The following is a 72,089-nucleotide window of genomic DNA, read 5'->3' as shown; positions in this document are numbered from 1 at the left end:
GGTTTGCAAGAACAACGTAATACGGTCAATGAACCGTCAATGCAAAACAAAAGAAAGAAGAAGAGAGAAGTTTTTATTGGGATACGACAACAAATAATATTTTGATAAAGTATGATGGATAAAAAAAAAGTTGTAACAAAATTAAACATTTTGTTGCCAGTAAGGTACTCAATGAATATGAAATGAATCCCCGGGGAATGAAAAGGGGAGTTACGGTATGTGATCAAAGGATTTCAGTACGGTGCCTATAAATTCTGATACAAAAAAGTAATGGACGTGTAAATTTTCCGTCACTCTGATTTTTAATTCTACGAACTGCAACTGTTTGATAGTTTGCAGATATATCATCTGTCATGAACGAGCTAAGCAAACATCAGCCTCAAAAAATAGCATTTTAACTAGAAATCACACAGCCTTAAAGGACAGAGGTGTAATTACTACCAATTTTGAAATTGCTATGGGCTGCTATTGATAATTTCTCGGCAGAAAAACGTAATAACTTTTGACCAATCAGATTCAGATTCATTTTATAAGCAAAGTATATCAAAGAGAAGTATTCTAAAGGAAAACAGCAAATCATAATCGAAAGTCTGTGGTAATGGTCTGTGGTCAGTTTGTCGATAATATTAATAGCTTAGATCATGTTAAGCAAGACCAGTCTTGTCATTAGAATATGGTATACGTGTTTCAGTGTGTGTCTGTACAATGTTGAGAGTACGAAATACGATAATGGAGTGATGTCAGTCGAACTAAACCGGACGATCAATTCAGATGACCCATGTGTCCTTGAGGTCCGTACACATCAGATATACAGTCCTGAACAAAGTATAGTAATATAATACAAAGGGATTGATGGATTGGAGACGGAATCGTGTTCACTATTTACACCTCGAAAGTCATGCAAAAATTATCACTTAAAATAGTTTTGACTAGAATGGATACTAATAAAATTACCCATGTGCTACAAAACATCTAATGGATGACTACTATTCTTAATATTTGTAACAGTTTCATCAACTTTTTGTTTTAATTAGTTATAAAAATGGTTATTACTGATCTAATGAGTCAGTGAAAACATAAAGTAAAGTTGCAGCCTGTAAATTTCCCACGGCTGGGCTAATGGCCTCCGCTCCCATTAAGGATAAAATTTGGATAAGGTTAAAATGATAAATTTTGTCTAGAGATACCCAAAATTTAAAAAAAACCACGATATTGGCGATGTCCTTATAACGAACGTCGACCTAATAAACCTAATCTACCCTGTATTTCACATGAACTTCAATAGAAGAATGCGATTCAACCCCGGCAGAAATAAAACTGAGGCAATACGACCTAAGAAAGGTGCGGAAAACGGCGGCGACATTCAATAAATGGACGCTTCAGATATTTTATGTGTACGATATTCAGCAAATGGTACGGGACCTTCGCTTTTATTTGGTTTTAAATATTAAATCTATTTACAGCAAGGGCTTTGTATAACCCTTCTAGTGGAGTAGTACACGCTACAGAATTATTATAACATAATATGAAGAGGTAAGGTTATGTCTATTTGTTTTTTATTTCGGGTAGGTTTGATACAAAAACTTTTTGATTGGTTGTAATTTCAGGACAGATTTGGACTGTATTGTATGTTAATGTGTTTTCTTTTAAATATTTTGTTTAATAAGAAACGATTGTCCATCGAGCATGTATGGAAAAGTTAACGAGGGACACTTGAATAGGTGACGTCTTAATAATTAATTTACGTTTAAAAAAAGGTAAATATAAACGGTAATAGTATTTTCCATGCAAAAAGTTTTAGTTTTTATAAAAAGAAATAGTATACAAAAAGTTGACCGCGTACTTTTAGAAACGAGATACAAAACGTTGTCGCCCAGTTCCAGTAAGAGAATCTTTTCAGACATTTTGTTCCTAAAAAGGATGAACTCGATATGATAAGTCCTTTTTAAAGGTATCAATCAAAAGCTGATTTTTGACGCATTAAGGAAAAAATATTAGCGTGATGTTTGTTTATTTTATTACATTTAACATCATATTAATTATTATTTTATTGTAATTAATTATTGAAAGCAATTAATAACTAATTTTAATTTCTCACACATATATATGTCTATGAAATAGTTGCTTAAACTAAACAATATTATCAAACATATTCAACCATTGTGTCACCCAAGTAATTATTTTAATTATCATAAAAAAAACACTACCAAGTAGAAGGCATATTTATTCACATAGAACCCAAAAAATGAGGCAACGTAAAAAACTTTCCTCCATATTAACAATTAAGATTACTGAACAATGAAAGCTAAACAAAGGTGTACAAGCGGCGCGCTCTGAATGAATGGCCGTTTCAGATTTTAACCGGAGCATTATATTCAGTGGACGATATAAAATACTTTATAACTGAGGGGGTTTTATTATTTTCTGCTTTGGTACCTGCATGGAATAGCCAGGCAGCCAGGGAGGCTGAACGACAGTTTGATAGAGTGTGCCGGTTTGTCCCAGCGCGTTCCCTGGTGGTTAACTAGCGGGTATGATAAATGCCATGCTCGGAGGTGTAAGTGTCTCCGCTGAATAAGATCGAGAAGGCATTGGCGTTATGCGCATCTTCTCTCCTCTGGATCGAAGGTCGCTGGAGATAGGGATTGCTCTGTCGTTGTTGTCGTGGGTATTCCCGCCTTCGGTGCTCGGTCGAAACAATTTACGGAACCAAAACGCAGTTTCGACGAATACCAAGAATGGTTTTAATTTTTATGTGTTTCACACCAATACCAACATTTACTTTATTACGACATTTTCTCATAAGTAATTTTAAGGTTTTGACTCTTTGGCCCATTAGTAGAGTACAAGGTACTGTCATAAACTACTTTTAACAGTGACAAAAAATATTTTTATCACATTCTACGTTTAGAGGTGATTTAGGTCACATAATTTAATAAATAATCATTAAAAAAGTCTAAGATTTAAGAATCGTTAGGTTAGTTTCAAATTTGACACTATCATGATTTTATTATGCACAACTGCTAAACCGATTTAAAGTTATTGTTATCTCTTTCGTTTGTTCGGAATTAAGAAGGACAGCAAGTCTATCAGACCTGGCAAAGTTTGGTCCGACATCTGAGTAACTTGAAATTACTTCAGTTTTTTAAAAACAAAACTACAATCCGTAATGGTTATTTTAAAATTCTAACAAGACTTAAACAAACTTTTATCTTCCATTTACATTATACAGTCTGTAAGAAAAACTGCTGGAAAACTTAATCGTGCTAATATTATTAAGATTTAAGTTTTCTGTTTGTTTTTTATAATATATTGATAACGACGAAACATATCTTCTGTTATATGTTGTGACTGTGTGACTGTGACTGAAATTAAATAAAAATAACATACCTAATCTGAATAAATATACTATTTTTTTTTATCAAAAACAAGTCTTGTATTTTCCATATTGTATTTTTAATCCTTTTTGGATTAAAAAAAAAAAAACATTAATAGTGAAGTGAATAATGTTATTCATTAAGTCATAAGGGACCTTTTCACTATCACAATAATTATTGTTTCTCTTAGTATCAATTTATTCGCTGGATCAATTTATTTTATATTCGAGACACTTTTTCAATCTGGGATATTATAATAAAAAAAATTGGGCTTAAAAACAAAATACATGTGTGATAACAATAACCTGAGTGAAAAAGACATTAAAAAATATTAAAATTATAAAAGAGAACTAAGGTCTTTTGCATCAGAATGAAATATATGACTTTGTACTTTAAAAATTTGTATAAAATATATTTATTAATATTTCCGTATTGGTACAGATTTTACGTAAAAACACTTCTCACTTTTTAATTACCGGCCCAACGTTTATATAATCGCTCAACAGATTAACAAGATGTTGAATTAAATTACATTAATTAATTTAAAAAAAAATACACGTCAACGTAAATTTTTGCGGGAGGTAAATTTCATAACATTATAGAAAAGGAAAATTGTATTGGACTTTATATACGGATTTATGAAAATAATTTCGAGTTGATCGACGATATGAAAAATAGTTAACGGACGTGTTACAAACATACATTAGGTAAATGTTATCACGGTTTTTTTACGCACAACCGCTAAACCAAATTTAAAATTATTGCTGTCCCTTTCTTTTGTTTGGAATTAAAAGGAACAGCAAGTCTATCAGACCAGCAGCGGCAGTAAACAGACTTGAAAATTAAATATTATAGAGCATAACATGAGTGCAATCTATTCCCTCACTCTATTAATCTGAGACGACAATCCTATAAAGAGGGAGATCGGATGCATAAACAATGGCAACACTGCAACTAATAACTTCTCTTAAGGATAACTCAATAACTTTTAATTGCCCCGACTGACTGACTGGAGACTAGATAATTTCTAGTTAGAATAATTGAGAAATAGGAAATGTTTAGATGTTATTTTTAACTGAATTATACGAAAACGAGACGGATTCTTATTTAATTGGTTGTAGAAGTAAAACATTTAGTGATAGGACTTTGTGCGAGAGTCTGGGTAGGTACCACCCACTCATGAGTTATTCTACCGCCAAATAACAGTACTCAGTATTGTTGTGTTCCGGTTTGAAGGGTGAGTGAGCCAGTGTAACTACAGGCACAAGGGACATAACATCTTAGTTCCCAAGGTTGGTGGCACATTGACGATGTAAGGAATAGTTAATATTTCTTACAGCGTCATTGTCTATGGGTGATGGTGATCACTTACTATTAGTTGGCACATATGCTCGTGCACCAACCTATAACATAAATAAATAAAAAATAACATCGTGCTACAAATATCAACTACGGAACGTACAGCGTTAGCATTTATTCGTATAATATGTCGAACCCATGGGAATTAATGTTAAAAATGAGAGTGTTTTTACATTTGGGACCTTTCCAGAAGCTAATTCGCGTGAAATGTTTTCTATGATCGCTAATTTTAAGCTCTGTGAAACGGGCGGGTTTTAGTTAATTAAATACGATTGTACCCACGTGGGCAGTTATTGTATATCTATTCAGCTAGCTCTGACTCCTTATGGGAAACAATATTTACTTCGGCTTCCTTTTGAAATACAAGTAAATAATAAAATAATAATTTTAAATATACTTGACTAGAAAATTGTCTACCTGATGGTCAGATAAAAAAATTGAGCATTCCATAAATGCTAAATATTCAACGAGCCTTCTCACGATAAGATGCTACGTCTCTTTTACCTGTAGTTACACTGGTTCACTAACCTTTCATACCTAAATACAGCAATACTAAGTATAACTATCTGGGTGATATGATTAATAGGTGGTATCTATCCAAAAAGGCTTATCCAATGTCAAGTAAAGTTCTGATAGCCAATAATACACTTTTTTAGCTGTACTTAAAGTAAGTGAGGATGAAAGCAGGTTACTATTTTACTTTTATTCTAATTACTTTCATTATAACTAATTAAAACACTGACAGGGGTAAATTAATTCGCAACGATTTGTAAGTAACAAACGCGTTTTACACCAAGGAGTATCGTTGTAACATTCCAAACAGGCGCTCTTTCGCGATATCTCTTTAGAAACAAGGTCAGCTGTGAACTTTGCAACTACAAATAATAAATACTTATTTACCACTTAGTGTTGTGTTAGTGAAAAGTTGTGTAACAAGTTAACAGTTGAAACAAAACATAAACTAGGTGAAGTATACTTTGTGAAGAATGTGGCGTCTTTAACTGGTCTTGCCACATGAAACTGTGTTACATATTTTCTAGCGAATGGACGGTTCCGAGAAGTGTTGCGATGATATAATTTCCTATTAGATATTGAGTATTTTTAATTCTAGTTGACCTGCGTTTGGTATCTTATGTATGAAATTCTGCTTCTACGATTTTTATAGTGGTCACTAGTAAGCTCATCACTTTTCCTACGATTTTATTATGTATATGACGGGCAAAACGGGCAAGGCTATGGTAAGTCACCACGATCGCCCATAGATATATTCCTTTATACAGTAAGAATGTGTACAGTATTGGGAATTAAGGTTCCCAATTTTCGGCAGAACATCTGCATGCCCCCTAATTGTGTAGATACACAGACAGTCTACGGTAGGTTGTAGTAATTTTCCATCAATTCCCTGTGTTTGAAGTAACACTTTTCTTATACTGAGTGTTGCTTTTTGGGGATAACGTGTCTGATGAGTGGGTGTTTCCAACCTTAACACAGATAAACAAGTAAAACAACATAAGCAGTATCACCTTTATTTACTTAAGCAATATACATACGTGCAAGCTGGGTTTAGGTAGCTATCCGAATTACGATAGTATTAACATATGTGCGTTTTCTCTACAACAGAAATATTACAGATATTTCTGTTGTAGAGTTTGAGGCAAATTAAATAATATTTATTTCGATAGTATTTCGTTTAGGTTACGATACAGTTTTATAATGTAATTGAAATATACTGCGATAGATTATAAGCCACGAATTAAAAATGCGCTTCATTATATGCAGTATGTTACGGTTCACAATCTTCTTACAGTTCACAATCTCAAGAGATAGATTATAATCTAAAGTTATTTACAATTTTACGATGACATATACATTGATATTTTATTCAGACAGCCAATTCTTCTAACAGTTTACAATCTCAAGAGATAGATTATAATCTAAAGTTATTTACAATTTTACGATGACATATACATTGATATTTTATTCAGACAGCCAATTCTTCTAACAGTTTACAATCTCAAGAGATAGATTATAATCTAATGGTATTTACAATTTTACGATAACATATACATTGATATTTTATTTAGACAGCCAATTCTTATAACAGTTCACAATCTCAAGAGATAAATTATAATCTAATGGTATTTACAATTTTACGATAACATATACATTGATATTTTATTCAGACAGCCAATTCTTCTAACAGTTCACAATCTCAAGAGATAGATTATAATCTAATGGTATTTACAATTTTACTAAGACATACTATGGATACGTTATCAAGAGAAGGCAATTATTGGAGTATATATCTCGTTTTTGTTTAATATCGAATGATCTCACCGATATGACGTCAACAGCATTAGACCTGATCCCCTCCGGACAGACTCCATTAAGCAAGTGTCGCTTTATATCCAATACCATTAATACCAAAATACTCACGAAATGGCAACGAGTAAATATTACACTTTTAAAAACTCATATCATATTTTAATGCAAACTGATATTTTGGAATAATGCTTTTGATATTGGAGTAATGATTCTTCGAAAACGAGCAGATGATATTTGTAAACTTAGAGCTTGACATACTGACCGGAGTCTCTTCGGAATGTTTTTGTAAAGTATATTTACGTACACATTACGTACATAACCATACATATTTTACAAAAAATATATTTTTAAAGGAACACCGATAAAAAATATTTAGATAATAAATTTAAATTTGGAATATATATTGATTTTAGAACTGTCTGTGTTACTCGGTAGCGTCTAAATTCAGAATCAGGTCGATAAAATTTATCTTGTAAAAAGGCTATACAAAAAAATAGCAAGAGCCTATTTCAATAAAGTACACCTTAATTTCATATTTTATTAATAATTAATAATATTAAATGCTTAAATATATACAAATATGAACTAAAACTATATATATAAACTTGACCACGTGGAATGGTGGCAAGAATGCTAGCAGTATTTCCCCTTTGAATCGCAATACCGATCATCTGGGCAGAAAACGAACCAGCCCTCCTGTCACCATTGGAGGCAATGAGGCGAGATGTTATACTTTTGATGAAGCTTTTTGCACCACTACTCCAAGGGCCAAGCGTTTCGACAGCAAATGGAACAAAAGAGTAATTTGATATAATACACGAATATTTCGTTCTTTTTTTTTTGCTTCAGCAATGTTTTGATACTATGATACAAACAGACTATGCACATATTATCTTGCTATTTATCTTATTTAGATATTGCTCAAATGAGCCACTGATTGCACTAAGTGAATACTTACTAACAAACACTACGTTGTACACATATGTAAATATATTAATAAATCGCACTGTCATTGCTGTAACTAAGTAAGTCATGATATAATACATCCCTTGTGCCTGTAATTACACTGGCTCACTTGCTATTCAACTGCTAGAGGAACCGGTGAGTACCCTACAACGCCCTAACCACTCACAACGCCCTACTTTATCCTTACCCGTGCGAAGGTAAAATTTACATTACATCACTATAGGATTTTAGACTTTGTATTTATCTAATATGATTTTAAACTATCTACTGTTTTCCCCTTATTTGCTGGGCTCTAAAAAATTATTTACTAAAACTATTATATTAATTAAAATAATTGTATTTAACTAACATGACTTTGTATTTTTTAAATGTTGAAAAAAGAGTAACTACTGAGTTTCTTGCCGGTTCTTCTCGGGAGAATCTACTTTTCTACTTAGCTTGACTTAATTGTAAAATGAAGATTCAAAAGTTGCTTGTAAAAGTCTACTTGAATAAAGTTTATTTTGATATTGATTTTTTTTTTCATTAAAAAAATTACATGTATAAGAGGTACATTTATAATATAAATTTTAAGTAGAGACAATATTTTTTGCTTATTATTTTGCTTGTCTAAACATTACCTCAAACAATTTAAATCTATTCGTTTATAGAGGTCATTGCCCTCCTTGTATAACAGCATACATTTAGTTATTCTTCCATTAATTAATGGTTGAGTATGCCGTTTCTCAGTTCCATGCAGCTCATTCAGAGGGCAGTTACGTTGAGCCGCGAGCGTCGTCCTACTTCCAACCCCTCTCTGGTTCATAAGGTGATGAGGTGAGTTTTTATTTCTCCTCACGCTAAAGCTCTGAATTATTTTTACTAAGCGCATCTTTCATCGCATCTAATGTTTAAAGGGAATAAATAATGAAAACACAGCCTTCGTTAACAGAAAATGTTGTACTTATAAACGTGGCTCTTTTGTAAGTTATAACATTGTACGTATATAAAAACCTCGTTTTTATTATCAAAAAATTGAAATTGTTAAAGATAATTTTGTCGAGAAATTCTGTGCTTAATCAACAGTCTGTAAATTTGCCACTGCTGGGCTAATTTCCTCTCCCCTTGAGGAGAAGGTTTGGAACATATTCCACACTGTTCCATTATGGGTTGGTGGAATACACATGTGGCAGAATTCCTACGATATTAGACACATGCAGGTTTTCTCACGATGTTTGACCGCCGAACACGAGTTCAATTATATACACAAATTGAGCATATGAATATACAGCGATGCTTGCCTGGGTTTGAACCCGCAATCATCGGTTAATGCATGCGTTCTAACCGCTGGGCTCTTCCAGTGATTAATCTTTTTAGTTAAATAAATACATATTTAGAACAAAACTTATACGAGCAGCGACTAGATAAATCAATGTCATCGGGATAATTAATTATGACACTGCTTACGTCATCGGTTAAATGCTAGAATTATTTCGGTCGAAATTTGTCGTTCCAAACTTAAATGATTACAAATTCTGTTTGCAGTTTTAAATTTTGAAAAAAAAATACAATTTAATCAAAAATGTCATGAGTAGCTTAGCATTAGTCCTTACCACGGAATAGATTATATTTAAGTTAGGATGTTTTTTAGTGAAAAAAAGAACATAGAAAGACAGAGACATAAATATAGTCTGGACTAGTCTAATATATGCACCCCTATCTCTCCCTTCTTTGGGACAAAGTCGTGAGCTAAAACTAGTTCATATTCATAAAAGCATGTTTCTATAAAATATATTTTGTAATCTCATGTATGCAAAATTTAGTGACATTTACTATACCTCTATATTATTTAGTAAATATTGTATACAGCTGTAGATTTTTGCATATAATTATAATACTATAAGTTTCGTTCAGTTTGTTTCAGGGAATCTAAATAAAAAGTCCTGACTATTCCATGTATAAGTCCTGACTTTAATCTATCTCTGAGCTAAACTTCATTCAGATTATTTCAGTCATTCAGACGTCAATTAATAACAAATATTCATTTTAACTCACACATTTAGTAAGACCGTTGTATTCCCTTCCCTTTGAGCGTGTTCGAAGCATTATACTTTTTAGGTGTCTGAGAAAGAGGGGCTTTTCCCATACCGATTTATTTTAACTTCATCTTTACGATATTTTCATAGGAATAGATTATAGAACAATTATATGTTATAAAAAAAAAATTATGTTATAACCCGAAAAATTAAATCCTATAAGTTACCAAATTATAAACAAATCAATTTTGTGTATATTTGTTACTTTGATGATACCAATCAAAGTAACAAATATAATATCGAGAAAAATGTCGTCTCAGATTGTTTGAGAAAAACCTTCCGAAGTTAAAAAAGCAGAAAACCTATTAATTATATTAATAACTGATTTCCTTTATATATTTTTGATAATGATATCTCAAGTCGAGAAATCAGAGCACGAGTTGACCCAATATGATGAATGAGACGCTTTAAAATTCCCAAGTTGTTATCGCTCTCAATCAATATGCACCGTCTCATACTTCACTCGTTATATTCACACTTGTTGTTACAAATACGGGTCGAAACTAATGAGGTTAAGGTTTCATACGTTTTGTTCAATTTCTAAAGGTAGATAATACTTTTGAGATTTACGTGAAAAAATTTCGTATTCACATCTTCTATTATTCGTTTCATTTAGTATTTTCTATGGATTTTTTTACAGACAAAACCCAGTGGTTAGAACTGATAAGGTAAGGTGGTCAAATTAATTTATAGGACTAGTTGTGACGATTCAAAAATGCTTCATTGTAAAGTTTACTTGAATAAAATTTTATTTGACAGACAGACAGAGTTGCTTTCACATACATATATAATAATAGTATAATATATTATAATAATAGATTTTAATTCATACAGAATTAGTGGTAATGGGTCAACTACTTACTATCTCAGCTTCATAGTCATGAGAAAGCACATCCAAAGATAACGTTAGCTCTTGAACTGACACCACTAGGATATAACAGTTCGAGCCTAAGAGATAATTTTAATGTAAGGTTAAGGAAAACGTTGTGAGGAAACCTGCATGAGTCCTATTTAAACGAAGTTCTGCCACATGTATATCCGCCAATTTTCTAAGGGAAAATGTTTATTTGTGACGTATTTTTCCATCTAAATATTATAAACCTTAACAGTCAACTCTATAGGTATATCTATTTTTGACGGATTGCTATCTCGTCGAACTATGATGGAAAAGGAATAACGAATGAGTATCTATGTTTACAAACACTCATTCTGCGGTAGAATTATTCCTGTGTTGTTGTCTAGTCCTATCACCTTCCTCGCTATTCTGTCAGAAAGAATAAATAGTTGGGTATTTCAGAATAAAATTAATATTTCTTTTTACGTAAATACCGTTCGAACGGGATGATGATTCGTCCCAATTTTAAATTTGTGTTTATAATTAATCTCGTGCTCGACGGTGAAGCAAAACATCCCGAAGAAACCTCATTGCGTGTCAAATTTCATAAAAATTCTGCCACATGTGTATTTCACTAACCCGGATTGGAATAGCGGGTGAAATATGTTCTAAACCTTCTCCTCAAAGGAAAAGGAGGCCTTAGCCCAACAGTGGGAAATTTACAGGCTGTTGTTGTTGTAATATATAATTCCTCATAAGCCAAGCAATTGTAATATTGAATAGAATTTACTTATACTGCCTATCCTATACCTAATGTCTCTGGATGGAATAAAGGAATTTGAGTTTGAGTTTATCGAACTCGCCTGAAACTTCTCGAAAAATTTAATATAATATAAATGAATTCCAACCAAGTCAAAATATTCTCATTTAGTACTATTAACATCAGTTACGCGTCTAATTTTCTTAACCGTACATGCTGCGGCGCGAATTTCCTACCGTCGAATGACAAATGAGGTTTTCACAGAAGTTTCCAATCCAGGCGTATTCCCAAGAAACACTATTAGTAACTTTAAGATTGTCTTCAAATTCAGATTAAAACTTTGATGATGTATGACTATATTTCTATTAATTTTTATAATTCCCTCAATGTACGATACATTAGATTTATCAAATGATTCTGAAAGACATTCTTTAGAAGAGCTAGTTACAGTATTGGATTTTCAAATTTGCCGCTAGTAGGCTATTAAATTTTTGCCGCCCGTACTGACTTTTGAAATACAATACGTTAGTTTAGTTCACAATCCTATTGATTACATTTATTCTGAAATAGCAACTTTATGATTTGTGTTCTATCGTCCTCATTACATTGACTTTTTCCCGTTAATAGTATGATTATGAACTGGGTGATATTGCTGTCAGTTACTAGATTATTTTTCCAACCCGCTATATAGTTACGAGTATACGGATTACGGACGTAATGTGTAAAATTAGAAGTTTTTTTTTTTAAATTCTTAACATAATAACAAATTTAAAAGATTAAGAGAGGCGCTAAATTTACCGCCTCTCTTAATCTGCCGCCCTAGACTCTGGCCTACTTAGCCTATTGGTAAATCCGCCACTGGCAGAAACTCAGCACAATATTATCTTTAAACAACTTCTACAAAAAGGAGGTTATCAGTTCGGCATGTATATATGTAACATAGTTAGAATTTAAATATCTTTTTTTTATTATTAATCTTTATTGCACAGACCAAACATGTACAAAGGGCGGACTTAACGCTATTACAGCATTTTCTGCCAGCCAAATTTAAGTATGATGATCCTTTTAGACTTCCAAGCATGTGTGCTAAATTGGTATATAGGGTGTCCCAAAATTATATATATATATTAAGTTTAATATATAATAATAATTTATTAGTCATAGAAAAATTATACAATATGTTGTTGTTGTTTGTTTGTTGCTGTATAATGGATAATGACTACAAAATAATAATAAACTTTAAACAATTTAAAATTAAATATCTTTGTGCTAATAATAATGTTATGACTTTGAAACGATTTATTTTTTATTTTTTAAGAAGTGATAAAATTTATTTTCCGATTTGTACTTTATAGATCGTAAAGGCAGTTTAATTTAAGCTCGAACGATAAACCTTCAAGATTTTATTACTTTCATAATTAAAAGAGAAATACTTTTAATTTTTTATTACATTTTGCATTTAAAGCTGGAACGTCGCCAGGTCTTATATCAATCGGACCTCGAAGGTCGAAGGTCGAAGGATCTTTCCAGGAAATACTCACTCGTTGTTTATAGTGGAAAGACTATTTTATTTCGATGGACTTAAGTAACAATATGACGTCATATTGTTACTAACGTTTACCAAATCATAGATCTATCTTTAATCTGCGTTCGAATAGTAAAATTTTACAGTAACAACGTTATTAAACTATACCCTTTGATCGTTCCTAATCAAGCGTTACTTTGATGTGTAATAAATATAAAAATATTTCAGTTCAATTTTTATTAAATCTTAAATTAAATTTTTGATACAATAAATTTGAATTTCAGTCGCACGTACTTGTAAATAAAAATTGAAGTAAAGTAACATTTGAAAGTAATATAATATTGTGTTAAAAGTCGATGGTCTTGTCTTCTTTGGTATTTCATCAAATAGTAAAATTATTGACTTTTGTTATATTTTGCTAAAATCTTTCAGTTTTTGAATAAATTAAATGTTATTGAGCCCTTTTTTTAAATATGCCCATAAGTGTAGTACTCATTGTAATGAAGATTTCGTTCGTTCGTTATTTATTTTTGACGGCCTTTTAAAAAAGTGGATTTTATGTCCCCCCCACCGCTAATCCAAAAGCTGTATTTACTCCTAATAAACTCATAACTCATGTTATCAACCAATGTTATCACAGACAAGTCCTAACATATAATGATAAAAAAATTTACCACCTTTACACTTGGACAAGAAAATGATTACCTGGGTCTTAAAAAGAAACGAGATTACTAAAAGTATAAATGATAATATAATGATACACAATTTATACAGAATAATATCACTGAAATAATTATTATATTTATTAAATTAAATATGTACATATGTCTGTAAAACAGTGACTGTTTTGGTGAGGATAGACCGGGACGCTAGTCAATACGAAATGAGTCTGCTGATACACATTACGAGTATAATCTACCGAGCATGTTGTTTGAGCTATAATCGTAAATAAAGATGGTTAACGCGTCGTGGCAAGTCGAAGTTATTGGCGACGTGTTCGGTGTGGTTGTGGCAAGCTCAAAGCTGGACGCTGAACGCCATCCAGTAATCTAGCCTCGTTACCCTGTCGCCAAGGTTGGTGATCAATAGTTATGTTTGCTGTTGCTGGAGATGCGCCAAGCACCAACACGACCAACGTCATCGCTTAACGCAACATTGAAAATTAGGTGCTTTTATTAAAAAAAATTGATGTCAATTTCGTGAAATATAATTAATGTAGTGACTGAAGCTTTTCTGTTGCCATTTTTAATATTTTTTATATAAAAAAAAAAAAAACAATTGAAGTAGATAAAAAAAACACGTGTTCTATTATTTTTGTTGAGGCATTTCATCGCCCATCACAACATAGTGAAAAAGGCTAGGTATTTCATCTGATAAGGGACGAAGTGTGCTTGAGAAATTGGGAAATAGCAGATGTTCAACTATAACACTAGTACGAGTAGTGACTTCGCACTTTATACGTGTAATTGTGCTTTCACCTCTCGACAAAAGTAAACTAGCGTCTCTAAGCTGTACCTGTATTGACACTGACTCAGGTGTGGGAGTTACCATTTCACACTTTTCTAACTTCCAATCTCCACGGTGTTACTGAATTTTTTCATGGAAAAACCCAACTTTTTATAGGTTCGACCTAGGGTTTGAACCCATGAACTCGAGATATGCGGCCTTAATTCTTGCCATTATATCAATGGAGCTGTCTGCTTATATTCGTATTAGTAGGTATAACGTCGTTCAATTTTATACTTTGCCATAATCGATTTTATACCTTTATATGAGTTTATCTAAAAATAAGTTTATCTAGATGTTGGTTTTAAGCTTTATAAATAAAACAGTAGACACGACGAGTGCGAAATTATAAAATGCGGTCAAGTGTACGAGGAAACGCTAGCGCGGCCCGTAGTCGGATACACCTCATATTATTTTCTTAATTAAAACACTTCCCATCTTTCGTGTTATTAAAACTGCAGTGAAACAATTCCGTCTTCATTTACTAAAGATATAACGTCTTCAATTCAAAAGCGACATAGATAATATATAAATTTGATGTCGCTTATAAAAAGAATTTGCATAATTATATCTGAGCTACGCTTGGGTTTCAAATTAAACTTTAGTAATAAAACCTTATTTATATAAAAATATCAAATCGCGTCCGGGCGATGTAAACTAAAAATTTAACGCTTCAAAAGCGCTTTAAAATATTACGTTTTATACGTAATATTTTAGTAAAGCGCTAGCTATCAAATTCGACATTCAAATTGTGCTATAATTATACACAAAGAAGATTCACTTTAAAATGAATATGTCATGATAACATAATATTTTGACTCAACTTACCCCGACATAATTACATACTCATTTTGTTCATAATGTTGCTGGAATAAATCTCTTAAAGAGATAAGCTTGCTTTTGTAACACGGTTATATTAAGTTTATTATTTTTGAGAATAATTTAAACAAAATTGTTTCGAATTATTATTACATTTTATGAATGAATAGTTTAACTAGTGACTTGTATATTTTTAATTATATTAAGTATGATTGTATGTTTTTGAGGGTATTATTTCCATTATTATTTATAATCATCTGACTCTAAATTTTTACTTCTCCGAACCGGTGCTAGTGTTTATTTTGATTATCAATACCTAAGTGTAATGATTCCATATCGAATAAAGGAATTTGAGTTTGAGTTTAATATAACGAACTACTGTTAAGATCTTCGTTATTATTTTCAACCGACTTCCAAAAGGAGGAGGTTATCAATTCGTCTGTATTTTTTTTTTTTTTTTTTTTTTTTTATGTTTGTTACCTCATAACTTTTCACTGGGTGGACCGATTTTGATAATTTTTTTTTTTGTTTGAAAGGTAGTGCTTCCCGTGGGGTCCCATTTTTTTTTTTTTTTTTCCGATGATGGTATCCATATGAAAACGACATAAGTCTTAAATTTGCATTATGTATATGCGCGACAAATAGGTGAATAACTGAAAATCACGTGAACCAATTTTGATAATTCTTTTTTTATTATAAAATATATACTTCAAGGGTAATTTGGTGAAAGTTTGGTAAGGTTCTGAGCACAGGATCCATGACAAAGTAACGGAACGGAAGGGAACGGAACAATTCTGAGGAGCACGTTAGCGATACTCAGTCGAATCTTTTATTTATAGGTTACTTGGATATTTGAGTCACCTTCCGTAATGTGGTTATGTTTATGTAATTATCATAGTCGAATATTATAATCAACTAGCTACCCACCCCGACTTCGCATGGGTGCAATACTGATACTAAATATACTACAGAATTTGTTTATTTACGACATCACATCGCAAACTTCTAAAATTATCAGTGTTTCTTTACTATACTGTTCATGTATTATATACACAAACCTTCCCCTTGAATCACACTATCTTTTAAAAAAAACCGCATCAAAATCCGTTGCGTAGATTTAAAGATATAGGGACAGAGAAAGCGACTTTGTTTTATACTATGTAGTGATGGAACTCCTATACGGCTCGCAGTTAGGGTGCGATATGGGGCAGAATTTCTTACTATCTTTAATCAAATTTTGTGTATGTGATGTGATGTCATATGATGTACGAAATATAGTTGCTCTTTTTCAAAGTTTTTTTGCTGAGTTCGATTACAGCTCTTTCGAGGGATCCTTGTAGTTTACGCCGCGTGACCTATTAAATCCGCATTTTCGAAAGTCTATTTTTGCTTTATTCGCAAGTTTCCTTTGAAATTGTCCTCGAACGCTTAATCTATCCATATTAAAAAAAATTAGTTAGTCAACATCAGCTTCACTTAAAATCAAAAAATAAATAAAAATTTTAACAAAAAGAAAAACCGACTTCAAACGAAACACTATTTTAAAACAAATGAATATGCACGAAAAAGTAATAAAAATAATTGCGTATTCAACATATTTTTTAGAGTCTTCCTAAGTTAAATGAAATGAAAAATATTAGACTACTTTAAAGTCGATTAACGATTATATCATGTAGTTATAATTATTGTTATATTTGGAGTCGGTGTCAGCCAATAAAACCCTACAGTATATCTATCAAAAAACAATACGAGAATACTTTAACAAATATGTTTTTTACAAATTACCTTTTACACGATAATATACTGGATCAATCAAGGGGCTCGTATCGCTTCTTTCTTTGATTGTTGGGGCAAGGGCACCGTGGCTGACACCGGCTCCAAATATACCAATAATTATAACTACATGATATAATCGTTAATCGACTTTTAAGTAGTCTAATATTTTTCATTTCATTTACCTTGGGAAGACTCTAAAAAATATGTTGAATACGCAATTATTTTTATTACTTTTTCGTGCATATTCATTTGTTTTAAAATAGTGTTTTGTTTGAAGTCGGTTTTTCTTTTTGTTAAAATTTTTATTTATGTAGAAAGACAAACCTCGGCTTCGCGCGCATTAGAAACTTCTAAAATTATAAGTGTTTCTTTACTATATTATCCATGTATTATTATATACAAAAAGCTTCCTTTCGAATCACTCTATCTATTAAAAAAAAACCGCATCAAAATCTGTTGCGCAGTTTTAAATATTTAAGCATACATAGATACCTATATGATACATACATAATGATTACAATTGTTTTGTTGCCTTTATTTAGAGTATATGTATGCAAAATTTTCAATAATGTACCAATATTGATACGGAAATTCGAATACAGACCATTATAATAATCGTATATGCAGAATTTGGCTAATATTAGACTCAGACCGTAATCTGACTAAAAGCCCTGCCGTCGGAGTCGACGAGCGCCGGTTTTAAGTGGAAACGAGACCTCATCATATTTGGGAATTATAAAAGCTACATGAAATATAAGTAAACATTTTGGAACACTCGCTATTTTAGTATTCTTTATACGCTTTGAAATATTAAAAGGATTGGCGTACCTTCGTTGCTTCGTGTGTGTTTGAGTATTCTGTTTTTAAATATATGATATAACTTTATAGCTGGCTTCATATAATTTGTATTTACTTTTTAGAATCTTTATTTGAATATCTTTTTTCGAAATGCGATTGATAATACTGGTTAGTGAAACATGAATTAAAAAAAAAACTTAATTTCAAATTACAAATATACAAAAGGAATAACGAAAATTAACTGGAGTTTATGTGATTAGAATCCTTTCCAGCTCACAAATATATAATTATATCTACTTTAATGTTCTGCCAATGTCAATGGCAAGATGTATGATATGATATGATACGTCATATTATGAAATTGAATTGTTTAAAATTGTAATTTGTTTTATAATCATGAATAGAAGCTACGTAATACAACAGTAGACACAGAAGAAATGATTTAAATAATGCCTTCTAATTGTTATCCACCAAAAATGTAAAAATGATTTTAATTTATGGATAAAAGATAAGAAATATAATTTGATACAAAAAATATTAGATTTTTGATATTAGATTTAGTAAAATTAATTTGAGGGTTCTGAGAAGGACGACAAATTTGAGAAAATTTGATCTTTTAACAAAGATAGCTGCCAGTGTATCTATGCTATTTATCTATTATCTACAAAATAGGAACGCCTTGGGATAAGAAATCTGTCTGTCAGTTTTAACCAAATTTCCGTAAGAGTAAAATAACAGGCTGAATATCATATTGATTAATTAAAAGATTATGCTTAAATATACGCTGAGAAATACTTTAACACTAATAAATAAATAATTTCCATTTGATGAAGTTCATCATTGATTATGACCAAAGAAACAAAATAAAGTAATAAATATTGCCAGAACCTGAAAACGTTCCAGGAAGAGCACGTCCATTAAGAAAGTCGAAAGAACTTTCGATATAATTGCATATTGGGACGGTTTATCATACCTTGGAGAGTGATGGGGTCGTGGAGGACAATTTTTAAAAGTTGTCTTTAGTACGGAAAGATGGATTTTGGAAAGAATTGATATTTGATTGTTAAGTGTGTTTTGGTAATACCTGCTAACAGGAGAGCAGCCTTTTGGTGTCTTGGCGATCGATGATGTGAGCATTTAGAGGACCTGGTTTGCATCGGCATTGTATCTTTTAGCGTTCAAAGTATCTATAATAGTTGAAACGATGATTGGAAGTATAAAACGCAAAAAAATGTGGCAGAAATTGGCCTCTAACAAAACTTCAGTATAACTTAAAAAAAATATATTATTTTCATTTTAAAATGTCAAATTAAAGTGATATATAAATTAATATATACTAAAATTACTTCCCATAGTATATAAAAATATGTTTAATATTTACGTGGAATTGAGAATACAGACACTTACTCTATTTTATTTTATAAAAATTTTTGATTAATTATAAGAAAAATTCAGAACACCGAATCTCTTTGATGTTTGCCCGTTACGTTAACGAAGTATTCCGATCTTCAATGTATCACGATAACCGATACAAATTATGGTTACCATAGTAACGGATAAATTAGAAAAAAAATTGACCGTCGTTGGACCTAACACTTAATTTAAAATTCGAAAACATCAATCGATATTCAAAATTTATTAGATATTTTTTTTATAGAATTATGTTGGAGGTGAGATAATTTTTTGACATGTCTTTGTACAGTCAGAGTAAAAAAAAACATTCGTCAGTTTTCAAATTGATTCCTTTATCAAGTCTTAAACTTTTAGTACCTTTTGAATGTAAACATTAAATCATTGCTACGCAATACGCACGGTAAAGCAGATTATCGCTCATAATGAGCACACGAAGATAGATCTTAAGGGGACAAACCTTTTCTCACCTTGACTGTACATACATAATAAATTGTGTGTATATGTTACAATGCGTTTTAAGTAATCTCTCTGTATTAATTATTTCGATTTAAATAAATTAATCAATGCCTTCAACGCCTTTACAAGTTGCGATACGATTGGATGAGAGCTCATCGTTACAAATACAAGCAAACAGTGGATTACTTCTTAAGTATGTTTGCTATAACCCGTCTTACTAGAGGTACACGTTAAGCAAATAAGGCCTCAACAATCCTTCCGAATACAAACAGGTATATATATATTACTAGTAGTCGCCCGCGGCTTCCTTCGCGTTTTAGTGTTGGTTGTCATGTTTTAGGAAAAGAAAGTAGCCTTTGTTAGGGTTAAAATAAGGGATCATAACAGCTCCAATCTTTAATTTCAGTCCAGTCATTCGAAAATCTAAGAAATTTACAAGAACTTTCAATATAATATTCCCTTAGGGGTGAAACTTATCAAAATCCATCCTTATAATTTCAGTCCAATGTCCAAATTCAAGTCCAATGGTTTGGGCTGTGCATTTATAGATCACCATGTCTGTCAGTCACCTTTCAGTTATATATATCTAGATGAATTTTTTATGGTATAGGTTAGCGAACGAGCATATGGGCCACCTGATGGTAAGTGGTCACCATCACCCATAGATAATGACGCTGTAAGAAATATTAACTATTCCTTACATCGTCAATGTGCCACCAACCTTGGGAACTAAGATGTAATGTCCCTTGTGCTTGTAGTTACACTGGCTCACTCACCCTTCAAATCGGATCACAACAACACTGAGTACTGTTATTTGACGGTAGAATAACTGATGAGTGGGTGGTACCTACCCAAAACGGGCTTGCACGAAGCCCTACCACCAAGTAAAATACTAGTAGAATACAATTGCAAATTTAAAAATAGAACATTTATTTATCTAACTTAATGGTTGACGTTAGAGGTCAACCTATTTTTGTCCAAAACATTCCGTGAAGCTACAGTGAGCATCTTACGGAACACTTTAACAAGAACATTATATATTTAACTCGACAGCCTGATGTGAATGAGCCAGCGACATTTGGACAGTACATATTTTAAGGCGAATACGATTTACGTTTCTTTATATTAGTAAGATAAAGAATCGAATTGTTTAATATTTATTTGAGGTAAAATTTATCTATTTCAGGAGATCATTTATGTGTATTTAAAGCCAAACATTTCTGATCTCTACTCATACTATCTCCTGCATATTACTTATCTTTTAGGTACCTCCGAAAGCCAAGACGGTCCAGTGGTTAGAGCGTCACCATCTTAACTGGTGATTGCGGGTTCAAACTCAGACAAGCATCACTGAATTTTCAAGTCCTTCATATCTGTTTATAATTCATCACGAGCTCGGCAGTGAGGGAGGAAAAAAATCATGAAAATACCTGCGTGCGTCTAATTTTTAGTGAAATTCTTCCACCAATTCACATAGGAGCAGCGTGGTGTAGTATGCTCCTAGCGTTCTCCTCGAAGGGAGAGGAGGCCTTAGCCCGGCAGTGGGAAATTTACAGACTGTTACTGTACGTTATCAATATGTGCCTTATATACAAAAAGTATAATGTGGCATCTAATTTCAAGGGAGATTAGCCAAAAACATAGAACATTATAGTGCACAAGTGCGTGGGCGCCTTTCTATTATTCTTTACTCTGATAATCCAATTGGACCTCAAGTGACTGAACGCTTTCCGGTCAAGTCAGCTACTTGACCTTTAAGTCAGGCGCAGTGTCAATAGTTTAAATGCTTTCCGAGGCACGAGATACACGCTTCTAATATAAAAACTCTTTGCTGTCATCGAGATCTCGACTTCATAACTAGCCAGAATCACAAGATAGTCCAAATATGATGTATGGAAAGTAAATATTGCCGTAAACTTTATTTTTCTTATGAGCATTTTTTTTTTCAAGTAAAACGAACTAAGTAAGCAGACCAGATGCTAGATTATGTAAATTTTAACAAAGTATTGCAAATCCAAATTCGGAAAAGCCTCTGAGAGTTTTAAAACTTTATTTGTTATTATAATTCATATCGTGCTCGGTGGTGAAGGAAAATCTCGTGAGGGAACCGCAGGTTTTCTGTATATTATTTTTATGTATACCAACTATTTGTTGAATCAACTTCTAATCAGGTGCTTTGATAAAATAATGCCCTTATTAGCTTATAAAAAAACCTGAGTAAATTTTAATAATTCAGTGGCGTTCCGCTTAAATAAATAAATATAATTATTGAATATAAATCAGTAATTGAGAATTAATCGGTTTCTAGTAATCACAGAAAATTTGCAAACTTTTTATATACTTTACGTAATCATCAATAATATTTAATATATTGAACCTATTTAATATGATAAAACATAATCGAAGAAGAAGAGTCGAGATGGGCCAGAAGTTAGAACGCGTGCATCTTAACCAATGATTGCGGGTTCAAATCCAGGCAAGCACCACTGAATATTCATTTGCTTAATTTGTATTGGCAATTCATGGCGTGCTCGGCAGTCAAGGAAAACATCGCGAGGAAACCTGCATATGTCTAATTTCTTAGAAATTCTGCCACATTTGTATTCCACCAACCTGCATTGGAACTGCGTGGTGGAATATGTTTCAAACCTTCTCCTCAAAGGAAGAGGAGACCTTGGCCCAGCAGTGGGAAATTTACAGGCTGTTGTTGTTTGAACATATGAGATAGGTAATATTAGAACTTTTAAAATATTGTATATTTTCCAAACCCAATATTTATTTTGTGCAAATATGTCAACATTAATTAATTAGTATAAATTTATTCTTTGTGCAAATATATTGAAACCGAATCAAAGGCAAATGTATTCGGATAAAAATATATACTATTTATGTATATATTGACTGACGCAATTTGTTTCAATAACCGTATTAACTGCATAAATAATTAATAAGTTGCTGTAATTATTTTATTATTATTTATAGTTTTATGAATATAAAACTGTAAATAAGAAAATAACGTTTTTTATCAAAGCAGAGTAAAATATTTATAAACTTTATACAAAAGAAAATAAATTAAAACAAATTAAATAAGCTTAAGTTATTTCATAATATTTTTATTATAATATATTTTTTACATCATCATATATTAAATTAAATAATTGTATTAACTAACATGACTGTACTTTTTTTTAAATGTTGAAAAAGAGTAACTACTGAATTTCTTGCCGGTTCTTCTCGGTAGAATCTACTTCCGAACCGGTGGTAGCTTCACTTAATTGTTATATGACGATTCAAAAGTGCTTGAAAAAGCCCACTTGAATAAAGTATATTTTGATTTTTGATTTTTTTTTGAGCCTTTTGCTGTCCACTTTTGATCATAGGCCTCCCCCAGAGCGCGCCACGCTGCTCGATCCTCTGCCTCCCTCATTCAGCCTCCACCGGCGATCCTGCGAATGGCATCGGACCAGCGGCTTATTTTTTACAAATATTGAACAATATTGGCACTTGTGTTATGAAAAATCAGAAGTAACGACGGTGCCACAATCACGCAGACCCAAGACAACATAGAAAACTAATGAACATTTTCTACATCCAATCAGATGGTAAAGCAATTTTATCTTTATCCTTGGATCGCTAATGTGCCTTGGGAAGTAAAATGTTATACATGCAAAACACAACAACGGTACTGCTCGGTGGTTGCGTATACGATAAGTAGGTGGTATCAACACAGGCGGACTGTAACAAAACTCTAATAAGTAAAGATATATTTAAATCCATACAATTCCAAAACATAATTCGACCCAATTGTCAGAAGAGAACTAATGAGTCGAATAACTATGAAACAGTACGTACATTGATGACCAGTAGGGCTATTTAGTAACAAGAAACTCGAATCTCATCGCAGAACACGAATGTGAAATATCCGAATGTGGTATGTTACATTGGATATGATAATTATAAAATTAGTGTACCACTGTCGATTGTCAAAAAACGTCCACATTTCACGAGTGAGATACGAAGTGAATTATAACATACTTGTACCGCAGGTCGCAAGAATAACTCGATCACGAAAAAGTTTTCTGAGGCAAAATTCAAATCGCTTTTACTCCTAATGTTGTTCGTACTGAATTTTGTTTGATATTCCAATTGCGGCTAAAATAAATGGCCTGTATATTTCACCTTAGATACGAGAGTTAAGTTGGAAACTTCCTGTCAAATTCACGTCGCGTACTTTTAAAGATATTCGAATATGATATATTCAACAAATTTATCTTGTAAGCAAAGGTTTATCGATGAAATAAGAAACACATAAAAAAATAAACAAAAATTATTGTACAGGTTGGCGGACGAGCTTATGGTCACTTGATGGTAAGTGGTCACCAGCGCCCATAGACAGTGGTTCTGTAAGAAATATTAACCATTCCTTACATCGCCAAGGCACCACCAACCTTGGTTACGAAGATGTTATGTCCGGAACCGAAACACAACAATACTGAGTCGAGATGGCCCAATGGTTAGAACGCGTGCATCTTAACCGATGATTGCGGGTTCAAACCCAGGCAAGCACCGCTGATTCATGTGCTTAATTTGTCTTTATCAGCGGTGAAGGAAAACATCGCGAGGAAACCTGCATGTGTCTAATTTCATCGAAATTCTGCCACATGTTCCACCAACCCGCATTGGAAGAGTGTGGTGGAATATGTTCCAAACCTTCTCCTCAAAGGGAGAGGAGGCCTTTAGCCCAGCTGTGGGAATTTACAGGCTGTTGTTGTTGGGTGGCGCCTATCTAGATGGGCCTGTACAAAGTGCTACCACCGAGGAAAATATATGCTAATATATGTCATAAAATATATGCTATAATGTATAACATATTGAAAAATATACGGCACGTGTCGCTGGAAATTAAGTTGGTAAAATATCAGATTAATACCCGTTTGCGCTACCTCAAAAAATATAACAAAATTTTTCCTTTAAAATTATAACATAATAAAGTTAAAATATGGACGTTATTTTTTAAACTCCGTTGAATTTAATGAAGTCGTGTAGTATGAACGCGAATTATTATGAACCAGCATGAAACTGTATCGCACCGTGTAAACATGTATTTAGTATTTCACCTGTAAAACACTATTAGATACTATTAAACACGAAATAAAATTCTACTTAGTTTTTTTTTGTAAATGTCATTATTTTATTTTATTATGTGACTTATTAATTTAATTCTTTCAAGTGTTTCATCTAATCCCATATTACTATTTATTGATTTTTTTATAATTATAATTTTATAATATATTGATTTTCAATTTTATTGTTTTTTTTTTGGTTAAGTATTTAACGAATTTGTGTAATTTAAATGTGTTATTAGAGCAATTTCGCTTTATTGGCGGGTGTTAATAACTACACCACAGTTTATCTATCTCAGTTCTTATCTTTCACTTCTTGTTAATGTTACAATACGATGCTTGAATGATACGTCACGTATTCTGACAAAAAAAATTAACTTACGTACTGATACATTATCACCCTTTTTTATGGTATAGCTTGGCCGACGAGCATATGGGCCACCTCAAGGTAAGTGGTCACCATCACCCATATACAATGAAGCTGTAAGAAATATTAACCATTCCTTACATTATTTGGCGGTAGAATAACTGATGAGTGGGATCTACCTACCCAGACGGGCTTGCACAAAGCCCTACCACCAAGTAAAAATACCTACCCTAAGTTATTTCGTATCGTATAGTGTGAATACCTAATACCTTTGCATAATACAACCTTGGGAGCTAAAATGTTATGTCCCTTGTGTCTGTAGTTACACTGGCTCACTCACCCTTCAAACTGCAACGCAACAATACTGAGCACTGTTGTTTGGCGGATTATCTGATGAATGTATGGTACCTACCTAGAAGCCTTACCACTAAGTAAAAATTTATCACGCTCATCACAATCATAGAAATCACGCATTAATAAATATCACATCGTATTGTATAAATATAAATTTCATCTCATGCATGAAAAATATAAATATATTTACAATCTTAGTTCGTTGACTTGAAAAGCTAATAAGTCGGGTCGCATAACATCCAAGGAGTTGTAACACCCAGACAAATTACATTGGAGCTCCATCGTGAAAATACTATTAGCGACATGAAAGCCTGAGGATTAATCGTGCGACATCAGAACAACGATTCACCGTCGACTTATATTACATCTCATTAAATAAGTAAACAAAGAAATGCCTACTCATTAACGTCGTTAAAGCATCGTTTTATACACAAATAACATAATTCGTTGTAATTTATTGTCAAGTACGTTGTTAACGGGACAATACGTTTAACCTCTTTATGTGAGCCGAGTTGGCCCAGTGGTTACGCGTCTTAACCGATGATCGCGGGTTCAAACCCAGACAAGCACTGCTGAATATTCATGTGCTTAATTTGTGTGTATAGTTCATCTCGTGCTCGGCGGTGAAGGAAAACATCGTGAGGAATGCATTTGTCTAATGTCATAGAAATTCTGCCACATGTGTATTCCACCAAGCCGCATTGGAACAACGTGGTGGAATATGTTTCAAACCAAACTCAAAGGAAGATTAGGTCTTAAACCCAGCAGTGGGAAATTTACTAGTTGTTGTTGTTGTTGTTGTTGTATGTGTTACCGTGCTGGATCTAAGCATCTTCAAACATTGATTCAGATATATTGTCTTTCAAATGTCACAAGTCATATAAAATATATAATTGGTAAATTCATATTTTCTTAAGCGACTTTTAAAATGGCGGTTATCAGTTCAACATGTTTGTATGAAACATTGTTAGAATTGTATAATATTTGAGTATGATCCATTTAGACTTCCAAGCACGTGAGCTTTAATTTCGTAAGTGTATGTTTGTCCACGATTTTCTCGAAAACTAAAATCGTATCGAGAAGTTCGATTTTAATCTAAGTTCAATTCAGTTAGATTAGATTCAATTAGAGAACAGTGTAAGTTTTATCGGTCTATAAAGTTTCACAGATATTTATTTTTAGTCGGTTTAATTTTTTTGTAAAGTATTTATTTAAAGTCAGCTACAAAAAATGTGAGAGAAAAGCTAATTATTCCAATAAACCGCAACATTCGATAAAGGCGGATTTGATTCAATTAATAGTCCACGACGACGTCGTAAAATATCAAAATTCATGGTATTAGCAACGTTATATGCGCTGCCAGGCCGTTTGCGTCACACCGAATTATGCTCTTTGCTAGTTCGGTTTGCTGGCATAACCACGAAATTTGGTTTCGATTGGCCTGATATACACTCACATTGAATCATATTTCAATTCTGTTGCTAAATTTTGAAACGATAATTTTGACACATTTGACATATTGATATCGGCCTGCGTCGAGACCGTGAGGCAATAACTGTTCAACACGTGTGCAAAAATTATATCAGTGCTGTGGAATTTAAAGTAAGTGTGATATGATTATTTTCAATTAGTCAAATCAAATCAAATCAATTTTATTCAAGTGGACTTCACAATGAAGCGTTCTTGAATCGTCAGTAATTAAATACTACCAACAGTAAACATAAATATACAATTATATTCTGATTTATATAATTAATACATATAATTTGAATTCTATTTTATTGTTTCTTTGCTCTGTATGCGCATTGCGTCTTACGCACATTAAGACATTATAAGCAGGATTGTCAATCACTTGCATATTATAATTGCAAGTCGATACAATTTTCCGTTCAAAACTTAAATCTATACGGTTCTTATAATTTTGTAATTACAATTTTCATAACATGTCGTAATAAATTGGATTTTGTGTGCTTAGTATACATTGTTCTGAAGATTTTTTAATCGACTCCCAGCCTAGTCTATTCATGCAAACTTTCTTTGATTTAAAATTTCGTCGTGATCTTATTGCTTTTATTTTTTTCTTCTTCTTTCATCATTTATTATACCAAAAATAGGATAAGATAATTGTTCCAACAAAATGGACATAAAGCCTGAAATAAATGATTCATTTATATTATTATTTAAAGTTCTCCGTGATCGAGTGGTCTGGACACCGGTCTTCATGGGTTTGTTATTCCGAGGTCCCGGGTTCGTTACTTGTCTATCTTGTCTACGTTACGGGTCTGTCGTCGTTACGTCTATTTTTCCATGACATAAGAGCTTAAGCTCTAATATTTATTTATATTTATATTATTATAATCTCTTTCGTCACGAAACTAAATTTGTTGAAACCCTTGTTGATCAATAGAAGCGAACTGATTTAACTATCAACTACTAACGCAGCAGAACAAAACTGTATGCACACGTTTCTCTCTGTGTGTAATTACTGTAGACAACAACGAGAGTTCTAGCTTAGTATGTCTTTAGGGTAGATGCCTTTTAACATTTATATCAGTAATAAAGTATACTTTTATTGAATGTATTGTAAAGTAAAAAAAAAATAAGTTATTAAAACTAATCATTTTGTAATATATTCATTACTAGCGATCCGCCCAGGCTTGGCACGGGTAAGTAAAGTAAAAGTAAAGTAACAGCCAGTAAAGGCTTTCTCTTCCATTAAGGAGAGGGTTTGGAACATATTCCACCACGCTGTTCCAAAGGGGGGTGGTAGAATGCACATGTGGCAGAATTTCGATGAAATGAGACACATACAGGTTTCCTCACGATGTTTTCCTTCACTGTCGAGCACGAGATGAATTATAAACACACATTAAGCACACACACACATATATATAGTGGTGCTTGCCTGGGTTTGAACCCGCTAAATATAGTCCATATATGAAATTAAAAAAAAAAAACTTCTTAAATCACTCCATATATTCTAATTTTATTATAATCTATATTTTACTATAAATATAATAAAGTGATTTTTAAAGGTCTAAGCATATATAGGGGCAGATAGCAGTAAGCGACTTTGTTTTAAAGTAGGTAATGATTGGACATTCTTGCATTTTGTACCTAAATCAGACACTTGCGTTAAAGTACCTCTATTATGTAAGTAACGTGAAACTGGAGGCGAGAAGTTGTTTATTTACGAAGCAATAGTTAGAATTCTTTAGTTCGTATCAATCATCACAAAAATTAAACATAATTATGCTCAATAATTTACACGAATACCTGTCATATGGCATTAGTTACCCATGTATTGGTATTGTGGTTATGTGGTTGGTTACATTTCCCATTTTAAAATGTATTGTTATTTTCGTTTCAAAGAGCAAGTGAGCTAATGTTATTACAATGAAAATAGTATCGTAGTCCCCATTGTTAGGTGTCAAGAATCACTGCTTCTGTCGAAAGAAAAGAAAAATTGATGTTAAGTGTACAGAACATGTAAAACAATGAGAGTCGAGATGGCCCAGTGGTTAGAACGCATTTATCCTAAGCGATGATTGCGGGTTCAAACCCAGGCAAGCACCGCTGATTCATGTGCTTAATTTGTCTTTATAATTCATCTCGTGCTCAGGGGTGAAGGAAAACATCGTATAACTAACCCGCATTGGAACAGAGTGGTGGAATATGTTCCAAGCCTTCTCCTCAAAGGGAGAGGAGGCCTTTAGCCCAGCAGTGGGAATTTACAGGCTGTTGTTGTTGTTGTTGTATAAAACAGACGTATAGATTCAAATAAATTAAAACATACACATGTATTTTACACCTGTCTTTATAATATTAAATGAGCAAAAGTTTACTCTTATATACCTTATCCCATATACATAATAGTCTGTACCCATAAAACATGTAAAAGGTTAAATTATTTCTAAATATTGACTGACTCAGTACACTTAAACCTAATGCTTGTCTAGTTCCCAACAATTCGTAAGGGTGCTTCGTATTTGCCCATTTAGAGAAGTGTAAAGAACCAATGCTTACGTAGTCAATCCTTTGAGCTAATAGGTCAGATAAATAAATTCGAAAATTACAAAATGTATCTAGGCATTGTCCAAATCCATTTGACTAAGTTGACTTATTCCGGTTTGATAGATTAGTAAGCCAGTGTGAAATTCCGCCAATTTGTGGAACCATCTTTCGCCAGCGGTTTTCCCAAACCGATACGATATGGAAACCTTCAATAAAAGAGCTTACTCCTTCCTTTAAGACCGGCAACGCACCTGCATGCCCCCTGGTGCTGCAGATGTTCATGGGCGGTGGTAGTCACTTTCCATCAGTTGAGCCTCTTGTTTGTTTGCCACCTATCACAAAAAAAAAAAAAAATTTTTTTACATATTTTCTAAGTTCATATAGTTGGATCATTCCTAGACATATAATGCCTCGACTATGTCCTATGAAGGACGATGAAACGAACCATTGACGCAGTTTCCGATTTCAAATTTAGAGTAATCTACACAACAACAACAGCCTGTAAATTCCCACTGCTGGGCTAAAGGCCTCCTCTCCGGAGAAGAGGAGAAGGTTTGGAACATATTCCACCACGCTGTTCCAATGCGGGTTGGTGGAATACACATGTGGCAGAATTTCGATGAAATTTGTCACATTCAGGTTTCCTAACGATGTTTTCCTTCACCGCTGAGCACGAGATGAATTATAAAGACAAATTAAGCACATGAATCAGCGGTGCCTGCCTGGGTTTGAACCCGCAATCATCGGTTAAGATGCACGCGTTCTAACCACTGGGCCATCTCGACAATCTACACATGAAAGAAAAAGTTCGGGGTTTTTGAACATGAAAAATCAACAGTCTGCCTGAACCAAACGTAGCCCTCGAGTACATTTTGTGCGTATCACCGCACACGATGGAAATTTCCATTTACAATACAGGTGGCGTACCTAGCGGCAATTTGGAATACTGGTTTTAGCAGTACTGAATTTCTAATGGAAATAAGCGATAAAGTGTTGGTTGACTGGGCTGAAATCTTGTTACAGCAACTTAAAAAGATCCTATTTTTGTGTGATTACTTTCATATGTATCGTGAATTAGCAAGCAGTAACTTATCACTTGGACTGTATAGTCTTACCGCCAAATCCTTGTCCATCTTACTTTACTGGGTGGTAGTGCTTTGTGCAAGCCCGTTTGGATAGGTACCACCCACTCATCAGTTATTCTTCCGCCAAAAAACAGTATTCAGTATTGTTGTGTTCCGGTTTGAAGGGTGAGTGAGCCAGTGTAACTACAGGCACAAGGAACATAATATCTTAGTTCTCAAGGTTGGTAGCACATTGACCATGTAAAGAATAGTAAATATTTCTTGCAGCGTCTTTGTCTATGGGTGATGGTAACCACCATCAGGTGGCTCATATGTTCGTCCGCCAACCTATGCCATAAAAAAAAATCAAGGAATCAATCAATACCAAAAGTCATCCGTCACCAATCATTGGCTGTATTAATTGATATTGTGTTATTATTTATTTTTCATGTAAAATGTATAATGTGTTGTTATAAAGTTGAACAGTCATTTTCTTTACGTTTTTTCATTTCTGGTCTTTAAAATTACTTTTCCTAACGTACCTGCTTTGTTCAAAATTTCTGATCCAAACAAAAGCTAGTAGTCTAATTTCAAGTTTTACAACTAAATCGTAATCAGTATTATAAAATGCAAAAAAATCTTACGAATTTCCGACCGACTCACTGAAGCGATTTCCCAACTGCCAATGAACTAGCACCGTTTGATCTTGTCAAGATAATACCAGTAGGAATATACTCGACAACAAATTTGGTCCATTCTAACTTAAGATCAATAAATATCTCATACTCCAATCGCCTCGTATAAATAAAAGTATTTCCGCAATTTTCTAAAAAAATATTGATCATATTTCAATTGGGTTTTTGGCGTTATTGAATGCATTTTTTTTATTTTAGTACATAGTACATTAGGATCTTTCGAAATAGGTAATGATAATCTTCAATAGTAAAAATCAAATGACCCACATTCATTGTTATCGAGTATACTTTTCACCATTCCAAGACAGTAATTTATAGTTAACTAAATAGATTTTTGAAGTCGGCTTCATTGTTCCCAAAAATGAATCAAAATATTTTTCGGGTTAAATTTTAATATACCCTAATTATTTTGAAACGATTAAAAAGTTCCTCGAATGATATTTCATTGAGTGATGATTTTTTTAACGTCTTTATATCTTTTATTGATAATTCATATAAAGCAACTTTAATTACAGATCAAATCTCAATTCAAAATTAATAACATCACACACAAAAAGGAGTTATATTATTTAAAAAATAAATACAATTTTAAAAATCTTTTACACGTTCTTTGCATTTATTTAATAAGAAGCAAAATAAATCTTACTGAAAGTACATTGATTGAAACGAGTGCATTAAGGGAAATGGCTTTGAGATGTACCAGTGTACTTTGTTGGCATTTTATCCAGTCTCTCAATGTCTTTTCTGAGATGCATGCATTCGGAAAAGTATAATGCTACTCGTAAATACATCCTTGAGCTAAAAGAAACAATAAAACTAACAGTAAAATACTTTTCTTCGAATCAAAGAGGCTTAAACCCAAGGAGGTTTATATATTAACAAAAAAATTTTTTTTTTGATAACTGTGAAAATATGGCTTAGGTAATAGGTATCTGTAATCCACGCCATTAATATAGAAAGATAGACGGCACCCTCTGGATCCATTTATTACGGAATTTTTTTAAAAGTCTTACATTAATGGTAACGATAAATTAATTAAGTAAATTAGGAATTAATATGGGCATTTCAACCAGTTTGTCTTGATTAATTGCAGCATAGAGAATAAGCAGTATAAAATCATTTTAGAAAAAAAATATATTCTATTCTATGAATTAGGAACAACGAACATCTAATCAATAAGATTACTGTTTATAGAAGGTATTTTATGTATGAATGGACTCTTTTTTATTTGCTAAATTTGTAAAATAATACATTGGCAAAGAACGCATATTATTCAATACAAAAATAGACATGCGATACAAAAGCGTGGTATTAATTAAGGGCAGGATATATTATGCAACATATATAATTGCATTTAACAAACGTGATTTTATTATTAAATGTTGAAAAAGAGTAACTACTGATTTTCTTGCAGGTACTTCTCGGTAGAATCTACTTTCCGAACCTGTGGTAGCTTCACTTAATATAGTTATTTAATGACGATTTAAAAGTGTTTGTAAAAGCCTACATGAATAAAGTATGATTTTGTTATTTTCTAGACAGACGTTTACGACGAAACAACTCTAAGTATTATTTTATTTCTATGTGTTTAGAATATATAGATTGTGTAAGAATTTATTTCGTATCTAATTCGTTAAATGGTAGCCACTGACTTAAGGTGACACGCCATTTTGATCGTGATATCCTATAAATTTTGCAATCATTATAGTCAATATCGCATACATTAGAACATTTAACGTTCATGTTCAGCGGTGAGATTTGTGTTTCTTAGTCTCTACGAATTAGATTAACCAAATAAGTATTACCCAATGAACATTCATACGCAAAAACCTCACGTCGATTATTTTGTAAAATGTATGTTGATTGATAAATATTTTTCTTTGGTTATAGCAGCATCTTTATAATATTGAATCCTTGAGAATTTCTTACAGTAAATATATAATGATTTTAGGTCAACAGCATTTATTTACGTACATCGACTGATTATTCCATTTGTATTTTATATACTTTATGTATGTTCTAATAAAATAATATAAATATAGCTGAAGTGTTATTAATGTGAATGTTATATGTTATGATAATATTTTCATCAAAACCCACCTGTTTTCAGAGTGTTACTAGTACATATAAATAATAATTAAGTTATAATATTTCTATTCGCTGTTATATGATAAGAGACAATCTTTAATTAGTATGTGTTATAATATCAACTGAATCTACTTATACACAAAGTTTTGATTTATTTCATTTTACAAATAAGACTCTATTTGTGAAAATATATCTCAGTGTTATAAATGTATAAAATGCTAATTATTGTTTCCGACAACTTTATTAATATTATTGTTAATTTAAAAAGTTTACATTTATGTTTTTGTATTTATTCATATGTAAAACGAGATGTTTACCATGTTTTTTTATTTTTATTTGGTGGAGCTCGACATTTTGATGTTATCTACGAATGTATCGTTCACTAAATGTGAATGTGAATTAATTGTGTATTGTTGCCAGTGATTACCATCGCCTATTAAGACATTGTTGTATTAAAAATAATAATCATTCCCTAACCTAAGATGTTATGTCATTTGCGCCGGTATATACACCCTTCACATCGGAATACCACAATAATTAGTATTGCTGTTTCGTGGTAGTATATCTTATAATTAGGTGTTACGTACAGGCACAAGACGGGCATGCACAAAACTCTACCACAGAGTTAAGGTTGATTTAAATAGAGTATAATCAATTTACCGTAAACAGGAGTGCTGTCTTGAGTAATTAAAAAATAGCCACTATTAAAATTGTATACATACTTGACGGTGCAATTTCTAAGAATATACACATTTTCAAAATTCTATTTCTAAAATTCTATAAATATACTAAAAACTGTAGAATTGACGGTTGCGATCGGGTGCCAAATTAAAGACCAGTTCGTACATTAAATAACTTTCTTAGATCATCGTGCTGTGCCTATCCCGATGTAAATATTTGAGACAGCATACAAAATTCTAATCAAAAATATAAAAAGTAAATATATTAAATTTGTTTAGAATATCTGGAAAGCTTTAAAAAAATCCATTAATAATGTAATAAAGCTCTGATTCTTTATTGCTCGCTTAAAACAAACGGTCTTTTAACGATCTGTAAATTGGACGAAGCATTAAAAGCAAGTTTTCATTGTAACACAAAGTAATTAAATATAAATGCGTGAACGAATTACGTTAAAAAAAATATTTATTCACTTTTATAAAAAAAATAATACCGGGAATAATGGTTTTTCAGCATTACTCATGAAATAAACTTTTGAGTTGTATCCAACTGTATTGGATACAAGCGACTCACCCCGGTTTGCTCGGATATTATTAATCCATAAAGTAATTAAGAAGTGCTCTTCGAAAATATTAAGTTGATAATTGTCTCGCTTAACTCGGAATAGATTGTACCGCTAAATTTTATTGAGAAGAAAAACAATAGGTATATATAATCTTATTTTATGGTATAGGTTGGCGGACGAGCATATAGACCACCTGATGGTAAGTGGTCACCATCACCCATAGACAATGACGCTGTAAGAAAAATTAAATATTACTTACATCGTCAATGTGCCACCAAACTTGGAAACTAAGATGTTATGTCATTTGTGCCTGTAGTTACACTGGCTCACTCACCCTTGAAACCGGAGCACAGCAATACTGAGTACCGTTATTTGGCGGTAGAATAAAATAATGATGAGTGGGTGGTACCTACCCAGACGGGCTTGCACAAAGCCCTACCATTAAGTAAATATCTATAGTACGACACATACATGTTTCAGATGGTGTCAGCTAATTATAAGATTATATACAAAGGTTAAAAGAGAAAATTTCAAAGTCACAATTTTATTCATTTGTAGGCTGTTATTTTGTATCGTTTATAAGCACAGAAAGAAAAACCTTCAAGCTACTACCTTAAGTGTAACTATGTAAAAGGTAAATTAAAATAAACATATTTTTTTATCGGATTCAGTTATGGTTTCGGATGTATTTTTCTGCCGGATAACCGATGGTTCGGTTACAGTTACAAGGCTGTATAATATCCCTGATCGTTAATATATCATTTATAAATCAGTTATTACACTTTTAACTGAGATATAATCTTTTTTACATACCAAATTATTGATATTTTCTTTTCGAGAAACTTACAAAAATACATATATTTAAGTAATGTCATTTTTTGTAAGCTATATCTGTGTTATTGTGAGATTCCGAATCAAGATATACAACCACAGTATACAATATATCTTTACAGTAAAATACGTGAATACATGCACAAATAACATTGTAAGACACCACTTACGATTCGTTATAGTAATATTTCTTATAACGATGCATACAATATATATTACTATAAATAGAAATAACAAAAATATAGCTATATCTTTCTCGCTCATGCAATCGGTGCCTACGATATATCTTCTCATAAAATTCATTTATTTAAGAGGCTTTTTGATATATCAACCTTTCTTGTAACTCAATCATAAACGTGTTACATTAGAGAAAGGTAATCAGAACATGAATCGCTCCGCGTGATAGACGATGGGCCTATCGCACGACACAACTTAGATGTAGCATCGGCAAAATTCGTAAAACCGATCACATACGAATTAAGTACGCTATCCCAAATTATCAATATTAATTTCTTAGTAAATGTGATCTTTTCACAAACGTAATAACTTTAATATCATATGACCTAATATATCCGTCAATTTGACACGTCGATTTACATGCACTTGCTGTTTCGGGTTAAACTGACGCTATAAGCTATAGCGACGAATAGCGTCGAATGGCGCGATAGGGGGCTATTTCTAGTGGTTTTATGAATCGGCAGTAATCAGTTTTATTGAATTTGCCGATGCTACATCTAAGTTATGTCGTACTACACCAGAAGTACGTTGTAATCATCGTAAATCAATACTTGACGCCACCACTAGGCTTCTATAAATATGAAGCTAGAAATTTACGCTTTAAAAATGAGCTGTAACTATGGACGTTTGAATGTATCTGGCAAATTGACAAGTTAACGAAGTGAGAAGAGGCAACTTGGATGCAATTGTTGGTGCTGGTGACCGGGGTCTTATTACTCAGTATATAGATGTTAATTTAAGAAGGTATCTCTGTAGGTTGTTTATAATGATTGGTTTTCTAATATACAAAATATTCAATGCTATATACAATTCATAAGTAATTAAACAAATAAATATCGCTTATAATTTTTATATATACTAAAACATGAAAGTTTTTATCAGTTTAAACTTCTCTTAATTTAAAATAAAGTAAATTATGTTACGCGTAGCGCTGCGTAGAGCGCTCTACGCAATTATTTCTGCGAGTTACATAAATTGTGATAAGAAATTATTTTAAATCTTTGTTACTATTTTTATTTCTTAAATATGCTTATATTTAACTTACCCCAAAATTTAAAAATATTTAAATAAGCTATAACCAATAGGTATTATATAATAGACTCATAATGTAAAAAAAAAGAATGTCTATAGATTGAATGTAACTATAACCTATAAAAATTTTGCAACATAGTACGTCAACAAATTAAAAAAAAACGTTTACATAAAACTGTACTCTAGGTGCGCTTACATGATCAAAGGAAGTGACTCAAATGATAACTTCAATACATTTATGAGCAATACTATCTTTTGTGATGATACAATATATGAAGCATGTTACGGAAATGACAGTAAGCATCAATTTGAAAAACAAATGTTTTGCAGCAGTAATACGGAGCGATGTGAGGAAACTCCAAGAATCTAGGCAACACTTTTCTACACAAGCAATTCGAAATCCATTTTTGAAAAACTGTCTTCCGCTAGGGATGAGGTTTTTCTTGCAACGCTGGCTTATAGCACTTTTATGACTGTCATTGTGTATTAGATGATATTTAACTTTAAAGATTTTCGAAATGATTTTGCTTTTAGGCGCTGGGCCGTTGCACTGCTACTCACCATTTTGTGCTCCTGCGGAAGTATAACGTAGTTGAGCCAAATAATAAAAAAGTGGAAGGGATACCGGTTTTCATTGTCCAATTCACGGCCGAGTCGATGTAGATTATCATTAGTTTTCTTTGTTGTCTTGGATCTGGGTGTTTGTGGTGCCGTCGTTACTCCTAATTTTCCATAACACACGTAATTTGGCTACATACATTGGGATCAGAGTAATGTATATGATACATTACTCTGTATATTTAATATAATTTTAAATATACGTTGCTTACGACTGTTTTAATTTAACGAAGGCATATGTAATACAGAAATCGAAATATTTCACGTTAAGTATAAACATCGTAGAGCAAAACCTCAATCATTGGCATACACTGCATTCGCGTAAAATAGATTGCATCTTGGCGCGCACCATTTGAAACTAGCTGTTGCAATTAGCTGTTAGCTTTTGCCTCACACCAGAGAAAGTTCGCATGTGTCGTGCATGCTTTCGGACGTTGCGGTTTTTGTGAGTTTGATGCGTTTAACGAGCCACATACATGGTGTTTACTATACATATATATATGTTCCTGCCACGGATACTAATAACATAGAGTGGCTCAAAATGATATACTGTGTTGAAATAGTAATTGGAAAAAAGTTATCACATTTAAAAGAGGAATGTATAATAAAAATTGCATACGGAAAATAAAAAAAAAAACCTCAAGGTCAAGGCCTAAATATTAATAAATAAACGTAACGTAAATATATTTGGAACGAAAAATAAAGTAAGGTTTTCTTTTCAAGTGATTAGGCACCATATTGAGAAATTATTCTCATTGAGAAAGGGCAAATACTTTAAAACTAAAATCTTCTTTAACCAGATTTTCCATAGTCTTAAAGTTCTCTGTCGATACACCGGTAATTTCTTTATTGTGTCATCAATGCGACCTGTTGTTGGGTTCGATCATGCCTCACATAATAAACAATACATGCCTTTAAACATTCAAATGAAATACGAAATTGAATGCATATAGGGTTCAACGATTCATAAAAAGTTCTTGTAATGGATATCATATAATCTCCTTCATGTATACGGTTTAAAACATTTTAGGTTCCATTATGATATCTGTACCAATAATTATTTGTGTTAATGCTTTTTGCAGTGTTCTAAATTATAGATAGATAAAAATAATTACTACACTTGTTGCAAGCACAATATTTTCAATTCTTGTCTGACTGTCTATTTATTTCTGCTAATCTCTAGAACGGTAAGACCGATAATGGCACTTTCATTGGCAGATAGCTTATGTAATAAGGGCTACTTTGATTTCAAAATATTATATAATATTTTTGTTTGATTCAAACGCGAACAAAGTTACGGGCACATATAGTATGTATATATAACAATATTGTAACGTAACGTACACTATTATAAATGTTGACAACTTTGATACAAACAGTGACAAATATAAAAATACACCAAAGATAAACTCGTAATACCTAGTTTTCTGTTCCACAAAGTCCTTCAACCTTCGTGGGGAAAATAGCCTTTTTCGAGACTAGAATTCTTGAACATCTAGAAATCTTTTATACAAAGTTCTCGTATATCACTTATAGTTTTCGCAGCATTCGCTCGGAGAGCGTCTGGACCGACAATTTTATCTTTGAATACGTTGATAAAATAAGTTATATCAAAAAGTGTAAAAAAACGACACGCCATATCCATCTGTCTAGTAAAATTATGAAACATGAAATAATATCATAAGTTTCATATAAATAAGAATAGTATTATTTAGAAAATAATAAAAAGCTTTTCATCATCGAATCTGATAAAGACTACTTGGTGGTAGGATATCTTGCAAGACCGTCTAGTTAGGTACCACCTACTCATCAGCAAGCCAGTGTAACTACAGGCACAATTTGTATTATTATATTTACCTGTTCATAAGGTTAGTGACGTATTGGTAACGTAAGGTTGTTGAATATTCTTACAACGGCAAGAGGTATGGGTAACCGGGTTAACCTACCAACAAGTGGCATTTTTGCTCGTCGTCGAAAAAAAATATATAAGTAAAATTCTTAATAGAAAAAAGTATTTATATATTTAATTATAACTAATTAATATTTACAATTGCAAAACTATCATTTTCGCACTCGCCCAGTCGTCCATGAACTTTAACGACGATTGACCTGCCGACCTAGGCTACGTAACGCATCAATTGAGAGCGATAGATCCCGATCGGGCGCAGGCTTATACTACGATTTATAATCAAGATATATTTACTTTTATAACAAAGTAAAATTTTATTTTATACTGTTATATATAAATATAGTAAAAACTCATTTTTTTCTGCTGACCGTACCTGGCAATAGAATACAATATAACATGTCAACGTCATGTTCTATTTAATTTTATATATTTTTTTTTGGTTGTAGTAGAAAACGAATCACTTGTTATTATGGATTTGTTTTCGGCCTTTAAAAAACGTTTAGATATTTTTATTAGGATTCTAAGTTGTGTCGGTTCGGAAAAACCACCAGCTAAGGCTGATTTCATAAGCTGAAAATGAAACATCAAAAAAGTCTTTAACATACAGAATACAATATTTATAACATATAAACAAGAAGATGAACACAAAATATGTTTTTATATATATTATTATTTTTACATTTTGTATCGCAGTCCACGCTTGAGCTAAAAAGACAATGCGAAAAAATGCATGAATGTATCCTTTATTTGCTTCGGTTGAGATACAAACATTACAAAGCTGGTGTTTTATTTAAATTCATTGTTTGATTTAAATGAAAAACAATTCAAAACGATTTTAAATGTATGTACATATATAAACGTAAATTCGTATAATGAAATTCCTTTACAACATGAACAAGAAATCCAAGTTAATTTCTGCAAAAGCGCCGAGGCATAATTCGTTCGGATACTCGTACCAAAAGAAACAAAACACGCACGCCGAGGAACATTTAAGTATTATTATAAAACTGACAGTTGACTGACAGATGACGGATCGCCCCCGGCATGCTGCTTTGAGTAAAGGTGGGAATGAGATTTCGAATGAGGATGTATATGCCTAGTTGCATCTTTTATATATAAAAAAAAGGTATAAGGCAATACAAATTAATTATGTTTTATGTAATAATAATTGATTAGTGGTAGGCTAGTTGTGAATAATTTTAATTAACATTCTTACACGAACTAATGCGATCCGAGTAACTAAGAAACTCTGTCGGTTTCTATGTTGACACGGCCAAATTACTTAACCGAATTTGATGAAATTTTAGCAGTACTACTAGTTCTAATTTGATCTCGAAATATTAAAATGATCTTCATTTGTTCCAGCCACACTATATTATATATTCGGTATTGTTATCCGGTTGTGTACAAATTCGTATAGCGTTCTATCTCGCTGCAGTGCTGGTGATCTGGTAAAACTTCAATGCTAATATAATAAATGATACAGTATCGCTATCTGTCTGTTAAGCTATCACGGGTGTCTATTTTTATGAAACTTAGTATATAGCAATCTTGGATAGAGCCGAGATGGCTCAGAACGCGTGCATCTTAACCGATGACTGCGGGCTCAAACCCAGGCGAAGCACCACTATGTATATATGTGCTTTATTTTTTGTTTATAATTCATCTCATATTATTTTATTATTAAATATCTGGCAAGTACATCGTAATTCTGGCCCAGTGGTTAGAAGGCTTGCATCTTAACCGATGATTTCGGGTTGAAACCCAGGCAAGCACCACTGTATATATGGGCCTAATTTGTGTTAATAATCGTGAAGAAACCTGCATGTGTCTAATTTTATCGAAATTTTCCCACATGTGCAGTCCACCAACCCGCATTGGAACAGTGTGGTGGAATATGTTCCAAACCTCCTTCCTTAATGGAAGAGGAGACCTTATCCCAGCAGTGGAAAATTTACAGGCTGTTACTTTACTTTTTAGCAATCTTAAACCTAGACAGTTTTAAATTCGCCAAGCCTTTGGTTCGGTTACTATGTATCTGTTTGATCCGCAAATAATACTATAATAAGTTTAAAATCTAAAACTACATTTCGTGCACCAGTTCCAAGTTGCTATACTCTATTATACATCAGATTAGAAAGCGAGTAGAATTAATTACGCGGAAACCGTCTTGTAACGCCGTGATCTCTAACCTCGCAAGCTTAATCCGACCGTTGTAGTTCGCGCAACCGGTATTGTATTTGACGCCTAATATCGCCTAGGTTTAATACTTAGATTTTATAGTGATAAGAACACGTTAATTTATATTCCCTTTATGAACAAAGGCTTCATAGCCTGATGTAGAGGACTGTCTAGGTCTTACCGCAGTTTAGTTTTAAACGAGGCGTGGTGAGTGGATATAATTATTATGAAGTCTATAAAATTTATATAAGATTTTAAATTAACATGGTTATTTTTATTAATATTGTTATTAATTTCGGGATATTTACCATGTTTTTTATTTTTATTCGGTGGAGCTCGATATTTCGACATTATCTACAAATGTCTTATTCACGAGACTGCTGACTGAATATATATAATAATGACTGAATATCGAGCTCCACCGAATAAAAATAAAAAACATTTTAAATATCCTGCAATTAATAACTTTAGTAATCTATAAAATTTGTTTAGAAAAACTCAATTTTTCTTGTTAATGCCATTATACGAAAATCATTTACAGAAATACAACAATTGCAGGACGACACAAATTAGATGTAATATCGAAAAATGCAATAAAATTAAAATATAACCGATTACTACCGACACGACCAATAGAAATAGCTCCATGTCGCGCCATTCGACGCTATTCGTCGCTATAGATTCTCGCGTCTGTTCAATCCGAGAAAGCGAGTACATGAAAATCGACGTGCCAAATTGGCGAACATATTAGGTCATATGATATTCAAAAGTTATTACGTTTGTGTAAAGATCATATTCACGTAAGTTGTGTCGTACTATAATTTTGTGCAATATTAAGTTTTGTATACAATATTAAATTTAAAAATGGTGTCTGATTAACATTTATTATTTTCAAATATTGGAAAAGAATAACATCTAAGTCTTCCGGTTATCTTCTCGGTAGAATCTATATTCTGAATCAAATTTAATTTAAAAAAATATTCATATGGATTACATAATATGTTACGCCCCACTAGTAGGGATCAGTAACATTTAACGCGCGTTAAGCTACGCTGAGCACCGAATAGGCAATAATATAAGTTTACTAAACTAGAGAGAAACTGAAACTATTATGGTCCACTACTAATCTGGGAAACTAAAGATAAATAAGTGAAGCCGACGCGAGTACGGAGTGCTATTTGTAAATTTCATTTATGAGATGCACTTGGCTATGTTGATGTAATTGTTATGACGTATACGGCACGCATTTATAATCCAGATTTAACGCGTGCTACAATGCGGGCATAGCTGTTTAATAATATAATTTGGTAATCTGAATGTTTTTTATAGTTCCATGAAATGAAATGGAATGTGAATAACCCATAATTTATATTAATAAATTACAAAGAAGATTCAAGAGTTCATTTTCATTGATTGTCGTGTAAGAAAAGAAATAATTTAACTTTATTCAATAAAGTACATATGTGGCAGATTGTTGGAAAAGAATAAATACTGATTTTCTGATCATAGTAGAATCTACATGGGCTACTGCTATCACATTTGAAATAATCCTGTTGAATGACAGTACCAACTAATTGTCAAAGTATGTTCCATATAGGTTTTTTATACACCTTTTATGTACGTCCGCTGTATTCAAACTGCAGCCTGCGGGCCGCATACCCGTCGAGCTTGTGAGTAGCCCAGCTGGCGTCATAGATATTTTATATGAAAAGGCCAACCATTTTTAATTTTGAGAGGATCCCGAGAAAATAGTGCGTTTTTCAATAAAATTTAAGTTTCGAATTTCGAGGCTAAATCCTATTTTATTTTTAATTTGAAACACCATCGGCATAATTACAAAAACAATGCAATCAAAAGTACACGGTTCAAAGCATTATGATACACCACTACGGGTATTTACAGAACTGTGGAATTACAATAAAAAGTCATACACCTTTAAAGATGATCTTATATATACCTATATATCATCCGGTGAGGATATGACTCCACTCCACCTGATGGTGAGTGGAAGTGGAGTCCAAAAGCGAAGACGACTAGTACAAACAGCAAGAATGAGGTGCACTAGTCACCCTCGCTATTCCGGCCCGCAAGATGCCTCTTCAAGCCTCGTTTGAAGGCACCCAGGTTATAGAAGGAGGTTGATCTTGTCAACCCTATTAATTGTGAATCTTTGTTTATTAAAATAAATAATTTACACAACGCCACGTTTAAAACATCTTTACAGCCCGTTTAAAAAAAGATTGAGTCTGGTTGATAAGGCCATAGAGTATATAAAACTATTCATAATTATGAACTAAGAACCTTATCGATACAAGATTTGGTTACAGTGTACGTAACTTGTGATTTTCCATAAGCGCTTTAGCTACTTACATTGGGAACATAGTAATGTATTTAATGTTCTCCAATATTTATTTATTTACCATACGACAACGTTTGGAAAATGTGTAACTGGGAAACAAATAGTAAAATTTAACGTATACGTAATTTTTTTTTATGCTTGACCATTTCTTTTCCCATAAGCATAAACGTATCCATTTATATTGAATCGTAAAATTATATAATATAAACATTACTTATATACTGTCCGCATGTGTTTTGACCACGAATTTAATGCTGTTTTATTTCGTTATCAAATGCTTATTTTTATGATCGACAAGCATGTAATAAAATCCTACGGATATATACAACAATATTCTTGAAAATATCCTTTAAACAGAAGGAAACACAGTTATTAAGTTTTTTTTTACGATAAGGCTTATATTTTTATCTAGCTTTTCCCGTTTTTCCGAGTAGCGTTGATATCGAGGAAATTCATGCCAAGAATCGGAATTTATTTAAAGAATGTCATTCTGATTCTGAAAGAATCATTACTTTAGAAGTCATAATAATATATTATGAATATAATATCTTATATTTACATATATTGCTAGCATAGTTCTTTTCATTTATCAAACTCTCTTTGGCAGGTTCGAGCAGGAGGCACACCTGATGTAAGGTTACTACCACCACCCATGGACATCTGCAGCACAAGGGGCTTGCTGGTGCGTTTCCGGCCTTTAAGGAAGGAGTACGCTCTCTTCTTGAAGGTTCCCATTTCTTATCGATTCGGAAAAACCGCCGGCGAAAGCTGTTTCCATAAAGTGGTTGTGCGAGACAGAATACATATGTCTTAGAAATCGCGCTGTTGTGGATTTTCGTTTTTCCAAATTTCTTATAATTACCATGTTCATTATTACTTATAAAAATACTTTATAACATGAACTAAAATTACTTACTGTATAGATCTTGACCGCGTGGAATGGTGGCAAGAATGCTAGCAGTATTTCCCCGTTGAATCGCAATTCCGATCCTCTGGGCAAAAAAACAACCAGCCCTCCTGTCACCAGTGGAGGCAATAAATATTAAAATATCAAAACGACTTAAAATTTATAAAATATTAAATGCCACCAACGCCTTTACTAACATTTCAAGGCATTTCGTCAAAGTATATTATACAGGATTTATAGAGGAAGATTGTATAGTAGGAACCTTCACATATAAGCCTAAACAAGTAATAATATTAAATGTCAAGCAGCCTGGCGAACTGTAGGCGACCACACATTATGTGTTTGAAGCAAACATGTACAATTCAAATTTAATGCAAGCGATCTATCCGTTTCATGATTTCGGTCTATGCTTACCTAAATCGTTAGTAATATATACAGAAAATGATATGACATTCGCAAATAAATGAGCGAGAACCGCAGGCGAATTATAGGCAATTATTTTAGTTTAGACAGTTCAATGTGATATGAATCAATGTTGTACCACCGTGATCTAATTTGTGAGCCATTAGTGTTAACTAATTCATAATACGTTAAACACGTTTTATTATTCATGTATTCATATTATATTGTGAAATAGCCGGCAATATAAATAAATATTGGACAACGTCACATAAATTATATCACAATGTAAGTAGTTAAAGCACTTGTGTTATTGAAAATCAGAAGTAACGACAGTACCACAAATACCGAGACCCAAGACAACATAGAAAATTAATCAATTTTCTATATTGACTTGGGATCGAACCCGGGAGCTCAGAGTGGCGTACCGATGTAATCCAGTACACACTACTCAACCGAGGAGGTCGTTGACGCCGCATTGTTGGTCTAATTGATGGATGTTAGCGACACTATGTCACAGATCACCTTCAGGGTTTGGTTTGGGCATAAACTCATTCCAAAAATTAAACTGTCATAGTTACATAAAATTCCTGGCTTTTGAAACGTAACGTAGGTTAGAACAAAGCTTAAGGAGCAGGATATTGAGAATGATCTTCACTTTGGGGAATTCGGCCGCCGCTCATACTCATTCCAATTCGTAAAAAGGACAGCTGTCAACATTAAAGTGGGGTTTTGGTGAGTAAGAATCCCACATTAAACGTTATATTCATTCCCTAGGATTCACGTACCTCTAGGGGATATTGACTAAATTATACAAAGGTACTCTCTATACTGTCTTTTATAAATAGTTATCGATTGTATTAGCTTTACTTGGTGGTAGGGCTTTATGCGAGCCCGCCTGGGTAGGTACCACCCACTCATTAGATATTCTACCGCTAAACAACAGTACGCAGTATTGTTGTGATCCGGTTTGAAGGGTGAGTCAGCCAATGTAACTACGGGCACAAGGGACATATAATAGCATCTCAGTTCCCAACGTTGGCGCAATCTGTCCCTTATATATATTTTACCGTTATGTATTTACTACGAATAAAATTCAGTCAACTTGAAAATCGAAATAAAGAATCGTATAAATTAGAGTATAATATTATTTAATTACTAAATATCTGGCAAGTACATCGTAATTCTGGCCCAGTGGTTAGGAGGCGTGCATCTTAACCGATGATTTCGGGTTCAGCACCACTATATAAATGTGCTTAATTTATTTTTCTATTTCATCTCATGCATATGCATTCCACTAACTCGCTTGGAACAGCGTGGTGGAATATGTTCCAAATCCTCTGCTTAATGGAAGAGGAGGCCTTATCCCAGCAGTGGGAAATTTACAGGCTGTTAATTTACTTTACTTTACTACACATCATTCATGTACATATATTCAAGTAGTCCATACAAAATTCTCTAAAAGCAAGCTGCTAAAATTTAAATAGTTACGAAGGTACAAAAACAATTACAACAAAAAGCCAGCGCACGAGACAGTCACCGTCTCTAAACGAATGTATCGTTGTCGTAAATATCATAAAACGCGTCTGTTTCGCGATGTCGGAGTAAAAATTTAGTTTAAACTTTCGTAATTGCTGAAGTTTTGCGAAATATGTCTCCGGGTGAAATTAGTAGCAGTTGAATTTAATAAAATCCAACTCGGCACAGACCAGACTGCTCGCACTGATGCAAAACGAAGCAACTTGGATTATGAACAACAAACTCTAACTTATAATAAACAAGCTGTGCCTGCGACTTGGTACGCGTTTGAATTTAACAATAATAAATGTTATTGTAGCCTAAGTTACTCCTTATTATATCAGTTATGCCAGTGAAAGTCCCAAAATCAAAATCGGTCAAGCCGTTCCAGAGATTAGCCGGAACAAACAGACAGACAGACAAAATTGTAAAAAAATGTTATTTTGGTATATGAACCATGTAGACATACATATGCATTGAGTAAAAAAGGGATATTTTAAATTTCAAACAGACACTATAATTTTGTTATACGTATAAATAACTTGGATTTGTTCTATTTTTAAAATTACTATGAAAATCAACATAATTATAAACTTCAATCGAACGACTTTTATTTGTACTTTTGAATAGTCTTGTTCTACTGAGAACTGTCTAGAAATTTACAGATAATTAATTATTTTTCACCGACGAAATAAATATACTCCTTTGCCTTCGTAGCTTAATAAAAATTCATGGAAATTCTTCCATCTGAAAAAAACGACTCTGCTCAAATGACTCACTTAAAATAAAAATATATTTCATTAGAATTATCGCTTCGAAGAACTTTTGAATAATTTTATACATTTGTAACTAGTCAAACTACCGTTCTGAATGTGTAGAAGAACTAGCAATTTTAATAGCTTTTCATTGTATCAATTAAAGTAAAAAAATATATATTAAGAGTTCATACATGCACCTATCTGATGCTATGGGCATTTTGCTAAGGTGTATTCATACTGCCTGCCGTTCCAATCAAGGTCAACTGAACCAGAACATGCGACGTGCTCTTAAACTGACAACCTTTTATGTTCGAGGTAAATACCACGCTCACTCCACTTAGTCCCCACATGAATTAAGAAATGTAGGACTCCGTGGTGCCAACAGAACCGAAATACCTATTAAAGTCCAGCGGTAACCTCTTGATCTTTTCGGGGAGCGTCACAGGATCGCTTGTGCACACTTTTCTTGCTCACAATTCTTGAGCTGAGGCTCCTCCGTGATATCGCTTGGTTTTTGTGTCATAACGCTACTGAAATGCGTTTTAAAAGATATACAAATTAACTAAATAAGTAGTTCAAAAGTGACTAGTTTGCTCAGATCCTCAACGTGGCGTTATGACATTTTAAAATTGACGGTTCGTAGCTTATTTTTTTCAATTTGTACTCATTATCTCTAGTTGTTATCATGTCATCATCCATTATCCATCCATTGTGTGAGAGGAAATTGAACAAAAAGACTGGAATGTATAGTACCTTGAAATATAGCATGAATTTTCTAAATAAAATTCTTTATTTGATAATAAAGATGCCCTCCATATTCTCTACACCAAAAGCTGTTCAATATTTTCTACAGCAACTTTAATTAGCATTGTGAACATTGCCTCAATACCTCAGTGCTTGTTAAAGTTATAAAATAGTGGTACCTTTATTTTTCGACAAAGGGGAAATCTTCGAAAAAGATACTTGTTCCTCTGTTTCGGGAACTGAACCCAGTGCCGTTCGTTGCTCGGCGTAGCACCCCTCAAGGGGGTGTAGAGAACTCGTTAATTTAATTCCGTTGAATTTGTATGTGACATTCTGTCGATTTAAAAGCCTACTCGAATAATGACCATTCGATTTTTGAATGCGTATTATTTTTATATATAAACATGAAAATAAATATATTCTTATTTATCCTAATCCACAGCTAAGACGGTGTATTAGGTAATATTACATCACGTAAAACTACGGATAATGCTAACACAGCTTAACTATTTTTTTATATAATACTATTAGAACAAGCCTTGCCCACATATATAAACTACGTAAGATATTTTGACTATAACTTACATCGCAGATGTTCTACTTACTTTAGAAACGTTCCTTGTGTATAGTTATACTGGATCACTCAATCAAACAGAATACTACTAACACAATAATACAAAGTGTTGTTCGGCCCTGCTATTAAAATATTTTCAGATGAATTTCAATGAAAAACTGAATGGATTTTATTTATGGCATAAGCATATTAATAGATTATACAATGTATGTATTTTTTCGATACTAAAAATATGTATAAAAACAATGTATAATAATGGGTTATTTTATTTTATTTTATTTTATTTTATTAAGGACCATCAGCAGTCACAACACTTACACAAGTAATCATAAAAACACATTGAAACTTATATAAAATGTGCGACTCTTTAAGACGGCCACAACATGCATTCTTAGGTACAATATATTTTTTTGTTTTACTTAAGATAGATTACAACATAAGCAATATTTTTATAATACTGAATACTAACAATTTCTAACCACATTTGTATATAAAATTAAAGATTTAAAAATAAATTAATTTAAATTAATAATAATAATTAATAACATTGAAAATAAAGCTAAAAAAATATTATAAATTAGTAAACTCAAATCATTTATCACATTAATAACATATGACAAAATAATTTAAATAAGAAAACAATAAATAGGAATTAATTAAATAAAAACATTTTTTTTTTTAAATTAGAAATTTAAGTATAAAAAAAATTAATAATAACATTGAATACATTTTTCATTAATTTCTTAAATTCACATGCTTACAACATATGTTTTATTTTGTAGTTACGAATCTAATAATAACTCCAGAATATATTTTTTGTATTTATTAATGGAGTCCTCAAATATGTCAAGTGACATTGAGTATTTATTATATGTTTTACCTAATCTTACAAGAGGTGCATTTTGTCCTAGTTTAGTTTTAGATGGTCTAATGTAAAATACACTTATTGGATAACGTGGACTTACTTTCCTAGGCACATTGAAATTTATTCCCCTGAGAATTTGAGGGCAGTCGATTTTATTTCTGACTATTTTGTACAAGAACAAAAGATCCAAGAGAATTCTACGACTTGAAAGGCTGTACATGTTATAAAATGATAATTGATCTTTGTAATTATAATTTTGTTTTGAACCTTCACTTGAAAAAGTTAAATGACGCAAAAATCTTTTTTGTACTCTCTCAATTTTAAGTTGATTCACGTTATAATGTGGCGACCATACTGTACTACAATACTCTAGGATGCTGCGCACATATACATTGTATAACATTATTTTTGTTGACGCATTTTTAAATATTTTGGCATTTCTAATTAAAAAACCCAAATTTCTTGATGCTTTTGCAGTGATGTTATCTAAATGCGGCAAAAAAGTCAGCTTTGAATCTAAAATGATGCCCAGATCCCGAATTTGTGTAACTTCTTTTAAAATGCATCCCTGAATGTAATAATCTGATGGAAGGTTTTTTTTATTGCGGGTGAACTTTATATGAAAACATTTTTCGGGATTCATTATCATTTTGTTCATTTCACACCACTTATGTAAAGCGTTTAAATCTTCTTGAAGGTGTACAGAGTCTAAATTACTTTTAATTGGTTTAATAAGTTTCAAATCATCTGCAAAAAGGAAAACTTCACTATGCTTGATTGTGTTGGATACATCTCTTATGAAAACATTGAAAAGCCATGGACCTAGATGTGACCCTTGGGGAACCCCAGAACTGACTCTGTAAGAGACAGATCGAAAACCACTTACAACAACGTATTGTGTACGATCGTTTAAATACGATTTAAGCCAATCGAGTAAAGAACCAACTATTCCAAAACTGTATAGTTTTTTTAATAGTGTATCATGACATACTCTGTCGAAGGCTTTCGAAAAGTCTGTGTAGATTGCATCGACTTGTATTTGATCGTCCATTAACATCATAATACGGTCTACATATGCCACCAGATTAGTGTTTGTCGATCTGCCTTTTACAAAACCATGTTGATTATTATTTTGGTGTTGCTTAAAATAAAAAGTAAGGTGCGGAAGAACCATGGCTTCGAAAGTTTTGGCAATTACTGGTAAAATAGATATTGGCCTATAATTTTCAATTATATCTACATCACCTGATTTGTGGATTGGGACAACCTTCGCAACTTTCCATTTCAAGGGAAATGTTCCTGTTTGCAGACTTTTGTTAAATATTAGGCATAACGGACCACTTAATTGATTAGCACATCTCTTCAGGAATATAGGTGGGATGTCATCTGAGCCTGTGCTTTTGTTTATTTTAAGACTATTTAAATAAAGCTTTATTGATTTTCTTTCAATATGCAAATGGTTCAGAAGAGATGTGCCCATCAAGTCAGTCCCCCGCTCTTCGATGGTGGTTTGTGATGGTGGTGTGTGGTAGTTATACACTGCTGAAAAATGCGACACAAACGCGTTACAGATTTTGATTTCTCCCTCTACATTTTTACCCTGCATATACATATTATTAGGATAGCTATTATATTTTTTATTTTTATTTTTTAAAAAAATCCAAAAGTATTTTGGGTTCCTGCCTATACAATCTTCAATATTTTTAATGTAATTATTATAGCATGCCTTTGATTGCACCCTACAACGTTTACTTAATATTTGCAATGATATTTCATCTAATGGATTCCCGTATAATCTGAATTTTTTTAGTAGCTTATCTTTTTCTCCTATCATTTTGATAAGGCATCTTGTAAACCACGGTGGGTGCTTGTTGCCCTTGGATTTACATTTAGGTACATATTTATTTATTATTTCGTGTAGTCTCCGGTAAAAGATATCGACCATTTCGTTAACTGTACTGCAATTTTTGAATTCATGCAGCCAGTCAATTTCATCCAGTGCCCTGTTTATTTTATCATAATCTGCCTTGAAAAAATTCATTCTTATTTTCTCTGTGTTATTATAAATTCCTTTGGAAGACGTGTTATTATGAATAAATATCTCTAGCGGTGGATGAAATTGATCGGCTGGTACCAGAGGTATGAAATTCTGCGACACTTTAATGTTATTGTTATCGCTCAAAACTAAATCTAGTATTCTATCATTGCAGTTGCTAACATTGTTGTGTTGAGTAAAATTATTAAGACATACATAATTTACAAATTCCTTTGCTACATTTATGTTGTTTTTATTAATGTAGGTGACGTCCGTTTCGTTTGGAGTCCATTTTATGCAGCTTAGATTAAAATCACCGACGACAACAACATTTTTAATGATTTCGGAGATCCTGTTGTAATTTTCTATGAAATGAGTAAGAACCTCATTTTTTACAGGAGGAGGAAGGTAAATCGCACATATGTTAATTCCATAGCTACCATTCGCTGTTTGAACTCTTACCCATAATTCCTCACAATTACTTTCATATGTTTTTAGTCTGTACGAGTTTAATTTTTTCGAAACTGCCACTAATACACCACCTCCTTCTTTATTTTTATGAAAGATTGAATTTTCTCTATCTTTTCTGTATACAACATACCGGTTATCAAACAATTCGGAGTCGTTGATTTGGTTGTTTAGCCAAGTCTCTGTGAGTATTACAATATCATGGTTACAGCTCAGAAGGTTGCATAGAAACTCATGTGTTTTTGTACGAAGCCCTCGAACGTTTTGGTAATATATAGATAACGGAAAGAATTTTATGAGTTTTCTCTTGCCAATCATGCATTGAAGATCTCCTGTCTTATTCTAACTTGTCTAAAGTTGATTGGTTTTTTATCCATATGCATTCCGTCGTTTCCGATTTCCGCACGAATATTTTTCCTTGCCTAACCCAAACAAAACGGTAGCGTTTTTCCTTAGTTTTTAACCTGGTCGCCGCATGTAATGCTTTATTTGCAGGTGACAGGTGTTCCATAATGTAAATAGGTTTCTTGTCTCCTGCCAGCCCGATGTGACTAGTGTTGATTTTATCTTGCTGGTTTATTTTGTTGAACTTAATTACGTGAGCTAACATAGCGTCTCTCAGCCTTGGTGTAGCGAATTTTATTATTATAGAACGCGGTCTTTTGTTGTTGTTATTAATTTTTGCAACTCTAGTGCATTGAACTATGTCGTCTTCCATGATGTTACACGACACTGTTTTGGCTATTTGCATTATAGTTGTTATCAAATTTTCATTCCTGTGTTCTGGTAAGTTTTGAATTTCTATATTATTACATCTGTTTTGCTGGTCCATGTTCTCTAGTCTATTTTGTAAGTTTTGTATAACTGATTGTTGATTTTTGGTTTCTTTTTCAAGGTTATCTAACTTGGTTTGGTATTTTGCTATATTATTTTTTGCAGATTCATAGCTTTCATTCAAAAAAATCATCGACTGTTCTATATTGTTTATTTCTTCTCTAAATGACTTTAATTCTTCCTGTATCAAATCTCTTAGCATACTTCTAATATCCACTAATAAACCAGTCCTCATGCTCTGTATTTCATTTTTAATTATATCTCTAATGTCTTGTTTTGTTATTTGTATATCTTTAGGCGAAGAAGAATTAGATTTGCAATCAGTAGTTTTGACTTTATTGTTTTCAAAAATCTTAGTTACATTCTTAACCGTTGGTGTAATTGTATTATTTACTCGGCGTCGGCTATTAGCTTTACACTCGTGGCAAACCCAGGTCTCATTACTATCAATATCATCGATAATGTTGATGCATACTTTGTGGTAGATTTTTGTACATAGTGCACAATTAAGATAGTCTTCCTCTTTTATTAATACTTTGCACTTAGTGCATACTGATTCTGTTCTTTTATTAACATTATTCTTTTTTGGTGGCATAGTTATTGAAATAATGCTTCAATTATTAATTTTTCCAAATTTTCTTCACTGACATATATTTCAAGAAAAAAAAATGTATAAAAAAAAAAAATATAAATATAAAAGTACGAAGCCTTAGCTGAGGATCGATCCCGAACACGACGAGTGACACCTTAGGGCCTTTGCCGCTACACCAATCACGTTCTCGTCAGAGAGTTAAAAATGTTATTCCTTATGTATCATTGTTATGACGTATAAAATTAACTGAAGGTAGGTTAATACTTCTCAAACTCAGTCACTATTTTTATTTAGCTGTTACCGACACAAAAAGTTATTGCTGTTTATTCCGATTTGTTTACCACTTCTTTGTGCATAAGATATACTTTATGTAATTGTTTACTGCTTATTAATACTTTTACACTCACTTTACAATCACAATTGATCGCCACTCACTATTCCTGTTAAGGTTTCTCTTCTTTTTCTTTTTAGGTGCACTTTTATGTACTAGAATTATTAGTTATTATATATAATTAGGGTTATTATATATATCTTTTTATTTATCAATACAATAACACTTAGGCATCAGTCAATTATAAGCACACAAACACACACGTTTATTGACTTTATGTATTTTTACTGTGAGAATATTACGGAGCTTTTTATTTCGTGTCGCACCGTACCGTACCGTCGCTACATATCTGATATATCATTGTTATACAAATCTTGTGAAACATACTTATAAAAAAAAAAACATTTATAAAATCCTATGTATTAAATGAAAAATTAACAAACATTAAATTATATTAGTTATCAGTTAATATTATTATCTTAAACGATGATTACGAGTTCAATCCCTGTTCAATTTGTCTGTATAATTCATCTCGTGCTCGGCGGTGAAAGAAAACATCGTGAGGAAACCTGCATGTATCTAAATTTCATCGAAATTCTGCCACATGTGCATTCAACCGACCCGCATTTGAGCAGCGTAGTTGACAATACTCCGATCCTTCTCCTCAAGGAGAGAGGAGATCCTTATCCCAGCAGTGGGAAATTTACAGGCTGTTGATAAGAATTAAAAATAAACAATTTATATAGGAAACATTTATAATGAAATAAATACATTTGTAGCAATATAGATAAGTAAAACTATAGCAAATCATTTTAATAACTGTGATAAATTAATGTTAATATTTAACTTGTTCCGATAGTGTATTAACAGAGAAACTTGCTCTGTAAATATTATAGTTTAGCGTTTCATAGCCGAGTTAGTTTGTAATTTATCGTTTATGTTGGTGCAAAAAAAAAATGAATTTTCCAGAAGCGCAATTAAACAGATTATAACTTTTTATTTTATCTATGTAATATTCATATTTTTCTTTTTACCGTTTTTATAAATATCTATAATTATAAAACTGACTGATTAATTATTAGTAGTAAGGGCCATGAAATTTGATGAGTATTATCTTTTTATTCAGTAGAACCCTTAAGGGAGACATTTTGATTTTTTTTCCCTTAGGGGGTGAAATATTTGTGGAAGGTTTGCATGGAATCATTATATGTATGGTATCGTTTTCAAAGTTAGAAACATGAAACATTTATTTTTGGCACACTGATTAATAATAATGCGTAGATAGGTATTTAAACGTATATAATCCTTAGTATTATTCAGTACAATGCGCCGCCGCCGTTAACATTGACAACTACAAAGCCATATTTTTATTTCTGTTTGGGGGTAAAATATCTAATAATGATTTCTAACTAGATACCACCATCATAAAACCCGCCCTGCCTGCCACAAAGCTACATTTTACTATAAAAAAATCTATACTAGTAAATGATTCCTTTGTGACTGTTTACAGTTACCCTTCAAACCAGATCACAACAATGATATTTATATTGGTCGTAGAATATTTGTGGGTGGTATCTACTCAGACGAGCTTGTACAAAGCTCTACCTACAAGTAAAACGTAAAAACGATCACTATTATTAGAAGATACTGAGCGTAAATAAACAAAATTAATATTAATAGTATTAGTATATTTTTCGTATAAAAAACACCAAAAATTAAATAAATGTATTAAAAGTGTTTCTAAAAAATGAGTCTATGTATTTTCAATTGAGCGCATATTATTTGGATACCTTTTGAATTTACAGTCATAATGTTTACAACTTAATTAAATGGGTATATAGCAATTTCGTGTTCAGCAAAACTAGTCACATAAAACGATTTTCGTATTACAGATTTGCAGCTTCACAATTACCAGTGGACATTACTTTGTGATAAACTAAAATATGTTTCCGCGAAACTATGGTCGAGTATTTAACACATCAGTGATTATATGTATAAATCAAAGATTTTTTTTAATTCAAATTCTAAATTCAAACTAAAAATAAAGAATTTTATTTACGCTTAATTCTAATTTTATGGTTAATCTTATTAGTTTTATTAATTATTGTTTATTATACAATATTAAAAAAAATATATTTAATATACTTCTTATTTTTAATTTATTTTTTCTATATATGTACAGTGTGTTATATGATAGTGCACGGTGAAACTTCCTGTAAGTAGTAGAACTTTTGCCTAGATAATTTTCAAATGTTATTTATTTTTATTTTGATTGTGTATCTACTGTTGGGAGTCCTAATAAAAATAAAAAATCTTGAAAAAACCTAAGTCAGGTTCGTTGAAGTTTTAAACAGGTTCTAATTTAATTTAACACCGTAATTTCACTTTAAGTGATTTTAAAAAGGTAACAAGTGTTTACTTAAAGCACCGAAGATTTGCATTTTATATTACGTAAGAACAAATCTGATTAACACTTAACTACTAAATAAAATTATTTTTGTTAAGAGAGCGTATTTTAGATCTTTTAAAGTTACAATTACGATTGTTACTGCAACGGAGTTCTAAATTGTTAGCCACAGGTAATAATTATACTAACAGGGATTTTACGGTACTAAATTTAAAAGGCCTTTATGAAATCCCCGTCTAAAATTATCTGAGGTATAAGAATTAATAACATTAATTTAATAGTATCAAATTACTTTTTTGTTCCATTTGCTGTCGAAACGCTTGATCCTTGGAGTAGTGGTGCAAAAAGCTTCATCAGAAGTATAACACCTCACCTCATTGCCTCCAGCTCCACTGGTGACAGAAGGGCTGGTTCGTTGGTTGCACAGAGGGTCAGAATTGCGATTCAAAGATTAAATGCTAAAATATATACAAATATGAATTAAAAATAGTTACTGTATAAAAATTGACCGCGTGGAAAGCTGGCAAGAATGCTAATGTGAGGTATATCCAAAATATAAAATGTATAATAATAGTCAAAGTACTATAGTACTATAATATCAATCATTTTGGAACAGTATTTTGGATTTTCTTTACTAAAATCCGTACCGTATCTACATATGTATGTACATGTGTACATGTCAGATCGATCACAGTGACGTGAAATTGGAGAGGCCGATGTCCAGCAGTGGACGAAAAAAGGCTGTTGATGATGATGATTGATTGTAAGATGAAAAATATTCATTGCCACAGCAATATTGCATGCCATTTGAGTAGAAAGAATCAACTTAGTGGAGGGAGGACTTTCTTTTTATTAAGATTATTTGTCGCTTGAAAGTTAACGGGTAAATAGATCACCTCATTATAAGTGCTCACCTTCAGCCACTGAAAGTTTAAATGATTCCATTAAACTTACAAAAACAAAATAATGTAGAAAAAGCAAGGGTGAAAAAGTCTGCGAAAAAACAAAGTGATGTATCTTAAGTATTAGGGAAACATCAAATTGAAACAACAAATAAACTATTGCAATGACGATATTGATTATAAACCAAATTAATAACGTAAGAGTCGAGATAACCCAGTGGTTAGAATGCTGATTCATACGCTTAATTTGTGTTTATAATTCATCTCGTGCTCAGCGGTGACGGAAAACATCATGAGGATACCTGTATGTGACAAATTTCATAGAAATTCTGCCACATGTGTATTCCACCAACCCGCATTGGAACAGCGTGGTGGAATATGTTCCAAACCTTCTCTTCAAAGGGAGAGGAGGCCTTTAGCCCAGCAGGGGGAATTTACACGCTGTTGTTGTAATAACGTAGTTCATATGTATATAAATGAAGACTTAATTAATTCACTCCCGAACGTACGAATTCTTATATAAATGAACAGTGTAAACCGATTTTCGTCCTATAGCTGCACATAAGAAACCGGGTATGATCTCATTTTGAAATGCTCCAACTGTAGATGTGCAGAAAATGTGATGTGCAAAAAAAGATTCTCGATTTAAATTTTCTAAATTAACAATGAATTAATTTCGGAGAGCGTAAAAAAGTTATTGGCCAGTTAGAGAACTGTGCTAGGGCTGAATAAAAAAAAAAAATTAAAAACGTAAACAAAGTTAAAACTCTTTTCGACCATCTCTAATTCTAGGTGAACTAATATATACCATTTGAAATTCGAAATTTAATTTAAATTTTCCTATAATTTTGGTGACAAATGTAAATGAGTGACTTACAGCATAATATAATGACATAAAAAACACAATAAACATGTGATTGATTTCGAAAGACCTAAAAAATGTTTTAAGAAACGCGTATCTACTAGTTTTGTCTTAATAAATCATCAAAGTAATTTGAGTATTTTATTTGACATTACAAACATATGCATACTTTTTACTACAAAACATAGAAATCTAGAATTTATATCAAACATATAAAAGCAAAGTAAAATAACAGCCTGTAAATTTCTGCTTTCCTGCTGGGATAAGGCCTCCTTCTTCCATTAAGGAGAGGGTTTGGAACATATTCCACCACGCTGTTCCAATGCGGGTTGGTGGAATGCACATGTGGCAGAATTTCGATGAAATTAGACACACACATGTTTCCTCACGATGGATTCCTTCACCGTCGAGCACGAGATGAATTACAAACACAAATTAAAGAAGAAGAAGAAGAAGAAAGAATTTTTATTTGTAAGCATCGTGTTGATACATAAGTGACATAAACAATACAACAAAAAAAAAAACAAAAACTTAAAATAACAATACAATTAAATAATATCTAATAAAGATTTTAAAAAGAGGCATAAATAAATAAAAACAAAATGCTGCCTACATAGCAGTACGATGCCACAAAAAGGGAAATCACTCAGCATTTGCTGTCGGCCTAGGAATTTCACACACACAAAAAAAAAAAAAAAAAAATAACGATTTAAATTATATAGTTTTTTTTTTTTTTTTTCTATAAGTACTTAAATTAAAATACGATTCGTACTATGTGTGAAATTCGCAAAGACGGCAGCACTGATTTTCAGTGATCACCTTATTTCCGTACGTCAAGTGAACGACATTGACAATAGTCCACTATTATGTCGTGTTAAAATCAAATAAAAAATATTAAAATTAAGCAAATATACATAAATAGTGGTGCTTGCCTGGATTTGAACACCCAACCATCGGTTAAGATGCACGCGTTCTAACCACTGGGCCATTTCAGATTCATCAATCAAACATATAAATTTCATACCTATTTACTTATCTAACATTTCATGGCTACGCATCCAAATTTATTAAAAGTACTTAAACATAAAAATGAAGCATAAAAGGTATTTAGTTGACCGTATATTATGAATGATGAATGCATACCCACTTCAGACGGGCTCGTACAAAACCCAGCTCCAGTAAATACAGTGAATATAAAAAGCAAATGAAAAAGAATGTCTCTCGTATCGTCCACTGAATATAATGCTCCGGTTAAAATATCTGAAACGGCCATTAATTGAGTGCGAACCGCCAACGTTCTCCACACCTTTGTTTAGCTCCCATTGTCCCCCAGTAATCTTAATTGTTAAAACGGTAAAAAGTTTTTTAGGTTTCTGTAGATATTTGTATAAAAAACATTCTAAAACATTTGCGTAGTAATGTATTATTACATATATACAGAAATTACACTGTAAGTAATATATTCAAACCCAATGATCTCTTATTTAATTACCCTGAGTCACTCACATCTCAAACTAAAACGCATCAATGAGAAATTAGTAGTTAGTCAGTAGATTAGTCGGAGCTGCATCGATAGCATATTCTAGGCCGAATTATAGACACTGTGGCTAATCTCAAACACAAAATATCTTTGCGAAGGCACTATACTGCACAATTATATGGGCATCTTTTTTAAAACATATTATGAGAATATGATTGGTGATACAATAATACAATGAAGTATATTATATGTAATTACTTAATAAATTACTTGATAAAAATATTTTTCAACTGTTTTTTGAAAGCGCATCACGGAATATCCCTGAATATTTTAATATGTTATTTATACCAATATATTTAGAGAATGTTTTTATCTAAACATATGATATATGATATATAATATAATTCAACATAAAATTTTATATGAAATCTGGTACACAAATAGTCTAGAGCCTGAGAAAGGACGTAGGCTATTTTTTCTATACAAAGAGTTAAGACCTCTTTGTATAGCTACCATCAACGTAATATTTTAAGTTAATTTGTAAATATATTCATATTATACTAATGTAACTATACGATTAGAGAGTTATGCTGTTTTTCTTGCTGAATATCGATTCGTGTAAACAACCTCAAGCGTTCCATTCCCTTACAAACTTTTTTCACTAACAGGGTTTTAATGAATATATAAATCATCGTTGTGTTACAGATAACAAATACTGTTGGAAAGGGTTTGATTTAGAATAAATGTTTCCAAGTTCAGGAAATAGAACTATTAAAGATGACGACGTCTTTGTAAAATCTTCACCTAGGATGAATGAGAAAGATGACTTCTGTTTCATCCCTAGTGGCCTTGAATTAAGGATGAAATAGTTAATCATTCATAAGAAATTCTACCTTAAAGACTTCCGTTTATGAGTAAAGACAGTATGTAATTTTTATGAATGTAAATGATGTATATCGTCTTTTAAAAAATTCAACTAAATAAAATGAAAAATTCAAAAACTCACGACACAAAAAGGTTAAATAAGGGAACGGGAACGTTTGTATGTACATCCCTCGTTACCCGGATAATATGGCTGATAATTAAGTCAATTCGTTGGGTTTCTGAAAAATGTTTCCGATGGTATACCCCAGGTGTACCCGACACGGCCAGTAAACATAATTTCGTTAAAGATGTAAAAAGGACCTAAAGTAAAGTTTTCTTTATATAGATGAGTGAGTATTTTGTAATCGCAATTTTTTGTAAATATTAAATACTAGCGACCCCGGCTTCGCACGCGTGCTATACTGATACTAAATATCTACAGAATTTATTTATTTAAATCAAATTAAATCAAAATAAAATTTATTCAAGTAGGCTTTACAAGCACTTTTGAATCAACATTTTACAATTAAGTGAAGCTACCACCGGTTCGGAAAGTAGATTCTACCGAGAAGAACCGGCACGAAACTCAGTAGTTACTCTTTTTTAACATTTAATAAATAAAATTTTAACAAAAAGAAAAACCGACTTCAAACAAAACACTTTTTTAAAACAAATGAATATGCACGAAAAAGTAATAAAAATAATTGCGTATTCAACATATATTTTAGAGTCTTCCTAAGTTAAATGAAATGAAAAATATTAGACTACTTAAAAGTCGATTAACGATTATATCATGTAGTTATAGTTATTGGTATATTTGGAGCCGGTGTCAGCCACGGTGCCCTTGCCCCAACAATCAAAAGAAAGAAGCGATACGAGCCCCTTGATTGATCCAGTATATTATTGTGTAAAAGGTAATTTGTAAAAAACATATTTGTTAAAGTATTCTCGTATTGTTTTTTGATAGATATACTGTAGGGTTTTATTGGCTGACACCGACTCCAAATATAACAATAATTATAACTACATGATATAATCGTTAATCGACTTTTAAGTAGTCTAATATTTTTCATTTCATTTAACTTAGGAAGACTCTAAAAAATATGTTGAATACGCAATTATTTTTATTACTTTTTCGTGCATATTCATTTGTTTTAAAATAGTGTTTTGTTTGAAGTCGGTTTTTCTTTTTGTTAAAATTTTATTTATTTTTTTATTTTAAGTGAAGCTGATGTTGACTAACTAATTTAATATGGATAGATTAAACGTTCCGTTTATATGAGTCAGAAACTACTTCGAGGACAATTTCAAAGGAAACTTGCGAATAAAGCAAAAATAGACTTTCCAAAATGCGGATTTAATACGTCACGCGGCGTAAACTACAAGGATCCCTCGAAAGAGCTGTAATCGAACTCAGCAAAAAAACTTTGAAAAAGACCAACTATATTTCGTACATCATATGACATCACATCACATACACAAAATTTGATTAAAGATAGTAAGAAATTCTGCCCCATATCGCACCCTAACTGCGAGCCGTATAGGAGTTCCATCACTAAATAGTATAAAAAAAAGTCGCTTTCTCTGTCCCTATATCTTTAAATCTACACAACGGATTTTGATGCGGTTTTTTTCAAAAGATAGTGTGATTCAAGGGGAAGGTTTGTGTATATAAAACATGAACAATATAGTAAAGAAACACTGATAATTTTAGAAGTTTGCGATGTGATGTCGTATATAAACAAATTCTGTAGTATATTTAGTATCACTATTGCACCCGTGCGAAGCCGGGGTGGGTAGCTAGTTGATTATAATATTCGACTATGATAATAACATAAACATAACCACATTACGGAAGGTGACTCAAATATCCAAATAACCTATAAATAAAAGATTCGACCGAGTATCGCTAACGTGGATCCTGTGCTCAAAACCTTACCAAACTTTCACCAAATTACCCTTGAAGTATATATTTTATAATAAAAAAAGAATTATCAAAATTGGTTAACGTGATTTTCAGTTATTTACCTATTTGTCGCGCATATACATAATGCAAATTTAAGACTTATGTCGTTTTCATATGGATGCCATCATCGGAAAAAAATTAAAAAAAAATGGGACCCCACGGGAAGCACTACCTTTCAAACGAAAAAAAAATTATCAAAATCGGTCCACCCAGTGAAAAGTTATGAGGTAACAAACATAAAAAAAAAAAAAAAAAATAAAAGAAATAAAATACAGACGAATTGATAACCTCCTCCTTTTGGAAGTCGGTTGAAAATACAAAGTCATGTTAATTGAATACAATTATTTAAATTAATATATCCTGTTTGGAAGTCAACAGGTATTAACTCCACGCTTTTTTATCATCTATAAAATCTTGTATCGAATAATATGCTTTTTCTACCAATGTATTTTTTACAAACAATTTGAATTTACTAAACGGCAAAGTTAAAAATGTCTATTATAGTAAGTTTACGACACCACATTAGAAACATCTAGTCATCGTTATATATCAAATCGTACTACTCTACTCTATTAATTCAACATCATGAATTGACTTATGAATGTTCAGTGTTTTTCACTTTTGAGAAATCATATTCTAAAATAAATTTCGAAACTTATAACAGAATTTGTTTTGGTTTCATTTTATTGTGAACTAAAATACAGTCATAAATTTGGCGCCAATGTCTTTTTTAAATGAAATGTTTAATTTTAAATAGTTTACATTGGCGCGGTTAGGATTTGTAGTTTGTCGAAGAAAATTTGCTTGAATTTGTTTACGATTTTCAATTTTTATACAGCCATAGCACCGCTCTCTAGCCGACTAATGAGTTATTCCGTTCTCTACAATTATTCATTTGTCAAATCGTAACAATTATGTAAATAAAAATCAAAAATCCTCTTTAATTTTCTGCTCATCTATCCATAATCACAAACAGAAAATCGCTTACGCTAATAATATAAGATTTCTTCAAGATATCAAATAAAATGTTACTCTGTTTAGACGAACTACAATATTACTTGACACAAAATAATACGTCCCAATGTATTGACTGTGAATCGGCACACTTCAATATAGTTGCGATTGACACCGAACGCCGCCGGTGGTTTACCTTTTGTAGTAAACAAATATTTTCGCCTTTTCAAATTTGTCTGAAGTTTCTGATGGCTCGCTCTGAGGTATATCGAATATTAAACGTGTAATGCAAACGGGATGAACGAGATTGCATAACGCTAGAATAAGTTTCATCATTAACTATAAATTATGAATCGTTTTATCATACGTATAATAAAATTGTAGTGTCTGTTTGTAATATTAACAAAATCGTTTTGTATCAAATACATCGTACATAATATGAATAACATTTTTTAAAATTTTTATCTGTCTGTCTGTCAGTTTGTTTCGACTAATCTCTGAAAGGGCGGGACGATTTTGACGGAACTTTCACTGGCAGATAATTGATATAATAAGGAGTTACTTAAGCAACAATTAATTTTTTTTTTTTGTTAAATTCTAACTCGTTCGAGAAGTTCATGGGCACAGCTGTTCAATTATAATTTTAGAAGTAGTTTTACAATTTACAATAAATATAGAAGTCCTTTCTTACAATCCTCTTTCATAACATCCTCATCATAAGGGCTTTTTTTCTGTATCAGCATCCTCATTGCCCCTAGCTTGTTTATTCCTTTTTGTATATAGTTGCAGTTTTTATTACCATACAATGTTTATATATTTTATTCGTTGTTACAAAAATAATGCGACGCATGTCTATCGCAGCCTTAAGGACAAACCAATGGTTAAGAGATACGAGTTATAAATTGATACAATAATATTAACCTGTAAAAATCTAATATACATAAAACTAAAGAAAGCAGCGCGTCTTGCGTCATTATACAAGTTCATATTATTACCCGTTTTGACTTGACAAGCCTTAATTCCTCGTTCTTATTCCGTATTTGTCAATAATTAGCTTACATTATCATTAAATGATTTGTTGACGAATAATTAACTAACTGTGTATTTCAATTAAAAATTTATTGTTAATATTTAAACGATACAACAAAAGCAATTTAATTAAAATTAATTTTATTATCAACCTTGTTAAAACTTTTTCAATTTCCCCGTCTCTTAGTAACATGAATTATTACATTCAATATTAAAAAAAAAAAACAAACAAAATAGATGTATATGTTCAGAACGTTCTTTTATTTTTCAAATGGCTCTATCGCGCTGTGGAAGATTTCTAGTTTAAAAATTGTGTAGTCCAATGTATTCGTGCGACCTCAACAAAGTTGTTACATCGGAGCTCCGGTTCGCGGCAGCGCTGATCTGTTGTAGAGCAAGTATTGAAAAAGCATTTTGCATTCGTTCCGATACCGAGAATATTTCAATCTAGCTTTGACCGCGTGGATTCTTATATTGTCTTGTTAAGACTTCTCTTCCTTCCTTTATTGGGAAAGCAATCTGCGATTCGAATTTTAAAAGCAAGATTCGAATACAAATAGCGTTGCTTTTTATTGTTAGTTGCGCTTTTAAGAAATATGTAACCATTGAGTGGTTTGCCAGTTTTGCTCGAATAAACTTACTAAAAATATATACCTACTTCTTTTCAACTGACTCAAAATGGATGAGGTTATCAGTTCGTGCTTATTTTTTAATGTTTTTTACCTCCATAATTTTTGTGAGAAACATATTTCTTAAAGTATTTTCCTATTGTTTTTTGATATACTGTAGGGTTTTCTTAGCAGACACACCAGCTCCAAATATAACAATAATTATAACTACATTATATAATCGTAAGTCGACTTTTATATATTTTGAATACGCAGTTATTTTAATAACATTTTAGTGTATATTACTTTGTTTTAAATATTGTTTTCTTTAAATTCGGTTTTTCTTTTTGTTAAAATTTTTATTTATTTGAAGTCTCGTTGCAAATTATTGATACTGAATAAGGTAAATTAACTTTTTTATATCGAGTTGAGTTGATTTTGAGTCGAGATGGCCCAGTGGTTAGAACGCGTCCTTGCGGGTTCAAACCCAGGCGAGCACCGCTGAATTTTCATGTAATTTGTCTTTATAATTCATCTCGTGCTCGGCGGTGAAGGAAAACATCGTGAGGAAACCTGCATGTGACAAATTTCATAGAAATTCTGCCACATGTGTATTCCACCAACACGCATTGGAACAGCGTGGTGGAATATGTTCCAATCCCTCTCCTTAATGGAAGAGGAGGCCTTAGCCCAGCAGTGGGTAATTTAGAGGATGTTACTTTACTTTTTTTTTACTAATTTGTGTTTCTAATTCATCTTGTGCTCGGCGATGAAGGCAAACATCGTGGGGAAACCTGCATGTGTCTAATTTCATAGAAGTTCTGCCTGTTAGCATATTTATTTTAATATGATCTTATTTTATTGTTTTAATGTATTCAAGTATTATCAGCATAAATAATTCGATTTAAATAGTTGTTACAATTTACGTTGATTGTCAACATCCGGTTTTGACTAAACTAAATTGTTTTTTTAAATAAATCAAAACCGGATGTTGCTACAGTCGGAGGAGGGGCGTGTAAACATTAAATATTAGGAGCAAGCCTAAAAATGGTCATTCTTACTTTAATCGTCGAATTGGAAGGATCGAGAAAAATAATCAATTTTGTATCAGTTTTGATTGAGAACCACTTCAGGAGAGATAAAGTATTGATTGTGAGGAGAATTTTTGTATTATTCCAACATCTCAGAAGTGGGGATTGAACAAGATTACGTTATTTCGAAATCGGCCGTAAAGTCGCTTACGTAAGTATCGCTTAATGAGTGTTTAGTTTTATTTTATTTTATACATAATTAGGTTTATTTTTACATATATTTAAATTTATGATTTTTTTTTATTTTTTTGCATTTTTGTTGGTTTTTTTTTGTGTTTGAAGTTTAAAAGACTTTAAAATATAGTTGTAATATATCAATATATTTAAATCAGATAAAATTTTCTTTACAAATATCTATAAAATATTATAAATGCATATGTTATTTATAAGCTAACGTAATGTCTAAAATTGTATTTTGTTCAACATTGATGCACCTTTAAATGCTCAATATACTTTATTATTTTAATTTAATAACTTTAAAATTTAATTTCTTATTTCTTTTTATCGAAACTAAAGTATAAGCCTATTAAGCCTCAGATGGAGACCAAATTATTGCAAGAGAATGATGTTGACATGCCAAGACGTTCGATGAGCATGTGTGAAAGGAGACGTTCACGGACTATTTTGTTGAATAGGGACCATCAGACGTAGAGCATGAGCAACGTCTGAGAGATCGCCAATAAAGAAATCTCCCAGATGTGGTAATGAACGCGGGCATAGTTCTCGCATCCAATCTGAGAGATTTATGACGAGGGAGCGAGAAGATGAATATGAACAACATCGCTCTTTTTCTAGGCTTGATGAAACCGATGACACGAGTCTTGCGGACAATATAAGATTTAAAAAAAACGATTTAGATCACGGCATAATTCGCGTCGCATGCATCGGAACTGGGAGAATTCTGATAGTGACAATCATTCTTACAAACATTCGACTAAACAACGCAGAAATAAAATCAATTGAAGGCAATCTAATGGTATTGAGCTGAGATGGCACAGTGGTTAGAACGCGTCCATCTTAACCGATGATTGCGGGTTCAAACCCAGGCGAGCACCGCTGAATTTTCATGTGCTTAATTTGTGTTTACAATTCATCTTTTGCTCGGCGGTGAAGGAAAACATCGTGAGGACTGCATGTGTCTAATTTCATAGAAGTTCTGCCATATGTGCATTTCGCATTCCGCAACCAACCCGCATTGGTACAGCGTGGTGGAATATGTTCCAAACTTTATCCTCAAAGGGAGATCAGGCCTTAGCCCAGCAGAGGGAAATGACAGGCTGTTTTTGTTGTTGTTGATATACCTGATTTAACCTGGTTTATTATTGCAGGTTAAACATATATATCTTTATTAAAATAAAGGGCTTTGTTTTAATAATACTCCTAATTTAAATCATTATCAGCACTGAATAAATAACCGCGGAAGTTACAAAGCTTATTTGCACCCTTGAACATTGTATTATCGTTTACACAGAGTGAATACTTCGAGTGTAATATAAACTGTTTTTGAACTTGTGGTATAAAGAGAGAACGAGGCGTTTTATTTAAATACAGTTTCATCCTTCGCGTTCTGTGGTTAGAGAACAGTTAAGTGTTTACTTTATAAATAATAAGTCTATAAAATCAACATTTACATATTAAAAAGAGTAAAATATATTTGTGAAAAACAATTAATTAATTTTATTTATAAAATTCAATGAAAATTATTTTATATGGACTGCTGAAAGAACACACAGGTCTTTAAATATTTATAAACATAAGAATTATTAACATCAAGTCCTTAAAAATATGAAAATACTTATAGTCGCAATTCCGCTCGCGTTGTTGGGTGGTTGTCATTTTTTAGGCAAGAAAGTAGCCTATGTCCATTCTTGGAGTTCATATCTGCTTGATACCAAATTACATGACAATCGGTTCAGCGGTTTAGTCGTGAAAGACAGACAGACCGATAGAGTTACTTTCACGTTTTGATATTATTTTGTAATAAAGATGAATTAAGAATAGTTACTGTATAAATATTGACCGCGTGGAATGGTGGCAAGAATGCTAGCAGCATTTCTCCGCTGAATCGCAAAATCGGAAGTCTCAATACAATATTTGAATAACTTCCAAGATAAGCAAGATATTAATAATAGCAAGATGATACGTGCTGTCCACGCTAGTGCACAAGCACTAAGACGACCTCTTTTACAAGAAACTAGTGATAAACAAAAGTCGTCATGACGTAATTCTATTTTCAAAAAAGTGATGGCAAAAAAAGTCTTCGTGACGTAATTCTATTTTCAAAAAAGTGATTGACAAAAAAGAAATCTTCATGACGTAATTCTATTTTCAAAAAAGTGATTGACAAAAAAGAACTTTTTATAACGTATCTTGATTTTCAAATTCATATTTTGTCAAACCAACATATGCTATCATGGTTTAATATAAAGTTATGAGAAGAACGCGTACGTAGTTATATAAGAAGTAATTATCATTGCTATTAAGTAAAAAATAAAAACCAGTTATTACTTTACATTGATGTGCGCTACACTTACACAAGTAACTTCAACACAACCAATACCACGTGCTAATGTAGTTGTACCTTTGTGTATGACTTAAGGTTTTTATATATTTTTTTGTATTATTTTCGAGTTAATTCTTAGAATATTGTTTCACGAATTGCGACGCAATATGTCATTCCGATCAGTAAAGCGGATTATCGTCCGTACTGAGCACACGAAAATAGATCTTAATGTGACGAACCTTTTCATACCCTAACTGTACATTTGGTAGCTTCACTTAATATATCTGTTAAATGACGATTCAAAAGTAAAAGCCAACTTGAATAAAGTATATCTTGATTTGATTGATTTAATTTACATACGTATTTTTTCTCCTATGCAATACAACAGTGCATTTTTTTTATAACTTCTGAAAAACAATTAATAATACGTCCTGTTAATTTATAAATTGTTGGTTTATTGGCAAAAATTAAATAATATGTAATTTTAAAATTAAATAAAATTACCTAAATACCGTCATCGTTATCCGAACCGAACAAAAGAGTTTGAATAAAACATAAATTAATTAATATCTTTAAATGAAGTCCAATCAAAATGAAGGGTTCCTTTAAAGGCAAAGTAGAGACAGTTCAAGAAAAGGTTCCCTTCATCAATCCTTGACACCCTTTATCTAATTATCTCGAGAGCGTCGGAAACCTAATCACCTTTCAAACTTTTGTAATTTGAAAGTTATAGAACATCTTAAAAAAGGAAAAGAACTTGAGTTATTCTGTCGAATTTCATTCGTTTCATTCAAACAGTAATAAAAAACCCTAATTTTCTGACCCGAATCAATAAATTACGATCATTATGTTTCAGTTGAGACGAAATTTTAATTCAACTATTGAATAAAAATATGGGTACCTTCTTTGAAATAGAACCTGTCTGATTCGGAAGAAATAGTTTTATTAAATATGCTAAGTGAATATAAAGAACAGCCGTGATACAGTTTTAAAAAATATTTTATTATTTATCAATAACAGCTTAGCTCAGAAAAGCTCGTATCCCGTCAGGTAATCATACATGTCATTGGTAACATAAAAACTATAAAAACGTCATCGATGTTTTTATTTCTATTGTCATAATATGCTTACTACGTAAAAAATAATATATATTAGAAAGCTCGAGATCAGCTGATGATAGAACCGGGAACTCCGGGATAAGGGAAACTGTTGAATTACTATTAGTAATCCAGTTTTCACAAGTCATACTAACAATTATTTTTATACATAGTTTCGTTTGATGTACAATTTCAAAAATATTACAAATAAAATTTCACTATACATAACTAGCAATATAATATAGTTAGCAATTAAAACGTAAGTTTAAGATTGTATTGTTCCTCCCAGACAATCAACGCTGCAAGCTTCCAACCTCTTCACGATTGTTACCGACTGCAACGTGCCGACTCTACCTACACCATGTTTCATATTAATTGTATGTCGAACAAGCTATTTTGGTATAATAGAAACATAATTATAACTATCTTCAAACTAAAACTTTGCTTTGTTTTGGAACAATATGTTTATTTATTAAATAATAAGACCAAGATATTTCTGATTGTCTCTTAATTTAAAACAGGCTTAACTCCGAAATTTTCTCCGGTATGAAATACATACATCATCTTGTTCCAAATCAATTAAGGTTGACTAATATTCCCGTTTACCCAGTTCCCTTGGACTGGGTAAATCAGGCTCGATCTGATGCTTTTTACATTACTAGGTGGCTCGTACACTATTGCGCTATTGACGCTTCAACTATTTCTATTCACTAGTGGACTATGGCAAAAATAACTCGACATTTATTAGTGTAACATTATTTTCATTTCAGAACTCTTGCTTAAATTCTCAATGAAGGTGAGCGAAATTTCGAACAATATTTTATATGTTAATGTTACAAAATACTGAAATGAAAATTAGGCGTATTACTGCTCCTAATACTTAGTACACTAAGTTGTTCATGATGTACCACTTGATGGTAAGCAGTCACTACCCGTAGACAAAGGTGCTCGCTATAAGAAATATGAACCATTTTTACCTCGCTTATGGTCTAGAAAAATAGAGTACTCAAATGTTGTTTTCCTTATGCCTTTGGTTACACTAGCTCACTCACCATTCAAAAAGAAGCACAACAATATTAGATACTGCTGTTTAGAATATAATTAGATATTGGGTAGAACATCCGACGTATGTTTCATACCCAGGCGGGTTTGTACTGAGCAGCTCTACAAAGTTAAAGTCATGTATGAATGCTACGTTCCCTATAAGTTATTATCAGTGTTATAATCATATGCAATATCTAAACAAAGCCAGACCCTAACTATATTTTAAATTAAAATGTAATTATGTAAAATTTTTATTTTTTTAACTTTACTTAATATGAAAGGGAAGAGTTTCATCCTTTTATGCTTAAATTATATCTCATGTTGTGCGGAACTATGCTTATTTACATAAGAGTATTATTTGCTACGTGATAGCGAAAATTCCGCAGAGTCCGAATAGTTTTAATTAAAGCGCGGAATAAAACTCGTATGACTTTTTATTTTGTCCGCAAATTACTGAAGGAATAAAGATAATTCCATCCAATTTCACTGTGCGAAATTATATATTTAAATCCAATTTATGGCAATTGACTAAAGAACTACATGTTAAAGTAATTGATTTGAATAAAGTCTTTCATAAAAGTAAATGCCTGTGAATGTCCCACGGCTGGGTTTCATTCTCTCTCTTCGAGGAAAAAGTTTGCAACTTACTCCACTACGCTGTTCCAATGCGGTTATGGATACACATTTGCCAGAATTTCCATGGAATTAGACACATGGATCACGATGTTTGCCTCTACAGTCGAGCAGGTAAAGAATTATATACACAAATTAAGTACATGGAAATTAAGAGGTATGTGCCTGGGTTTGTAGGAGTTACTATCGCATTTATTATGTTACGATATGTATATATATATGTATATACATAAATAATATTGTTAAATAAATACTAATTTGTTGTTCTGTCTAAACTATTTAAACCGAAACTTATTAATTTTGATATAAAGCTAGCTTGAACTCTATGGATGAGTTCAAGCATGGCGAGTTTACTACTTCAATAAAAAAAAATAAACATCAAAATATACTTTATTCAAGTAGGCTATTACAAGCACTATTGAATCGTCATTTAGCAACTGTATTAAGTGAAGCTATCTCCATTTCGGAAAGCAAATTCTAACGACTAAAACCGGCAAGAAACTCTATAGATACTCTTTT

The sequence above is a fragment of the Vanessa cardui genome, chromosome 8, assembly GCF_905220365.1.
Source record: "Vanessa cardui chromosome 8, ilVanCard2.1, whole genome shotgun sequence".
NCBI classification, from domain to species: Eukaryota; Metazoa; Arthropoda; class Insecta; order Lepidoptera; family Nymphalidae; genus Vanessa; species Vanessa cardui.
This window is presented reverse-complemented; position numbering follows the sequence as displayed.